The sequence below is a fragment of the Megalobrama amblycephala genome, linkage group LG15, assembly GCF_018812025.1.
Source record: "Megalobrama amblycephala isolate DHTTF-2021 linkage group LG15, ASM1881202v1, whole genome shotgun sequence".
Classification (NCBI taxonomy): domain Eukaryota; kingdom Metazoa; phylum Chordata; class Actinopteri; order Cypriniformes; family Xenocyprididae; genus Megalobrama; species Megalobrama amblycephala.
Genome location: NC_063058.1, coordinates 32,758,637 through 32,816,459, shown reverse-complemented (window position 1 = coordinate 32,816,459; position 57,823 = coordinate 32,758,637). Strand labels below are relative to the sequence as shown.

The following is a 57,823-nucleotide window of genomic DNA, read 5'->3' as shown; positions in this document are numbered from 1 at the left end:
AGTGGTGTCATTATAATAAAACATAATAAAATATAATATTATTAATAGTAATTTTTACTAGGTTTTAATTGGTCAGTGGTGTCATTATAATAAAACATAAAATATGATATTTTATTAATAGTAATTTTTACTAGGTTTTAATTGGTCAGTGGTGTCATTATAATAAAACATAAAATATAATATTTTATTAATAGTAATTTTTACTAGGTTTTAATTGGTCAGTGGTGTCATTATAATAAAACAAAATATAATATTTTATTAATAGTAATTTTTACTAGGTTTTAATTGGTCAGTGGTGTCATTATAATAAAACATAATAAAATATGATATTTTATTAATAGTAATTTTACTAGGTTTTAATTGGTCAGTGGTGTCATTATAATAAAACATAAAATATAATATTTTATTAATAGTAATTTTTACTAGGTTTTAATTGGTCAGTGGTGTCATTATAATAAAACATAAAGTATAATATTTTATTAATAGTAATTTTTACTAGGTTTTAATTGGTCAGTGGTGTCATTATAATAAAACATAAAATATAATATTTTATTAATAGTAATTTTTACTAGGTTTTAATTGGTCAGTGGTGTCATTATAATAAAACATAAAATATAATATTTTATTAATAGTAATTTTTACTAGGTTTTAATTGGTCAGTGGTGTCATTATAATAAAACAAAATATAATATTTTATTAATAGTAATTTTTACTAGGTTTTAATTGGTCAGTGGTGTCATTATAATAAAACATAATAAAATATGATATTTTATTAATAGTAATTTTACTAGGTTTTAATTGGTCAGTGGTGTCATTATAATAAACACATAAAATATAATATTTTATTAATAGTAATTTTTACTAGGTTTTAATTGGTCAGTGGTGTCATTATAATAAAACATAAAATATAATATTTTATTAATAGTAATTTTTACTAGGTTTTAATTGGTCAGTGGTGTCATTATAATAAAACATAAAATATAATATTTTATTAATAGTAATTTTTACTAGGTTTTAATTGGTCAGTGGTGTCATTATAATAAAACAAAATATAATATTTTATTAATAGTAATTTTTACTAGGTTTTAATTGGTCAGTGGTGTCATTATAATAAAACATAATAAAATATAATATTATTAATAGTAATTTTTACTAGGTTTTAATTGGTCAGTGGTGTCATTATAATAAAACATAAAATATGATATTTTATTAATAGTAATTTTTGCTAGGTTTTAATTGGTCAGTGGTGTCATTATAATAAAACATAAAATATAATATTTTATTAATAGTAATTTTTACTAGGTTTTAATTGGTCAGTGGTGTCATTATAATAAAACATAAAATATAATATTTTATTAATAGAAATTTTACTAGGTTTTAATTGGTCAGTGGTGTCATTATAATAAAACATAATAAAATATATTATTAATAGTAATTTTTACTAGGTTTTAATTGGTCAGTGGTGTCATTATAATAAAACATAAAATATAATATTTTATTAATAGTAATTTTTACTAGGTTTTAATTGGTCAGTGGTGTCATTATAATAAAACATAAAATATAATATTTTATTAATAGTAATTTTTACTAGGTTTTAATTGGTCAGTGGTGTCATTATAATAAAACATAAAATATAATATTTTATTAATAGTAATTTTTACTAGGTTTTAATTGGTCAGTGGTGTCATTATAATAAAACATAAAATAATATTTTATTAATAGTAATTTTTACTAGGTTTTAATTGGTCAGTGGTGTCATTATAATAAAACAATAAAATATAATATTTTATTAATATAATAATTTTTATTGCTACTTAATTGTAATTAATCAGTGGCGCCGTTAATAAAATAATAAAATATATTTTATTAATTTGTAATTTTTATCACTGCTTGATTGTAATTGGTCAGTGGTGTCAATAATATAATAAAACATTAAGTTAAAAGTAAAATATATTTTATTATATATGTTATATTATATAATACAATTTAATGATTGTAATTAGTCAATGGTGTCATTTTGGAGTCAAATATTTGTAAATGAAATGAAAAAATAAAAGTAATAAAATAATACATATAATAAAATATTTTCAATCATATTTTATTTTATTATATAATATAAATGTAATATTTATATAGTCATTTTTTATTACTACTTGATTGTAATCTGGCACTGATGTCATAAAAAAAGTAATATAATAACACACATCATGTGATTTTTCTTCTCCAGTAAATGAATCTTGATTGAAGAAGGTTTACTGGAAACACTGAGGAAGAGCATCATTTCTGCAGTGTGATGAAGCTCTTTAGGACATTTACTCATCATGATATTCATGCTGATGTTTTGTTACACTGCCAGTAAAGCCTGAGTAACATCTGATGGTTTTCCTCTGATGATCTGCAGTGATGGAGCTTCAGCAGCAGATGTCTCTGTGACTCCAGATCTCGTTTCTCGAAGCTCTTTATATCAGTCTGAGTTCATCACAGACACTGACCGAGAGACAGTCACTGATTCAGATACATTCACATTTACAGATACATTTCAACACGTATATAAAATATACTAATATTTTCATTTATATTACATTGCCATGCATTTTAAATGAGAGCCCTAGCAGGATTTGACACTGCATATTGCAAAATTTTCTGTGCATCTGAAACTATATTATTTAAAATATAGTTGTTAAACATTTTAAAGAAAAGTTAAATATTGGAAAAATATTTCAGATGATTTAAAAGCAGAATGCAAAATAAGAGCATGTTTAATAGTGATATTTGAAAAGATAAACAATATATTTCTATGATTTACAAGCTTTAAAACAGTACAGTTATCCTCATTCCAGAGAAATGAATCGTCTCTAAAAGCTTGAACTTTTTTTTTTTTTTTTTTTAGAAAAGTAGCTGATGCTGTTTATTAAAGCTTGGGTTTGCCAGTAATATGATTTAGGAGACATTAAGTTATGAAAAAGGAAGACTTGAACTGGATCTGGAGGCTCTGATGAGATTATAGGAGAGCTGAACCTTTTGACACAGACTGATGTTCTCCATGAGCCTCAAATAAACTCCTGAAACAGCAGAGCTCCAATGAACTGCCTCTAATGCTCTGTAATCATGTTTATTGATTTTTTTATTCTATTTTATTCTAGTAACAATCTTTATTCTGCTATACATTATACTCAGCTAACAAAAATATGTCCTAAGAACGTTCCAGTACCTTATTTCCGAGTGTTCAAAACATCTAGTTTCTTGGTTATGCGAATGTTAAGTGATCATTCTTCAGTTCAAACATTAAAGGAATGTTACTTTTGAATGTTCTCTGAACGTTCTGAAAGTAGTTACATTTAACGTTTCAGAAAAACAAACATTCCATTAATGACGTAGCCTATAAATGTTTTTGTGCTGACGTTTTGAACGAACTTGGAACGAGCGTTCCGTTAACGTCACTGAAAGAACGTCGGCCAAAGTTCTGAGCGTCAGTCAGAACAGTGTTTGATCCTCCGGTGTAGTTCGCTGTGAACGCGGTATTTTTGTCTCGCTAATTTCACAGTTAACCAGTTTCATTGAGTTCTCCAGATTGGCTCATGTACACGTGCTCTTCATGACTCTTCGTGTGCTGTGAAGCGTCGCGTCAGCCGCAGTCAGAGGCGCGTCGCGGGAGGCGGAGATCACACGCTGCTTTCAGCCTCATCACGGTCGGACCCGCGGCTTTATCTCTCCGCTTCATGCGCGCGGGGTTTTTAACGCGCTCGTCTCTCCATGCGGTCCGCGTCACTGAGGTAATAGCGCGTTGTAGCTGCGCGTCGCGCTGAGTTTCGCTGTTCCTTCAGTCCTTTCAGGTTCGGGATCGCTCGACTCTCCTGCACCGGTGTGACAGTCATGGGCTCCCGCGAGCGGACTCTGTCTCTGCTGACCGCTGCTCTGCTCGTCCACGGTGAGATTCATTCATGAGCTCAAGAACTGTTGTGTGTTTGTTGTGTTGTGTTCATTACATTGTTAGTTTTTATCATTTTATTTTGTTTGTTATAATGTGTGCTGGGGCAGTACTGTGGTACATTAGTAGTATCATTCATCATTACCGTGGTAAAATGACCATTCATTCATGGTATGTAGGCTACTGTACACACTGCTATAGGAGTATAAATCATTACCATGTTACTTGTTCCAGAAAGATGTGGAATTACCATGGTACTCTCTGTTATCCAATTAACCCAAATGTTTTGCAAAATCTATCTATCTATCTATCTATCTATCTATCTATCTATCTATCGTTCTATCGTTCTATCTATCGTTCTATCTATCGTTCTATCGTTCTATCTATCGTTCTATCATTCTATGTATCGTTCTATCGTTCAATTGTTCTATCTGTCTATCTATCTATCTATCTATCGTTCTATTGTTCTTTTGTTCTATCTATCGTTCTATCTATCTATCATTCTATGTATCGTTCTATCGTTCTGTCTATCTATCTATCTATCGTTGTACACAGAAACTAAAGTAAGCAGATGTTTCATCACTCTGCAAAATTTGTGCATCTTTACACTAGTATATATATATATAGTGTGTGTGTGTGTTTGTGAGTGTGCGCTTGTTTGCGAGTGTGTGCATGAGTGTATCTGTGTGTGTGCGAGTGTGTTTGTGAGTGTGTGCACTTGTTTGCACGTGTGTGTGTGTGTGTGTGTGTGTGTGCACTTGTTTGCACGTGTGTGTGTGTGTGTGTGTGTGTGTGTGTGTGTGCATGGGCGAGCTTGAGTGTGTGTGTGTTCGTTAGTGTGTGTGCATGAGCGTGTAAGTGAATGTGTGTGTAAGCATGCATGTGTGAGTGTATGACTGAGTGTGTGTGTGAGAGTGTGTATGCGTGTATGCACGTGTGTGTGTGTGTGTGTGTGTTTGCGCGTGTGAGTGTGGTTGTATGTAAGTGAGTGTGAGTGTGTGTGTGTGTGTGTGTGTGTGTAAGTGAATGTGTGTGCAAGCGTGCATGTGTGAGTGTGTGACTGTGTGTGTGTGAGAAAGTGGGTGTATGTAAGTGAGTGAGTGTGTGAGAGTGAGTACGTGAGTGTGTGCGCGTTTGCTACTGAGTGTGTGTGCGTGTGTGTGCATGTGTGTGACTGAGTGTAAGTGTGTGAGTGTGTGACTGTGAGTGTGTGTGAGAGCATGGCCATATGTAAGTGAGTGTGTGTATGTGAGTGTGTGCATGCGTTTGCGCATGTATGTTTGAGTGTGTGTGTGTGTGTGTGTGTGTGTGTGTGTGTGTGTGAGAAAGTGGGTGTATGTAAGTGAGTGAGTGTGTGAGAGTGAGTACGTGAGTGTGTGCGCGTGTTTGCTACTGAGTGTGTGTGTGTGTGTGTGTGTGCGTGTGTGTGTGTGCATGTGTGTGACTGAGTGTGCATGTGAGTGTAAGTGTGTGAGTGTGTGACTGAGTGTGTGTGAGAGCATGGCCATATGTAAGTGAGTGTGTGTATGTGCATGCTTTTGTGTAAGTGGGTGTGTGTGTGTGTGTATGTGAGTGTGTGCATGCGTTTGCGCATGTATGTTTGAGTGTGTGTGTGTGTGTGCGTGTGCATGCACGTGAAAGTGTGTGTGTGTGTGTGTGTGTGTTTGTGAGTGTGCATGAAGGTCCGTGTGTGTGTTTTGAAGAGTGTGTATCTGAAGTAAGCAGGTTTGTTTCCACCCACAGATTCACTACAAAATGACTGCGATCATCATGTTTTTAATAACCTGATTCTAGAAGATCTCAATTGATTTCCATTCTTTGTGACAGAAATCCTGCAGTAAGTCCAGAGGAACAGGTTGAGTTAGATGTGATTCTACTGAAGCTCTTCAGAAAGACGCAGGAAACAATGTCTGTTACTTTCTTTTGCTCTCAAACCATCTGTTCTGACTGTGTTTAACCGCCTGTGATCACAGTCATTGTTATTTTCTCTTGTTTGATGTCTCTGGAATCTTCTAGTGTTTCTCATTGTGGTGACCTCAACTCCTAGACTGAACACTGCTGCATGTTCACCCTGAGATTGATTGATTTTGCAGTATGAATGCTGATGCGTGTCGTATGTCATGTGCGGGTCAGACGGTCTCTCGGGGAACGGTCAGTGTAATTGAACCTTCTCGGTCAATTAAAGCTTCTTCATCTAAAAGCAGCCCAATCTAGAGAGAGCTTCACCAATCAGTCCTGAGTACGCTTAAAAAAAGAGTCCAAAGCTGAACAGATGTTGAGATATTGAGCGGTGGAGTTTGATTATTTTTAGGTAATCATTTTCAAACATATGCTTACGACTCAAATACAACTGAAAGGACAATCAGACTCATCCAGTCTGAGGATCTGGATTTGGTGGTTTAAAACTGAAAAGAGTTCAAGAATAGTTTTTTGGCATAATGGCATTGAGTTTTAGTCTAGTAAATAATAGTATTTATTAAATTGTCAAGTTGTTATGTGGTTGCTAGGGTGTTGTGGGTGGTTGTTAGGTGGTTTACGACCTCAAGTTAAGAGTCGCCTCCAAGTCTCTACTAAGAGTCTATGGGATTGTTTTCAGCTGTTTTTTAATTTGTCAGGTGAATATCATAATTCTAGTTGACTTAGAATGACTTTGTGGTACAGATTTATTTAAAAAATAAAAAGCAACCACTAGTTCTACTGAATCTAAACTTTCAACCATCAGCACTGACAATTAACCGCAGTTGTGAAATGTAGTCAGATTTTTGGTTTTGTGCAGTTTGACTGTATGAGTATTAGAGTGAGTGAGTGTGTGTGTGTGTGTGTGTGTGTGTGTGTGTGTGTGTGTGTGTGTGTGTGTGTGTGTGTGTCTGAGTGAGTATGAGTATGAGAGTGTGTGTGAGAGAGTATCTGATTGTGTCTATGAGAGAGTATGAGCATTAGTATGAGAGTGTGTGAGTGTGTCAGTATGAGTATGAGAGTGAGTGTGTGATTGTGAGTATGAGTACAAGAGTGTGTGAGTGTGATTGAGTCTGAGAGAGTGTGAGTATGAGAGTGTGAGTATGAGAGTGTGAGTATGAGAGTGTGAGTGCGAGAGTGTGAGTGCGAGAGTGTGAGTGCGAGAGTGTGAGTGCGAGAGTGTGAGTGCGAGAGTGTGAGTATGAGAGTGTGAGAGTGTGAGTATGATAGTGAGTGTGTGAGTGTGAGTATGAGTTTGAGAGTGTGTGAGTGTGAGTTTGAGAGTGTGAGTGTGAGTATGAGTTTGAGAGTGTGTGAGTGTGAGTTTGAGAGTGTGAGTATGGAAGTGTGAGAGTGTGAGTATGATAGTGAGTGTGAGTATGAGTTTGAGAGTGTGTGAGTGTGAGTATGAGTTTGAGAGTGTGTGAGTGTGAGTATGAGTTTGAGAGTGTGTGAGTGTGAGTATGAGTTTGAGAGAGTGTGAGTTTGAGAGTGTGAGTATGAGAGTGTGTGAGTGTGAGTATGAGTTTGAGAGAGTGTGAGTTTGAGAGTGTGAGTATGAGAGTGTGTGAGTGTGAGTTTGAGAGTGTGAGTATGAGAGTATGAGAGTGTGAGTATGATAGTGAGTGTGTGAGTGTGAGTATGAGTTTGAGAGTGTGTGAGTGTGAGTATGAGTTTGAGAGAGTGTGAGTTTGAGAGTGTGAGTATGAGAGTGTGTGAGTGTGAGTGTGAGTTTGAGAGAGTGTGAGTTTGAGAGTGTGAGTATGATAGTGAGAGTGTGAGTGTGAGTATGAGTTTGAGAGTGTGTGAGTGTGAGTTTGAGAGTGTGAGTATGAGAGTGTGTGAGTGTGAGTATGAGTTTGAGAGTGTGAGTATGAGAGTGTGTGAGTGTGAGTATGAGTTTGAGAGTGTGAGTATGATAGTGTGTGAGTATTAGTGTGTGAGTATGTGTTTGAGAGTGTGAGTATGAGTATGAGTTTGAGAGTGTGAGTATGAGAGTGTGTGAGTGTGAGTATGAGAGTGTGAGTGTGAGAGTGTGAGTATGATAGTGAGTGTGAGTATGAGTTTGAGAGTGTGAGTATGAGAGTGTGTGAGTGTGAGTATGAGAGTGTGAGTGTGAGAGTGTGAGTATGATAGTGAGTGTGAGTATGAGTTTGAGAGTGTGTGAGTGTGAGTTTGAGAGTGTGAGTATGGAAGTGTGAGAGTGTGAGTATGATAGTGAGTGTGTGAGTGTGAGTATGAGTATGAGAGTGTGTGAGTGTGAGTATGAGTTTGAGAGTGTGTGAGTGTGAGTTTGAGAGTGTGAGTATGAGAGTGTGTGAGTGTGTGAGTGTGAGTATGAGTTTGAGAGTGTGAGTATGAGTTTGAGAGTGTGTGAGTATGAGTTTGAGAGTGAGTGTGTGAGTGTGAGTATGAGTGAGAGTGTGTGAGTATGAGTGAGAGTGTGTGAGTATGAGTTTGAGAGTGTGAGTATGAGTTTGAGAGTGTGAGTGTGAGAGTGTGAGTATGAGAGTGTGAGTATGAGAGTGTGAGTATGAGAGTGTGAGTATGAGAGTGTGAGTATGAGAGTGTGAGTATGAGAGTGTGAGTATGAGAGTGTGAGTATGAGAGTGTGAGTATGAGAGTGTGAGTATGAGTGTGTGAGTATGATAGTGAGTGTGAGTATGAGTTTGAGAGTGTGTGAGTGTGAGTTTGAGAGTGTGAGTGTGAGAGTGTGAGTATGATAGTGAGTGTGAGTATGAGTTTGAGAGTGTGAGTGTGAGTTTGAGAGTGTGTGAGTGTGAGTATGAGTTTGAGAGTGTGTGAGTGTGAGTTTGAGAGTGTGAGTATGAGAGTGTGTGAGTGTGTGTGAGTATGAGTTTGAGAGTGTGTGAGTGTGAGTTTGAGAGTGTGAGTATGAGAGTGTGTGAGTGTGAGTATGAGTTTGAGAGTGTGAGTATGAGTTTGAGAGTGTGTGAGTATGAGTGTGTGAGTATGAGTTTGAGAGTGAGTGTGTGAGTATGAGTGAGAGTGTGTGAGTATGAGTTTGAGAGTGAGTGTGTGAGTATGAGTGAGAGTGTGTGAGTATGAGTTTGAGAGTGTGAGTATGAGTATGAGAGTGTGAGTATGAGAGTGTGAGTATGAGAGTGTGAGTATGAGAGTGTGAGTATGAGAGTGTGAGTATGAGAGTGTGAGTGTGAGAGTGTGAGTGTGAGAGTGAGTGTGTGAGTGTGAGTGTGAGTATGAGAGTGAGTGTGTGAGTGTGAGTGTGAGTGTGAGTATGAGTTTGAGAGTGTGTGAGTGTGAGTTTGAGAGTGTGAGTATGAGAGTGTGTGAGTATGAGTTTGAGAGTGTGAGTGTGAGTATGAGTGAGAGTGTGTGAGTATGAGTGAGAGTGTGTGAGTATGAGTTTGAGAGTGTGTGAGTATGAGTTTGAGAGTGTGCATGTGAGAGTGTGAGTATGAGAGTGTGAGAATGAGAGTGTGAGTATGAGCGTGTGAGTATGAGCGTGTGAGTATGAGCGTGTGAGTATGAGCGTGTGAGTATGAGCGTGTGAGTATGAGCGTGTGAGTATGAGCGTGTGAGTATGAGCGTGTGAGTATGAGCGTGTGAGTATGAGAGTGTGAGTATGAGAGTGTGAGTATGAGAGTGTGAGTATGAGAGTGTGAGTATGAGAGTGAGTGTGTGAGTGTGAGTATGAGTGAGAGTGTGTGAGTATGAGTGAGAGTGTGTGAGTATGAGTTTGAGAGTGTGTGAGTATGAGTTTGAGAGTGTGCGTGTGAGAGTGTGAGTGTGAGAGTGTGAGTGTGAGAGTGTGAGTGTGAGAGTGTGAGTGTGAGAGTGTGAGTATGAGAGTGTGAGTATGAGAGTGTGAGTATGAGAGTGTGAGTATGAGAGTGAGTGTGTGAGTGTGAGTGTGAGTATGAGAGTGAGTGTGTGAGTGTGAGTGTGAGTATGAGTTTGAGAGTGTGTGAGTGTGAGTTTGAGAGTGAGAGTATGAGAGTGTGAGTGTGAGTATGAGTGAGAGTGTGTGAGTATGAGTTTGAGAGTGTGTGAGTATGAGTTTGAGAGTGTGCATGTGAGAGTGTGAGTGTGAGAGTGTGAGTATGAGAGTGTGAGAATGAGAGTGTGAGAATGAGAGTGTGAGTATGAGCGTGTGAGTATGAGCGTGTGAGTATGAGCGTGTGAGTATGAGCGTGTGAGTATGAGCGTGTGAGTATGAGCGTGTGAGTATGAGCGTGTGAGTATGAGCGTGTGAGTATGAGCGTGTGAGTATGAGAGTGTGAGTATGAGAGTGAGTGTGTGAGTGTGAGTGTGAGTATGAGAGTGAGTGTGAGTATGAGTGAGAGTGTGTGAGTATGAGTTTGAGAGTGTGTGAGTATGAGTTTGAGAGTGTGTGAGTATGAGTTTGAGAGTGTGTGAGTATGAGTTTGAGAGTGTGCGTGTGAGAGTGTGAGTGTGAGAGTGTGAGTGTGAGAGTGAGTATGAGAGTGTGAGTATGAGAGTGAGTGTGTGAGTGTGAGTGTGAGTATGAGAGTGAGTGTGTGAGTGTGAGTGTGAGTGTGAGTATGAGAGTGAGTGAGTGTGTGAGTGTGAGTGTGAGTATGAGAGTGAGTGTGTGAGTGTGAGTGTGAGTATGAGTTTGAGAGTGTGTGAGTGTGAGTTTGAGAGTGAGAGTATGAGAGTGTGAGTATGAGTGAGAGTGTGTGAGTATGAGTTTGAGAGTGTGTGAGTATGAGTTTGAGAGTGTGCATGTGAGAGTGTGAGTATGAGAGTGTGAGTATGAGAGCGAGTGTGTGAGTATGAGTTTGAGAGTGTGTGAGTGTGAGTTTGAGAGTGTGAGTATGAGAGTGTGTGAGTGTGAGTATGAGTTTGAGAGTGTGAGTATGAGAGTGTGAGTGTGAGTGTGAGTATGATAGTGAGTGTGTGAGTGTGAGTATGAGTTTGAGAGTGTGAGTATGAGAGTGAGTGAGTATGAATATAAGAGTGTGTGAGTGTGAGTTTGAGTGTGTGAGTGTGAGTGTGAGTGAGTGAGTATGAATATAAGAGTGTGTGAGTGTGAGTTTGAGTGTATGAGTTTGAGAGTGTGAGTTTGAGAGTGTGAGTATGAGAGTGAGTGAGTATGAATATAAGAGTGTGTGAGTGTGAGTTTGAGAGTGTGAGTGTGAGTGAGAGTGAGTGAGTATGAATATAAGAGTGTGTGAGTGTGAGTTTGAGAGTGTGAGTGTGAGTATGAGTTTGAGAGTGTGTGAGTGAGTTTGAGAGTGTGAGTATGAGTGAGAGTGAGTGAGTATGAATATAAGAGTGTGAGTTTGAGAGTGTGAGTGTGAGTTTGAGAGTGTGAGTGAGAGTGAGAGTGAGTGAGTATGAATATGAGTGTGTGAGTATGAGTTTGAGAGTGTGAGTTTGAGAGTGTGAGTGTGAGTATGAGTTTGAGAGTGTGTGAGTGAGTTTGAGAGTGTGAGTGTGAGTGAGAGTGAGTGAGTATGAATATAAGAGTGTGTGAGTGTGAGTTTGAGAGTGTGAGTGTGAGTGAGAGTGAGTGAGTATGAATATAAGAGTGTGTGAGTGTGAGTTTGAGAGTGTGAGTGTGAGTGAGAGTGAGTGAGTATGAATATAAGAGTGTGTGAGTGTGAGTTTGAGAGTGTGAGTTTGAGAGTGTGAGTGTGAGTATGAGTTTGAGAGTGTGTGAGTGAGTTTGAGAGTGTGAGTATGAGTGAGAGTGAGTGAGTATGAATATAAGAGTGTGAGTTTGAGAGTGTGAGTGTGAGTTTGAGAGTGTGAGTGAGAGTGAGAGTGAGTGAGTATGAATATAAGAGTGTGTGAGTATGAGTTTGAGAGTGTGAGTTTGAGAGTGTGAGTGTGAGTATGAGTTTGAGAGTGTGTGAGTGAGTTTGAGAGTGTGAGTATGAGTGAGAGTGAGTGAGTATGAATATAAGAGTGTGAGTTTGAGAGTGTGAGTGTGAGTATGAGTTTGAGAGTGTGTGAGTGAGTTTGAGAGTGTGAGTATGAGTGAGAGTGAGTGAGTATGAATATAAGAGTGTGAGTTTGAGTGTATGAGTGTGAGTGGGTGTCCTGGTGAACCCTACGTTATGAGGACAACATTTTTTGGTCCCCATGAGGAAAACAGCTGAAAAAGCAGAAAGTTGTGTGAGATGTTTAGGGGTAGTGTAGGGGATACAATATACAGTTTGTACAGTATAAAAATATTATGTCTATGGAAAGTCCCCATAAAACATGAAAACCCAACGTGTGTGTGTGTGTGTGTGTGTGTGTGTGTGTGTGTGTGTGTGTGTGTGTGTATCAGTCTCTCTGCAGGGCGAGCATCAGCGCCGGCTGTACAAAGACTTAATGAAAAACTACAACCCTCTGGAACGACCCGTCTATAACGACTCACACTCGCTCACCGTGCACTTCAGCTTCAGTCTGATGCAGATTATGGACGTGGTGAGTAAACACACACACACACACACACACACACACACACGCTTCAATCGCAACATGTTTAACTTAGGACAGGACTTGATTTTACACATCAGGGTTTGATTGGATGGTGAAAATTGTGCTATGATGTTATTGGTTGATATTATTTTGCCACGCCCACTTGGCCTCGATTATGTCAGCGGAAAAGCAGGAAATAGAAAGGATTTAATCCTAATGCGTCTATTTCAGACAGAAAGTCCAAACAACCTCACAAAAATATCCGATATGAATAGATCATTGGAGTCGAGCAGTTTTGATTGTGGTGTCAGACCAATATCACTACAAAAATGTTTATATTTTATAGATCATTTCAACTAAGACTTGTGTTATTTACATTTAGTCATTTAGCAGACTTAAAATTGAGGAATCCAACAAGAAAATCCACTAGATGTCATTTTAGTGGTCTTTTGGTGGCAATATAATATATTTGCTGTGTGAGGAAAGCCTGTGTGTTTGAGAGTGAATTTGAATATTAATGAGATAAATGAACTGGATCTGGTGGAGGAGAAGGTCTCGCGTCTCTCTCTCTATCGCTCACTGTTGTCTCACTCCAGCGCTCGTCTGCATAATGAGTTTGCTCCCCACACTATGATGTGAACTCATTAATATTGGCTGCTAGCCTGTGTTTAAAGAGCTCACGCTAATATGATAATGATAACTCACATTTGCTCAGGTTTGAACTGCTGGCAAACACTGGGATTCACTCGGTTGAGTCTGGAGGACGGTGTGTGTGTGTGTGTGTGTGTGTGTGTGTGTGCTGTAGTGTTTGCAGACTATAACCGTGACGCGTGTGTGTTCGGATGAGCGTGTGTGTGATGGCTGGAGATCTCAGCTGCGTTATGGCAGATGTTTTCATCTGATTCAACAGCTGTGTGTTTAACCACCTCACAAACAAACTACAATCACTTCAATCTCTCTGCCTTTCTATTTTTAGTTACATATTTAATGTTTAACTTAATTTTACATTTTTGTATTTTATTTTATTATTTATATTTATTCAATTCAGCCAGAATTATTATTTCTTTGTTTATTCAAAATTAATTTTATATTTATAATTTATTTATGTGTTTGTTTGTTTGAAATCATTTTATATTTAGCCTTTTTTTTTAGCCAAAATTATCTAATATTTCTTTATTTATTCAAAATTATTTGGAATTATTTTATACTGTATGCATTGAGCTATTTACTTTAAATTATTTTATATTTATTTACCTATATTTTTATTTATTCAACAGTTTTAAATGTATATAAAATAATTGTATTTATTTATTTATTCAAAATTATTATTTTTTATTTACTTGTAATTATTTTATATTAATGTTTATTTGAAATTATTATTATTTTTTATTCATTTATTTGTTTAGTTTGAAATTATTTAATATTTTATTTAATATAACTTAATTTTAGGATTGCATTTTTTGTTTATTTATTATTTATTTATTTATTTATTTATTTATTTACATTAAATTATTTACCCAAAATTATTTAATATTTATTTTATTCAAAATTATATTTATATGTATATGACCTGAATTTATTTATTTATTTATTTATTTATTTAACATTATATATATATATTTATTTATTTTATTTTCAACATTCTTGTATATATTCTTATATGTATTTATTTATTTATTTTAAAAATTAAATTTTTCCAACATTTTTATATTTATTTAAATTTATTTTATATTTATTTATTTATTAAAAATATTAGTATTTTTATTTATTTTTTTACCAGAAATTAATGTATATTAATGTGTTTATTCAAAATTATTTATTTTTTTATTTTTTGTCAATATTTTTTTGTGAGGTGTAAATAACTGCGATGAACAGTGTCAGTGCTAATGTTCTGCTGATGTGTTGTCAGACACTGATGTTAGCATCTATTTGGCACCAGGTGGAAATACACACTTTGATTAAGGCTGTTTCCACTCTCTGATGGAGCGTTTGATGGATAAGAAAATCCTTTCTGAGGGGAGAGAAAGAGCCACAACTGAACCCATCCATCTGACATTCAGATGCCATGCAGTATTTCTAATTCCTGATGTACCATTAAGTCTTCCAACCTTTTAGTTTGATTTTATTATGAGCAATTTGCAACCCAGCTTCATGCAGATTTCACAGCCACTGATCCCGTTGTGTTGGTGATTTGCAGTGATTGTTTTTTGCTATTTCTGAAAGCCTGTCCCAAAAATACACCTGATGCCATGACACCTGCTCATATCACACTGCTTTTCTCATCAAACGTCCCACTGAGATCCAGAAAATAATCAAACACACACTTTACAGTAAAGAAGTACAAGCAATAAAATAATGATATCAGACGATCTACATTCTCATTCTCTTCCTGTGCTCAAGTAAGTCATGAATTTCATCCGGTCCGTAAATAACCTGCGAAGTACGAAGCAATCTCGCTGACATTTAGAGTCGATCTCAAGCGCTTTATGGCATTTGTAGATGACATCTGTTCTCTCGTGTGTTTTATTTTCAGGATGAGAAGAACCAGGTTCTGACAACCAACATCTGGCTTCAACTGGTAAAACTCCTGCACAGCATGTGATCACCATTAACTCTTGTGATTTACATCCGACACCCATTTCAGATGTATTCACAGAATAACAACTTGGAGGTTGTGTTGCATATCAGATGATACACAATGTTCAATTGTTTGGGGTCAAAGGTTAAGATTGTTTAACCCTCTGGCCCTCTTCGTTTAGGAGTCACACTTGGCTTCTTCACGCTCAAAAATGAACGGAGCCTTAAAATGTAACTTTTTTCCCCCCCGAGGAAAACCAATGAAATATATTTTTGTTCAATAATATTTAGTGGTTATTATTTTGAATTGTGAGGATATTTTATGATAGTTTGCAATATTTATACAATTTTTAATAGCTATTTTTCACCATTGAAAATAAAAATAAAAATGTTTTTAAAATTATTTTTCAATTAAAGCAGTATTTCATGGTAAGATAGAGACCATTTAGAAATCCATTTTTTTTTGAAGGTAGATTAGTGCCATCTGGTGGGAGTAAAAAAAGAAAAACTTGGTGTAACCACTAGATTCGTATATAATTCTATATAAAGTGCCTTATAATATATCTAGTGTTTTTAGACATAAATACTTATTTTTATTGAAGATTTGGATTGATACTAAGACATTCTCAAAAACGACTTTTTGTCAAGGTTTAGAATGTTTTTTGTTTGAAATGTTGATTTGAAGTGTCAGTTTTTACATTTATTTTACTACAGGACATTTTGTTACACATAACATCAAAATTCAATGAAAATGTAACAAAAATGAACAGATATGCATTTTTGACCGAAGAGGACCAGAGGGTTAATGTTTTGAAAGAAAATCAAAAATACAGTAAAAATTGTGAAATATTTTTACAATTTAAATCAGCTGTTTTCTATGTGAATATATAGTAAATTGTAATTTATATCCAGTGATCAAAGCTGAATTTTCAGCATCATTACTCCAGTCTTCAGTGTCACATGATCCTTCAGAAATCATTCTAATATGATAATTTGCTGCTCAAGAAACATTTATGATTATTATCATTGTTGAAAACAGTTCATATTTGTGTGGAAACTGTGATACATTTTATTTCTCAGGATGAAAACAGCAGCATTTATTTCAAATAGAAGATTATAAATGACTTTACTGTCACTTTTGATCAATAAAATGCATCCTTGATGAATAAAAGTATTAAATAAATAAAAAATTTTACTGGACGCTAAATCGGAGATTAAAATAATAGCACTTTTGTCTTGTTTTAAATAAACACTAGATGAAAACTTAACTTCAGTAAGAAATTGAAGTAAATGTTCAGTGATATCTTCCAAAGATTTTTTAATTTTAACACAATTTTTTTCTCTATATAGTATTGATATGGCTACTAGTAAAAACACTAGGGTCGTGAAGAAATAAAATTTTTAATTTAATTAATTACATAATGTGGCAATCAAATTTGGTTGAGAAATTACCCCTAAAAGATCATTTAAAGTCATTATTGTGTAAAGCATCAAATAAACATTACAAAAAGTTGCTTTAGAAAGAAATATTTTATGTGATTCAACATAACATTTTTTTACACAAAAACTTTTATGCAAGTAAATTTTCATTTTTGGGTGAACTACATTTTAAATGGGTTTTTTACGTGTTATTTTTTCCCATAACTAATTAATTAAATTAATCGACAGCCCTAAAATACACTAAAGTTTTGTCCTACTATCATGTGTGGAAACTTTTAAACCATGTGTGTGACAACTAGCCCCGCTCTGCCCTATATTAAATATCATATCAGCCGGTGTGTGTGGATATTGAAGCACTGGACTCGTGCCACTTTATTCATTCTTCATCGCGGCTCGACCCATATTGGATTACAGTACAGCTCCGTCTGCGTTTGCCTACATTAGGAAAATTAAAGTCACTATCAGAGATCATTACTGATCAGATGAAGGATGGACGGACACAATCAAAACCGAAATCAAACACTGAAGAAGATGTTCAGACGGTCTTGATGTCTGGCTCCTGTCGAGTCCAGAGGATTTGGCTGCAAATATCATTACGGTTTATTAGCTTCTGTGCGCAGAGGATCTGTTCAGGATTCATGGATTCGATACATATATATCTGAACTGAGGCATATTTAAAGAGCACAGAAGAGCAAACGTTGATTAAAGAGTATTTTATGCTGAGGGCGTGTTGCGTGTGAGGAATCGCTCAGGGTATGAAATAACCTGCGACGCATGAATGGAAAGCGACAGAGAGAGATTACAGAGAGTTTGCTGTGTTAGCGGCTTCAGTCTTCATGCAGACTGAGGGCATCCTGCTGTTCTCCTGCAGAGAGCGCAGATAACAGCTGATTAAATATGAGCGCATGTTTAGAGGGAAAACGGCTGACAGAAGAAAGCACCAGGCCTCAGGGACCCAACAGACGTCTTTCTGAATGTCCTCCGCTGAATGTCATCCAGACAGTGTCTAAGAAGATCTGCACCATCTGAAATAAAGCTGAAATGTCAGATGTTAAATATACTGTACTTCTGACAAAATTGTGAGTGGAGTTTGCATGAAAAGAAAACAAAAATATGAACAAAAGTGATAGTGATACTTGAATTGCCAAACTCTTAATTAGGCCACAATGAATAAATCCTATCAATTAACTTTTGTTGAATGAGATAAAATAAATGTTAACTGAAATATAAAATATTTAAACTTGTTTGAACACCTTTCATTTTCATTTAGTTAAACTTGATGAACGATGTAGACATATTTTAGACATATTTTAAAAAAAAAAAAAATTATATTAAACTATAAAAATTGACAAAAACACAACTAAATTTAAAATAAAAAAGGAAATTATAAAAAATAATTTAAAATATTTATAAAAACTATAATAGTATCTCAGTGATAGAATAACACTGGGAAGGACCAATACTGCAAAAGCAAAAAAAAAAAAAAAAAAAAAAGAAATCAGATGTATATAAATATATTTCAAAAATGTAATAGTTAAATTACATGTTAAAATATATTTATATAAAAATGTTTACTTACATTTCCTATATATATATATATATATATATATATATATATATATATATAGTATTTTTTATATCTTTTCATCTTTTCATATATATATATATATATTATTGTAATTTTTTATATATCTTTTCATATATTATTGTATTTTTATATATCTTTTCATATATATATATATATATATATATATATATATATATATATATATATATATATATATATATATATTAGTCATTTTTTATATATCTTTTCATATATATATATATATATGTCATTTTTTATATATCTTTTCATATATATATTGCACATGCATACATTTGAAAATATATATAAAATTGGCCAAATATATGTGGAAATAACTTATCGAAAACATATTTTTATAGATATTTTTTAACATCTATGTTAGCAGTTATATATATATATATTTATATGTTCTGAAATGTATTTAAAAATGTATCTGGAGAAAAAAAATATATATATATGTATTAAAAATACCAATATTGGTCCTGAACACAATTCAGTTTTGCTTATTTGTTTAATTTTGATACGTTTTGCCAAAGTTAATAGACAGTGAGCTAATTAACAGTGCACTGTAAACCCAAATAAGTTGGGCTAACTCAAAAAAATTAGGTAATCAGTTGCATCAGATTTTTGAGTCATGATGTTCCCAATTTTAAGTAAGCAGAACTATCAAGTTTTGAGTTTGTAGTACTGATGCATGTCAGTTGCTCTAACTTGAAATACTTAGTTAGCTAACTCGTACATTATGATAGCAATTAACATAAAAGATTTGGTTAATTACCTTTTTTTATTTTGAGTTCTTGCAAATTATTGTTTTGCTCAGTCAAGTACCATTATCACTTCTGCTCACGTTTGTTTTCATGTAAACTCCACTCATAATTTAGCCAGATGATGTAAACTCCAGTGTTTTTCTCCCAGTTAAGCGGATCTGTGGCGTGTGGGAGGTTGAATTCACGTCTGGATGAGCAGAAACACAAACACTGAAGCCGTTCGCTGGAGGTTACGCTGAGGAAACGGGATTAAACGCCCCTACGGTCTCCAAGAAAGACAGATTCATTCGCTTTCTTCCACATCTACTCAAAATAACTGCACGTTTCTTTCCCAGCATGCTTTCAAAGACAAAAGCCGCTGCACATGTGAGACTCTTTAATAAGACACAAGGCAGACGTGGATTATTTCATTAGATTTAATATTAAAGCCTGCGCTGCTCTGCACAAATCACATTCATTAGTCATGTCAGACGTCACGTGACCCACCGGTCAGGGCTCTAATGCAATAGACGTTTACCCAGAACATTATTGACTTTTATATAGACAGAGAGAGAGGGAGGGGGTAAGATGTGCCATCCCTGTAATGAAGGAAACTGCAATTTATGTACTTTTTGTAAATGTTTCAAGAATTTTAAAATGTTTAATATAAGTTAATAATCTAAATAAGTCTATAACATAATATTATAATATAACTGTGTGCAATTTTTGTCATAACACTATTTTTATGTTTATTATATATTAAATATTATATATTTATTATTTTCATAATTTGATTTTAAAATGTAAACAGTGTGTTTAACCATATACCAACTCAAAATATAATATTATATAATATAATATAACTCTGAAATTTTTGTCATATCACTATATTTACAGAAAAGATCCACAAAAGATCATTTTATAAACTTATCAAGAATTCTTATAAAATTAAAAACCAAAAACTTTTTCTATATTAAGTTTAAAGTATTTTTTTTTATTTTGAAGTAGTTTAAAGTAACATTTAATGTATAATAATTTATTACTAATAAAATTTTTATTTATAATATAAATATATATACATTTTATATATTTAAATATAATAATTTTAATTTATAATCTGCAGCAAAACATTTGTTTTATTTAAAGTTTTTTTTTTTTCTAAAAAAATTTGTTCACATTTTGATTTTAAAATGTAAACAGAGTGTGTTTAACCATAAAGCAACAATATAATATAATATAATACAACATAATATAATATAATTAATATAAATCTGAATTTTTTGTCATATCACTATATTTACAGAAAAGACCCACAAAAGATCATTTTATAAACTTATCAAGAATATGAAATTCTTATAAAATTAAAAACCAAAAACTTTTTCTATATTAAGTTTAAAGTATTTTTTAATTTTAAAGTAGTTTAAAGCAACATTTAATGCATAATAATAATTTATTACTAATAGATAATTAATTAAATAAAAAGTAATATAATTAATAACAATTAAATTTAAATTAAATATAATTAAATTAAATTAAATTTTATGTATAATTAATATATATATATATATATATATATATATATATATATATATATATATATATATATATTTAATACATTTAAATATAATAATTTTAATTTTATAATCTTCAGCAAAACTATTTTATAAAACATTTTTGTTTTATTAAAAATTTTTTCTAAAAAATAATAATTTGTGTATATTTTTATTTATTTTTATTTTAAAATGTAAATAATATAATATAATATAATATAATAAACTGCTCAATTTTTGTCATGTCACTGTATTTACACAAAAGCCTACATTAACACACAATAATTTGTGTTCTTAATAAGTTCTTATGAAAAATTACAAACTTTTTCTTCATTAATTTTAATGTAATAACTTGAATGTATTATGATAATTAGCACAATCTGCAGCAAAAAAATTATATCCATATTTTGATTTAAAATGTATTGGGAGTGTGTTATATACAATATAGCGACTCAAAAAAGCCAAAAATGATCAGAACAGGGTTTTGTTATTGAACCTTTCCTTCTTAAAGCAACAGTTCACCCTAACATGTGTCTCGCCCTCATTCTGACAGTAACTGACTGTAATTCAGCTTCATGTGTGTGTCCTGCAGTACTGGAGCGACTACTATCTGCAGTGGAACACCAGCGATTATCCCGGCGTGAACACGGTCCGATTCCCAGACTCCCTCATCTGGAGGCCGGATATCCTGCTGTATAACAGGTACAGGAGCCAAACCCGGATCCCAGACGGAAGTAATCCAAGGATATATTCATCTTTCTTTAGTGTGTAATGTTGCTGTTTGAGTCCCTCCAACTAGAGTGTCAGTGTTTCTGAACTCCTGAAACGCCTCCATCCTAGTCTTGAGTTTTCTTCACAATATTCCTCATTTAAATAATTAATATGCAGAATAAAGGGGCGGGGCCTGGTTGAGTTAGTTAGTAGTGTGTTGAAACTGTCGGTTATGGTAAGGGGCGGGACATTTCCCAAACACCAATCACAACACACTGCTCCAGCCGACCAATCAGAGCACATTGTGCTTTTAAGAAGGAGGGGCTTCATAGAGACAGGAACTAAACAGAGCGTTACTGACAGACTGGGAAGAGAGGAGCTGCAACAATGGAGAATATGGGGAGAAATAATCAACAAAAACAACATGGCCATCATCATTTTGTCTAGCTGTGCAAATGTTTCTCATCAAATAGCTTAAAAATTGGAAAGTGTGTAAATCTTTATCAGATTTCTGTCAATTCCTGTCCCATCCAGGAGGAATAGCTAATCCGACTGTATCCGAATGCATTGATTACAAGTGATTTACAGGAAGTCGGTGAAGACTGAGATGACTGTGTGTTTCTCACTCAACCTTTGCCGAGCAAATTAGCTGCCCAGTGTTTTCACAGCGGCTCTTTAACTCTTCTCATTTATTTTGACCTTCACATATTTAGCCCTCACTTTAAGATTGATGCATTTGAATTGCATAAATAAAGTTGGATTACACAGTTTTAACACAAACTAACAAACTTAATATAAGATATTTTGAAGAAAGTTGGTCACCAAACAGTTCAAATGCAAATACACAGAGTGTTGGGTTTACCTCCTGATCCGACCGCACTGATTATAACGGCCCCCTTCTGCTTTATGTCAGTATAGAAGATGTGATTACCCAGCATGCATCTCAGCGTTCTGCTTTTCTCCGCTCGTCTCTGTGTGTCAGAAAGAGCCGGGGAAGTTGAGCGAACGAGGGGTTCGGCCTCTAATTGCTGTCATGGCTGAATGTCTCTCTCTCTCTCTCTGATCGCTGCGCTTCAGCGTCAGTGACTTTGTCATCTTTGGCAGTTTTGTGGCTTCTTAAATAACTCTGATTTACGCCGCTGACTGCAGACTCACGCCGCTCGTGGTTTATAGTCCTGTTTGTCCCAGTAAAGTTGCAAGGTGATGCACTTCCAAACCCGTCTAAAGTTTGGACACATGTTCTGCTTCTTTATTATGATGATGAATATGAATATCTGGGAATGATTCAGTGTTATTTTAGTTTTATTAATATTTATTTTATTTTTATTTCAGCTTTGTTTCAGTTAACAGAAAACGATAATAACCCTGGAATGATGATGTAATAAAAAATGTGACACAAAAGAAAGCTCTCATATATTCAAGCCTCTTCTTTGTGTTTGCGTCTCTTGTTTCTTTCAGTGCTGATGAGAGATTTGACGCCACGTTTCACACCAACGTGCTGGTCAACTCTTCTGGATACTGTCAGTACCTGCCGCCAGGTAAAATACTGACAAAACTCACCATTTTTGCTTGTTATGATGGGATAAAGACTTCATGTTGGTGTGGTAAGTTATGGTGTGTTCAAGTCCTCCTGGGAAGTTCGTACTTACGCCAGGATGGCGTCAGGCGCGTTAAATTCAAAATGTAAATTTTCAAAAAAATATATATATTTAAAAGTTTTCATAAGTTTTAATTTTAATTTTAGTTTAAGTTTTTAGTCATTTTGTTGTGTGTGTGTCATTTTTATTAGTTTTTTTGGTCACGCTTTACAGTAAGGTTTCATTTGTTAACAGTAGTTGACTGCAATATTAACTAACAATGAACAATACTTCTACAGCATTTACTAATATAAGTTAGTGTTCATTTCAACAATTACTAAAATCAAAAGTTGTATCTGTTAATATTATTTAATAGACCTGAGCTAACATGAACTAATAATGAACAGTAGTAGTTTTAACTAACATTAAAACAATTAATAAATAATGTAACAAATGTATTGATCATTGTTAAAGTTAATGTACTAACAATTAATGGAAACTTATTGTAAAGTCTTAAGTGTAAAGTTCTCTCAATTTTTTATTTTCAGCTTTAGTTTTTGTCATTTTAGTTCTTCAACTTAATTTCAGTTCAGTTGCCAATGCAACATATGTAGCTTTTTAAGTTTAAGTTTTTCATCTTATATTTATATTTTATTTTATTTCAGCTTTATTTCAAAAAATTTTAGTGGTAATTTTAGTAGAAAAATTTTAGTAGTTTTAGTTAACAATAACAACACGGTTTCTATCATACAATTGTAAGATTGATTTTGTTTTATGAATTTTTGACTTTTTAGTTTTTATTTTAATTTTATTATAGTTTTATTAATTGTTGCTTTCCAAAATACAGAAAGTCCCAAAATATCTAAAGTTCCAAAATATATAAAGTCTCAAAATATATAAAGTTCCAAAATATCTAGTTTAAAAATATCTAAAGTTTCAAAATATCTAAAGTTCCAAAATATCTAAAGTCCCAAATATGTAAAGTTCCAAAATATATAGTTTCAAAATATCTAAAGTTCCAAAATATATAAAGTCCCAAATATATAAAGTTCCAAAATATATAGTTTAAAAATATCTAAAGTCCCAAAATATATGACATCCCAAAATATATGACGTCCCAAAATATCTAAAGTTCCAAAATATATAGTTCCAAAATATATAGTTCCAAAATATATAAAGTTCCAAAATATATAAAGTACCAAATATATAAAGTTCCAAAATATCTATAGTTCCAAAATATATAGTTTCAAAATATATAAAGTTCCAAAATATATAAAGTACCAAATATATAAAGTTCCAAAATATCTAAAGTTCCAAAATATCTAAAGTTCCAAAATATATAGTTCCAAAATATATAGTTTCAAAATATCTAAAGTCCCAAAATATCTAAAGTCCCAAAATATCTAAAGTCCCAAAATATCTAAAGTTCCAAAATATATAGTTCCAAAATATATAGTTCCAAAATATATAAAGTTCCAAAATATATAAAGTACCAAATATATAAAGTTCCAAAATATCTATAGTTCCAAAATATATAGTTTCAAAATATATAAAGTTCCAAAATATATAAAGTACCAAATATATAAAGTTCCAAAATATCTAAAGTTCCAAAATATCTAAAGTTCCAAAATATATAGTTCCAAAATATATAGTTCCAAAATATATAGTTTCAAAATATATAAAGTTCCAAAATATATAAAGTCCCAAAATATCTAAAGTTCCAAAATATATAAAATCCCAAATATATATAGTTTCAAAATATCTAAAGTTCCAAAATATATGAAGTCCCAAATATGTAAAGTCCCAAAATATCTAAAGTTCCAAAATATATAGTTTAAAAATTTCTTAAGTTCCAAAATATATAAAGTCCCAAATATGTAAAGTTCCAAAATATATAAAGTCCCAAATATGTAAAGTCCCAAAATATCTAAAGTTCCAAAATATATAGTTTAAAAATATCTAAAGTTCCAAAATATCTAAAGTCCCAAAATATCTAAAGTTCCAAATTATATAGTTTAAAAATATCTAAAGTTCCAAAATATCTAAAGTCCCAAATATGTAAAGTCCCAAAATATCTAAAGTTCCAAAATATATAGTTTAAAAATATCTAAAGTTCCAAAATATATAAAGTCCCAAATATGTAAAGTCCCAAAATATCTAAAGTTCCAAAATATATAGTTCCAAAATATATAGTTCCAAAATATATAAAGTTCCAAAATATATAAAGTACCAAATATATAAAGTTCCAAAATATCTAAAGTTCCAAAATATATAGTTCCAAAATATATAGTTCCAAAATATATAAAGTTCCAAAATATCTAAAGTTCCAAAATATCTAAAGTTCCAAAATATCTAAAGTTCCAAAATATCTAAAGTTCCAAAATGTATAGTTTCAAAATATATAAAGTTCCAAAATATATAAAGTCCCAAAATATCTAAAGTTCCAAAATATATAAAATCCCAAATATATATAGTTTCAAAATATCTAAAGTTCCAAAATATATGAAGTCCCAAATATGTAAAGTCCCAAAATATCTAAAGTTCCAAAATATATAGTTTAAAAATTTCTTAAGTTCCAAAATATATAAAGTCCCAAATATGTAAAGTTCCAAAATATGTAAAGTCCCAAAATATCTAAAGTTCCAAAATATATAGTTTAAAAATATCTAAAGTCCCAAAATATCTAAAGTTCCAAATTATATAGTTTAAAAATATCTAAAGTTCCAAAATATCTAAAGTCCCAAATATGTAAAGTCCCAAAATATCTAAAGTTCCAAAATATATAGTTTAAAAATATCTAAAGTTCCAAAATATATAAAGTCCCAAATATGTAAAGTCCCAAAATATCTAAAGTTCCAAAATATATAGTTTAAAAATATCTAAAGTTCCAAAATATATAGTTTAAAAATATCTAAAGTTCCAAAATATCTAAAGTCCCAAAATATATAAAGTCCCAAATATATTAAGTTCCAAAATATACAAGGTCCCAAAATATATAAAGTTCCAAAATACATTTCTTTGGATAAATTTCTGTATCTCAAAATGTAATATAGTCTTAAAAGTTCCAAATAAAGAATGTTCCAAAATATATAAATATATAAAGTATAAACAGAAAGTTCCAAAATATTTAAAGTTCCAAAATACCAAAAGTTCCAAAATACAGAAAGTTCCATCCGACAAAAAAAGTAATTTAAACTGTCTAATAGGTTATAAAAATGTACCTACTCACTTCTGGCAATCTGTTAAACTGTTTCCATCCTCAGCACCATGTCTCCAGCCTGTCCTGATTTATTTTTATCATCCTAGCCAAGGCTCAAAGTAAATCCTGAGTTTCCACAGGTCATTGCAACATTGTTGCGCTGTTCACGTGCGCTCGTTTCATAAATGCAATCATTGCGACATGACCTGAAGACAGCGGCAGTGGCATTTATCCTTAGTGGAGTTAACAGGGTTCAGGGTGACCTTAACTCACCTGTCACCTGGAAAACACACAAACACACACTTTCACCTCTTAGCTTGTTGTTTCAATTACTGTGAGGAAGCAGCCGCTCGTCTACTGACAGAAATCAATACACACACACACACACACACACAAGTCTCAGTCTGAAAGTACAGAATAGAACCTTTCCGTTCCACAAAAGATTCTTTAGATTTTTAAAATATTCTTCAATCTAAGAAAAAATGGTTCTTTCTTCATTTGGGAACCAAAATGTTTTTTGTGTGGCATCGCTGTGTATTGAACTCAAGCGGACTTGACTTGACTCTAATGCGTCTGCTGTTAAGGTATCTTTAAGAGCACGTGCTACATCGACGTGCGCTGGTTCCCGTTCGACGTTCAGCGCTGCGATCTGAAGTTCGGCTCGTGGACGTATGGAGGATGGTCTCTGGACCTGCAGATGTTGGAGGCGGATATCACCGGATACATCGCTAATGGCGAATGGGACCTGGTTGGTGAGTTTCACACAGTGATACTGAATGATAAACATAATCATATACCATGTTATTTATGTTGTAATGTAACATACTGCAAAAAATACCATGCTAGTACTATGGTAAATGCCCAAAAACACATGATATTACTGTTGTACTGTTGTCCAGAACAGTGTTGTTATTTATTAATTAATAGATAATTATAGTATTTATTAATATTTTAAATAGTTGTAGTCTTAATAATTTTGTCATTTCTTAATTTTTAAGTTTAATTAGTTTTTATTCATTTTTATTTCAATTTTAGTTTTAGTAATTTTATTATTTCAGCTTAAAGTTAAAAAAAATTTTAACTTTAGTTTTACAGTTTTAATAATTCTGTTGTGTTTTTGTCATTTATATTAGTTTTTATAAATGTATAATTCATTTTTATTTCTGTTTTAGTTTTAGTAATTTTAGTACTTCAACATTTCTAATTTTCATTTAGTTTAAGTTATTTTTATTATTTTATTCCAATTAATATAAATATTATTTTATTTATTGGGTTTGTCCATATTTGACCCAAACATCGACTGAAACAACCCAGCATTTTTTAGAGTGTAGTTTTGTTTTTTTAGTTTTAGGTGAGACGTGTGATTTGAGGCAGATGTTCAGTAACACTGGATGAAAACAAACAAGTTTTACATAATAGTGTCTGTTATGCATAATTTCATACACACACACAAAGATGAAGCAGAGATTTTCAACACTCTCCGTCCCTCAGAACTACATGTGAAATCATCCGTTTGTAAATAATCAGCATTTCACATGATGATGCCCTGATAAGGATCTGACATTTCTGTCTTCCAGAAAATTATTTGTGCAGATTATGAGCGCCAGAAGCTGTGGAGAGTTTCTGTCATTTGAGTGTTACATAAAAAAAATGAACAGAACAATAATTAGCTGACCTCATAAAGCACATGCGTGAAGATGGGACTCGGGGACATATTATAATCCTCTGGCTTGGATCAAGAACATGTATTTATATATTTATATATATATATATATATATTATATATATATATAACTATGAAATATCTTCAAGTGGTTGCTATTCCGCTTCATAATGACTTTAGCAGATCATCTTATCTATTGGAGATCATGTCAGTGTTTTTCCACCAGGAGATCAGTGATGGTCTGATCGAGGCTGCTGATTGGATGGAACTTTGACTAATGGGCCGTGGCCTCAGTGTAATTGAAAGTGATGTGTACAGTAGCCGTCCACCTCAGGAGAATAAATCCCCTCACATGTGTGCAGAAGAGTGGAGAGATCACTCAGACGTCCTGATTCTGTATCGCACAGCACTAAAGATCCTGATGGGCATGAATTCTGTTCTCATAACAACAATATTTCTGCAAAGTGCACACTTACCGAGAAGAACCAAACCTGACAAAAAATAAATGGTTTCCTGTAGTAAGTGAAGGTGTTTATTGATAATAATCAATGAAAGTCAATGCTTTAGTGATAAATAAAGAATCTGTTGTTTTTGATTCAGTATTCTGTTTGTTTAATGGGTGGTTGCCAGGGTGTTGCTATGCGTTTGCTAGTGTGTTATGGATAGTTGCAGAGTCTTGCTATGCAGTTTCTAGGGTGTTATGGGGGGGTTGACAGGGTGTTGCTATATGGCTGCTAGGGTGTTATGGAGGCTTGCCAGGGTGTTAATAAGTGGTTGCTAGGATTATATAAGTGGTTGCCAGGGTGTTGCTATGCACCTGCTGGGGTGTTATGACAGGGTGTTGCTATGGAGTTGCTAGGGTGTTATAGGGTTGACAGGGTGTTGCTATGCATTTGTTAAGGTGTTATGGGGGTTGACAGGGTGTTGCTATGTGGCTGCTAGGGTGTTATGGGGGGTCACCAGGGTGTTGCTATCCATTTGCTAGGGTTTTATGGGTGGTTTCCAGGGTATTGCTATCCATTTGCTAGGGTGTTCTGCGGGTTGACAGGGTGTTGCTCTGTAGTTGCTAAGGTGTTATGGGGTTCACAGGTTGTTGCTATGTGGCTGCTAGGGTGTTATGAGGTTGACAGGGTGTTGCTATTCGTTTGCTAGGGTTTTATGTGTGGTTGCCAGGGTGTTGCTATCCAGTTGCTAGGGTGTTATGCGGGTTGACAGGGTGTTGCTGTACAGTTGCTAAGGTGTTATGGATGGGTTGACAGGGTGTTGCTATGTAGTTGCTAGGGTGTTATGGAAGGGTTGCCAGGGTGTTGCTATGCAGTTTCTAGGGTGTTATGGGGGGTTGACAGGGTGTTGCTATACGGCTGCTAGGGTATGGTTGCCAGTGTGTTGCTATACAGTTGCTAGGATGTTATGGGGGGGTTATGGGGGGTTGATGTTCTAGGATGTTCTGAACTGTGTGTGTGTGTGTGTGTTGTAGAGGTTCCAGGCAGGAGGAATGAGAAGTTCTACGACTGCTGTAAGGAGCCGTACCCTGACGTCACCTTCACCGTGGTCATGAGGAGGAGGACGCTGTACTACGGGCTCAATCTCCTCATTCCATGCGTCCTCATCTCCACTCTTGCACTGCTGGTGTTTCTGCTGCCCGCTGACTCTGGAGAGAAGATATCGCTGGGTGAGACGCATACAAAACACACATCTCTTTAATATGATTAGTGAGATTAAATGGAGACTTTTTCTGAGGTTTTTACTTCTCAGATGTTTCTCCTGAGAAAAAGTCTGCTCTTGCTGATAAATGGGTTTGAATTCAGCAAACAAGAGCAGCTGATTTTGCAATACAAGAGCGTCTAATGCTCAGTGTGTGTCCTTAATTTCATGGTGTCTTAGTTCTCTGTGTGTGTGTGGCATCCCTCATTGGCTCCATCTATAATACCAGTGTAGTGCATACTGCGCAGTCTGTACTGTATAATGCATACTATTTTTGAAGAATAGTATGTGAGACTGTATGCATTGTGCTATGACATTTTAAAATAATTTGATCAAATTTTGCATCGAAACTTTTGTCAGTCCACTCAAATAGTGTTTTTAGTAGAAGTTAAAAAAGCACATTCAATATTGCTTCCGGTTTATTTGAAATGGGAATCCAGCGCATTGCAATGTGGGTTACTGAATTTCCCTCAGATTTGTACAAAGGGGTTGAAACATAGTGACGAACAGCAATATTTAACTAAATGTTTCTCTAAACAAGATGCAAGAGAATCATTATGGGGGTTGACAGGGTGTTGCTATGCATTTGCTAGGGTTTTATGGGGGTTTGCTAGGGTGTTGCTCTGCAGTTACTAGGGTGTTATGAGGCATTGACAGGGTGTTGCTATGTGTTTACTAGGGTGTTATGGGGGTTGACAGGGTGTTGCTATGCAGTTGCTAGGGTGTTATGAGGCATTGACAGGGTGTTACTTTGTGTTTACTAGGGTGTTATGGGGGTTGACAGGGTGTTGCTATGCAGTTGCTAGGGTGTTATGAGGCATTGACAGTGTGTTGCTATGTGTTTACTAGGGTGTTATGGGGGTTGACAGGGTGTTGCTATGCAGTTACTAGGGTGTTATGAGGCATTGACAGGGTGTTGCTATGTGTTTACTAGGGTGTTATGGGGGTTGACAGGGTGTTGCTATGCATTTGCTAGGGTTTTATGGGGGTTTGCTAGGGTGTTGCTCTGCAGTTACTAGGGTGTTATGGGGGTTGACAGGGTGTTGCTATGCATTTGCTAGGGTTTTATGGGGGTTGACAGGGTGTTACTATGCAGTTACTAGGGTGTTATGAGGCATTGACAGGGTGTTACTTTGTGTTTACTAGGGTGTTATGGGGGTTGACAGGGTGTTGCTATGCAGTTGCTAGGGTGTTATGAGGCATTGACAGGGTGTTACTTTGTGTTTACTAGGGTGTTATGGATGGTTGTCAGGGTGCTGCTATGCAGTTGCAAGGGTGTTTTGACCCAACGTGTGAGTGTTTGTGTGTTTTAGAGGTTCCAGGCAGGAGGAATGAGAAGGGAATGTATAATGTAGAATTTTTGTATTATGTGACTGTAATGTGTAATGTGAGGATTGAGTGAATGAATTTGTTTGATAGTTTGTTGATTGTTTGTTGAGTAATTGTGAACATAAATACTGTTATGCAAAAAAGATTTCAGACTCAGTCTGGCAATAAAAAATATTATAATATTATATTGTATGCTCCAGAAGTGTTTTGAGGTCTGGTCTGTGTTTATGAGTACGAACCCTGTTGAGATACAGTGAACTGAGATGAAGTGTGTGTGTGTGTGTGTGTGTGTGTTTGTTTGTTTGTTTGTGTGTGTGTGTGTGTGTGTGTGTGTGTGTGTGTGTGTGTGTGTGTGTGTATGTGTGTGTTTGTTTGTTTGTGTGTGTGTGTGTGTGTGTGTGTGTGTGTGTGTGTGTGTGTGTGTGTGTGTTTGGATGTTGTCCAGTAGTTTGAGTCACTGGCACACTTTAAGAAATGCTCTGGAATCGACAAACACAGTTGAAGGGAGACACAGATATTTCATCCAGTCTAAAACAACACCACAAACATCCAGAAGCGTGTGTTTGACGTTGCTGGTCGAGTTAATGAGCTCAAATCACTGTATCAGTCTGGAAGGCTTGATACGACTGCTGTATTGATCTGTGGACTTCATTAAGATGTGTTTGACGTTGCAGAAGTGAGACAGTTCATCTCTGCCCTCATTCAGAGAATCCAGGCGTAACTCAAGTGATCTTGTTTCCTCAGCGTACAGAAGAGTGAAAACTTATGATAGATGCTGATGTTTGTCTATGGATTGTATTAATGCAATAAAGCACTCGAGGCTGAGCATTACACTAATTTTACCATGATAAATAATGCCTGTTGTTGCGGCACAATGTGACGCACAGCCTAAAGAGGTTCATTACTTTCAGAAATTGGCTGATTTAATAATTATCAGAATATTTGTGTTTTATGACAGGAATCACAGTGTTGCTGTCGCTCACCGTCTTCATGCTCCTGGTGGCCGAGATCATGCCTGCCACATCAGATTCAGTGCCTCTGATTGGTGAGTGAAGCTGTCCATCACGGCGAGGGGGGCGGGACTTGTCAGCGACATGTCGGTTTAAACAGATGGAAATGACTGGCACAGATGGAGAGAAATGACGGCTGCTTCTTTAGAGACCCTGAGAATCGAGAAGCCGCAAAGTGCATTTGTCACATTCATGGTTATGTATCGTCCGCAAACGGGCCTGTTAGAAACGAGTACAATCATTCACCCTGAAACGGCCCGTCGAGGCGAAGCGATCCCTGCTGCCTGCAGATGTTATTTGTCTGTTCCCTAATGTAGAGAGGGAAAACCTATTAAATAACGTCAAAGAAAAAGACCATTTTCATATCGACTGCTTATGTTTTTGTAACCAAGTTTGTGAAGATACTGTCTGGAATCTAAACTGGTGTCACGTGACTTTATTTTAATCATTTATTCGCTGAATGATTCACCCTCCACCTATTATGATAAATCAGTTCAAATAATTTGTGGTTTTACTTACACTCGTTTATTGAAATGTGCCGGAGTGAGGGATTCTCGAGGGTTCGGGATCTGATTAGATTGGGTTCACTGAAGCTTGACGTTTTGTAATGGCACAGTTGGTTTTCTCACGGCTCAGACACACATCGCTGAAGATCTCATGAATGCTTCATCTACACGCAGGGATTTCTGTGGATTCAATTTGCGTAAAGAAACCCTTTCTTGAGAGATGCTGACCGTCAGCTGTGTGTGTGTGTGTGTGTGTGTGTGTGTGTGTGTGTGTGTGTGTGTTTCAGCTCAATATTTTGCGACCACCATGGTGATTGTGGGTCTGTCAGTCATCGCTACAGTCCTGGTGTTGCAGTATCACTATCACGATCCCGACGGAGCGAAGATGCCACGATGGGTAAGAGAAAAGATCTCCATCACTATCAGTTTGTTTAATTTTTCTGTTTTATAAGTGTTTTGTTTAAATTTCAATATTAATTGCATGTATTTTTTATTTTTGCTACTTAAGCTTTACATTACCAAAGCATTTATTTATTTGTTTGCTTATTAATTCATGACATTTTTTATTTATTTATTATTTATTTGTTTCACTTTTTATTTAGTATTTTGTTTTATACATTTTTGATATATTTTTAATGATTTTTTTAATTTTTGCTATAAAGCTTTACATTACTGAAACATTAATTGATTAATTAATTAAATATCCTTTTTTATTTATTTGTTTAGCTTTTTATTTCATTTTAATTAATACATTAATATATTTTTAATTTTTGTGTGTATTTTTAATTTTTTCTATTTAAAAGCATTTATTTATTTGTTAATATATAAATTTTTATTGTTTGTTTATTAGTTAGTTTTTTATTTCTTTATTTTGTTTTTCACTTTTTATTTAGTATTGTTTCATATATTATTAATATATTTTTAATTTTTGCTACAAAATCTTTACATTACTAAAGCATTTATTTATTTGTTTGTTTGTTTGTTTATCCCATTTGTTTGTTTGTTTCATTTTTGTTTAATACATTATTGATATATTTTGAATTGTGTGTATTTTTATGTGTATTTTTTGCTACAAATATTTAAATGTACTTATATATTTATTTATATATTTGATTATTTTTATTATAATATATTTATTAGAATATTTATATTATTATTATATTATTTTATTTATTTTTATTTTATAAATATATTTATAAACATTTTTATTTTTTATTTTATTTAGTATTTTGTTTTTATTCCATACATTATATTTTAATTTGTGAAATAAATGTCCAAATAATTTTGGGAGGCACTGTATATGTGTTTAATGCTTTATTATTATAAAAAAATGAATTATTAATAATAAAACGTAAAGTTACAACAGCCTCCCTCACTCTCTGTATTCACAGTAAAAGTGTTGAAGGTTAAAGTGTCTTTCCGAGCGCCGGTTGCCTCACTCTACAGAGGACGGTGTGATGTGAATCAGAATCGATTTATACCAAATGCATGAGACTGGCCACAAGGAAACAAACTTCATGCAACTTTGTCTTCTAGGCACACACTTAACCAAGCCAACATGAAATATTAATTTCCATTTTTGCTTGAAAAATATATGTCAGGCCTTCGTTGTCTAGAATTACAATGAATATTCAAGCACCAATTAGGAGGAAGCAGCGTACGCCTCCAGAAATCCCTATAGCATTATGATGACTCACCTGCATTGATTCAGTCATATTGACTCAGCGAATCTTTGAGTTATGCAAATAGTGCTCAAACAAACTAATCACCAAACACGGTAGTATTTGCATTCATGCTTGTGTTTTGTTGTCTAGACCCGAGTTCTCCTCCTGAACTGGTGTGCCTGGTTCCTCCGCATGCGGCGGCCTGGCGAGGAACGGATCCGTCTGGCCTGCCACAACAAACATCCTCGACATGGCAGTGTGTCCAGCGTGGAGCTGTCGGTCAGCCAGGGGGCGCTGCAGCCCGCCAGCGGAAACATGCTGTACATCGGCTTCAGAGGTATGGAGGGCGTCCACTACGCTTCCTCTCACGACTCTCACAGTGTGCTCTGCGGGCGTCTCATGGCGTCCACTGAGGAGGACGTGCTGTTGCCGGGGGCGGCGGTGCCGACGCTAGGGGGCGGGGCTGGAATCAGGGGAGGGGTCGGTGGAGGCATCGTAGGTGGGGCTTTGGAACTGGAACTGTCCAAAATTCTGGAGGAAGTGAGGTATATCGCCAAGCGATTCCGCGACCAGGACGAGGACGAGAACGTGTGTAACGAATGGAAGTTTGCGGCGGCGGTGATCGATCGTTTGTGCCTCATGGCGTTCTCCATTTTTACAATCCTCTGCACGATTGGGATCCTGATGTCGGCGCCCAACTTTGTGGAAGCCATCTCGAAAGATTTCTTCACCTGATGCTCGATAGTCTTGCCGCCAGAACTTTATTTTATGTTTTTTGTACGTTGCTCAGCAACGGCTGAGATTCTTGTGTAATGGAAGTGCAAATGTGACATGCTAACTAGGGCTGAGCGAAAATGATTATCGCAGTGATTTTATGCACTTTTAGTTGACTTCATCATATTTACTAAAGAAGTTTTACTAGCATCTCTGATTTAAACAAGCAGCGTTAAGGCCTGTTCACACCAAGGACGATAACTATAATGATAAAGATATCGCCCGCAGCATAATTGCAACAATAACAATATCGTCCACAGCATAACTATAACGATAAAGTATCGTCCGCAGCATAACTATAACGATAAAGATATCGTCCGCAGTAAAACTATAACAATAAAGATATCGCCCGCAGCATAACTACAACAATAACGATATCGTCCACAGCATAACTATAACAATAAAGATATCGTCCGCAGCATAACTATAACAATAAAGATATCGCCCGCAGCATAACTATAACGGTAAAGATATCGTCCGCAGCATAACTATAACGGTAAAGATAGCGTCCGCAGCATAACTATAACGGTAAAGATATCGTCCGCAGCATAACTATAACAATAAAGATATCGCCCGCAGCATAACTATAACGGTAAAGATATCGCCCGCAGCATAACTATAACGGTAAAGATATCGCCCGCAGCATAACTATAACGGTAAAGATATCGTCCGCAGCATAACTATAACGGTAAAGATAGCGTCCGCAGCATAACTATAACGGTAAAGATAGCGTCCGCAGCATAACTATAACGGTAAAGATATCGTCCGCAGCATAACTATAACGGTAAAGATAGCGTCCGCAGCATAACTATAACGATAAAGATATCGCCCACAGCATAACTGCAACAATAAAGTATCGCCCGCAGCATAAATATAACAATAAAGATATCGTCCGCAGCATAACTATAATGATAAAGATATCGTCCACAGCATAACTATAATGATAAAGATATCGTCCACAGCATAACTATAATGATAAAGATATCGTCCGCAGCATAACTATAACAATAACGATATCGCCCGCAGCATAACTGCAACAATAAAGTATCGCCCGCAGCATAACTATAACAATAAAGATATCGTCCGCAGCATAACTATAACAATAACGATATCGTCCGCAGCATAACTATAATGATAAAGATATCGTCCACAGCATAACTATAATGATAAAGATATCGTCCACAGCATAACTATAATGATAAAGATATCGTCCACAGCATAACTATAATGATAAAGATATCGTCCACAGCATAACTATAATGATAAAGATATCGTCCACAGCATAACTATAACGATAAAGATATCGTCCACAGCATAACTATAACGATAAACTATCGCCCGCAGCATAAATATAACAATAAAGATATCGTCCGCAGCATAACTATAATGATAAAGATATCGTCCACAGCATAACTATAATGATAAAGATATCGTCCACAGCATAACTATAACGATAAAGATATCGTCCACAGCATAACTATAACGATAAAGATATCGTCCACAGCATAACTATAATGATAAAGATATCGTCCACAGCATAACTATAATGATAAAGATATCGTCCACAGCATAACTATAATGATAAAGATATCGTCCGCAGCATAACTACAATGATAAAGATATCGTCCACAGCATAACTATAATGATAAAGATAAAGTATCGTCCACAGCATAACTATAATAACGATATCGCCCGCAGCATAACTGCAACAATAAAGATATCGTCCACAGCATAACTATAACGATAAAGATATCGTCCACAGCATAACTATAACGATAAAGATATCGCCCACAGCATAACTGCAACAATAAAGTATCGCCCGCAGTAAAACTATAACGATAAAGATATCGCCCACATAAATATAACAATAAAGATATCGCCCGCAGCATAACTATAACGATAAAGATATCGTCCACAGCATAACTATAATGATAAAGATATCGTCCACAGCATAACTATAATGATAAAGATATCGTCCACAGCATAACTATAATGATAAAGATATCGTCCACAGCATAACTATAACGATAAAGATATCGTCCACAGCATAACTATAACGATAAAGATATCGCCCACAGCATAACTGCAACAATAAAGTATCGCCCGCAGCATAAATATAACAATAAAGATATCGTCCGCAGCATAACTATAATGATAAAGATATCGTCCACAGCATAACTATAATGATAAAGATATCGTCCACAGCATAACTATAATGATAAAGATATCGTCCACAGCATAACTATAATGATAAAGATATCGTCCACAGCATAACTATAATGATAAAGATATCGTCCGCAACTATAATGGTAAAGATATCGCCCACAGCATAACTACGATATCGTTGGAATCATTTTCAGAACAATTTTTTCCAGGTGATGGAAGATAAAAACATTGACAGCCAATCAGAATCCATCCTGCTTTACAAGCTTGAGCATTTAAAGTGACAGATGACAAAACTGCAGCGCTTATAACAAACTGAAAGATATCATCTGCTTGTGTGGACGATAATATAGTTATCGTTATAGTTATTGTTTTTGTTGTGAACTGTTCGTAAGTTTTATTTATTTCCATGTATATATTTTATTTATTTCCAAATATATTTATTTCCATGAATGAGTTCTTGACAAAGAATCAGTTTGAACGCTGGTTCATCGTTTTATTTGCATCACTTCAAAATGTTTACCGAAGTCCCGTGTGCCATTTTACATTTATTAAAACGTTTTAGTAAAATCTGTGTAGGTAAATATTACTGTTGATGTATTACGTTTGTGCATATATATATATATATATGAAAGTCATGAAATGTCATTGTTCTTCTGATTCTAGATTATTATTATTGGATTTTAGTTAAATTTACATGAAACATTCTGAACCCCACATGACTCCATGACTTCAGTAAAAGATACACATGTTGGTTTGAGCTCAAGGTCACTTATAAACAGCAATACAGGTTTTAATTGTGATATTTGTTGTATGTTGGTTCTCTGTGTAACTCTAGGTGAGATTTCATGTGAGTGTTGAAATGAAGTTTGTTGTGTTTTTAATGTACAGTGTCTGAGATCGCTAGTGAAAATGCTGCTATTTTGAATACTTTCTAAATTAATGCAAAATTTTTAATTGCTAAATTATATTATCGTCCATAACAATTGAGAAATGTGTTCAAATCAAACCTGATAGACTCACAAAATGTGCTGTTTTACATGGAAACACTTCATCATTTGACTCTTTGGTACTAAGCAGCGCATAAACACACTCTTATATGAACTGCACACACAACTATTTAAGAGTCAGACTTCTGTCTGGAAAATCAGTTTTCCAGTTTAAACCTTTTCCCAGCAGCATCACATTTTCTTTCAGGTCTCCTGTGCCAGCACGCTCTGGTTTGTGAACCCTGTATAAATAAATGTATTTTTCTATTAAAATATTCTGTTTTATGTGTCTCCATGCCAGAAGGCTTTTGGTGGAAAGCGTTTCAGAAGCTTTTCGAGCTTTTGCATTTCATACCAAGGTTTGTCAAATGCACAACAATACTGCATGCAACAATGTTTTGTTTTTTAATCATAAGATGTGCCTTGTGTCTATTTATCAAAACATATATGTGCACTTTAATTTTCATGTCCTCTGAAGCCTTTCGATAGTTTTGTTCGTGGAATGGATGGAAACTGAATGCATTGTTCATGCAAAATCTTCCTATTCGCAAGTACAAATGAGAATGAGACTTAAATTTGAGGCTGTTCCTGAAAAAAATCGACGTAGAAACAATTTTCACTCAAAAATTGCAAGTAAATTTCACAATTTAGCAATGACCAATGGCATTCAAGCTCATGAATTAGGTGTGGGAAGGCCTCCTATATAATGCTGAACAACATTCGGTCCAGGACCGAAGCAGCACTCCTGCTAAACTCCTGCTGAATGTAAAGTGGGAAAGCAGAGAAAATCTGTAGATTTTGAGGAAATCTTCCAGATGGAGCTGCTACAGATGTCTGTTCTCCCAAATAATCCATCACAGCAGTTAAACAGGCAGGAAAGCTCACATTCACTCTGTTTGGCATCATTAGCACCTTCAGTTATTGTTCTGCACGATTCTGACTTTATGGAGCTGCAGAAGAACGACAGAAACTTTCAGGAGAGATTGGCAGGATTGAGATGGAGGAAACCCAAGGTTAGGGAACAGACGGGAAATCCTGGACGTCTGCCTGGAGCACGGAAACCACAGCTCTTCCTAAGATTTTAGAAAAGCATTTTTTTCTGCCGTATAAGCAAGTATCATGTTCAGCTGGCAAAATGTTAGTGTTCATAAGAATAATTGTTGCTTAACTAGTGAAATTTGTGGATTCCTAAACATGGGCTCCAGAAAGTGCCAACCTGCTGTTTTGTTTGGCATGAAGGATGGAAATACAGTGTGTTTTTAGACCCACCATTATAATACATTGGTGGTATTTGAGGTACTGTGTAAATATAGTTGATGAACATGGTAATCTTTCAACTTTCTTAAATCAGTTTTGACAGACATCAAATTGCTTATTAATAAATGTTCACCTTTTGATTATTATTTAATTTCCAACCTATTTTGGGTTCATTTTAGTCATTTTTAAACAATAGTTTGGTTAGATAAAACTGCCCAGCACATTGGGCAAACATTTAACCCATCCCAACTTTTGATAAATGCTTTAAATGATCCAGAACAGGAGGCCAAATTTTTCAGAAAACACACGGCACAGAAATCTCACTGCTGCTTGTTTTGTTTGGAATATTCTATAATTAATAAAGATGCAAATTCTATGCAACTGCATCCATCATCTCCGAAACAAACCGTACAAACAGCAACATTTATCACTTGACATGATTTCTGCTTTTCTTGTTGTGTTTCCAGCAAGCTAAGGGAGATTCGATTTGTCCAACAAACATGTTTGTGTTGCCATCTAGAGGATGATGGATGTTCTGCACTAGTGAGGGAGTGTAAGATGTTTTTCAGAGGTTGATAAAGTTCTCAGTTATGTGTTTTTGAAGTATTAAGTAATATAAATCCTTTATGAGAAATAAAAACAAACACAAATGAGTCACAAGTAACAGCTATTACTTGTGACTCTCTCTCTATATATATATATATATATATATATATATACACACACTCAGACAGTAGGTAAGTCTGGTTCATTTCACATTCATGTTCTCTATAATTTATTGTTCTTATTAACTGGTTTTGAGATCTTTAATACATTGCATTTACATTCTTCAGCCTCTGAATTGAACGAATCCCAGTGTTCCAGTTAATTTAACCTATAGGTGAGTTTATTTGATTGATGTTAACCAGTGCTTGTTCGGTGTTTAACACTGTTGAGTTCATGTTGCTGGTTGCAGTTCTTCTTCTGTGGTTTCCCCGCTGTCATCTTCAACACCGCTAGATGACCGCTGACTCCGTCCAAATGTCCCTCCAGAGAACTTCACAACCTTTGTAGGTTTCTGTGACGGAAAAAAAAGCTTATTACGAACTTTAAATTCGCGATGAATCGGAAGTAGCGACAGATTTTTTCTTCTGTATTGTGATGTACATCTGAGTGATATGGAAGCTTGTTTCCGCCACTGAATTAAAAATAGTAAAAGAATTCCTTGACAAACTCGCAATTACGAGTTATAAAGTCAGAATTGTGTTATAAAGTCAGAATTGCGAGATATAAAGTCAGAATTGTGTTATAAAGTCAGAATTGCGAGATATAAAGTCAGAATTGCGAGTTTTAAAGTCAGAATTGCGAAGATATAAAGTCAGAATTGTGTTATAAAGTCAGAATTGCGAGATATAAAGTCAGAATTGCGTTATATAAAGTCAGAATTGCGAGATATAAAGTCAGAATTGCGAGTTTTAAAGTCAGAATTGTGAGTTATAAAGTCAGAATTGCGAGATATAAAGTCAGAATTGCGTTATAAAGTCAGAATTGCGAGTTATAAAGTCAGAATTGCGAGATATAAAGTCAGAATTGCGAGATATAAAGTCAGAATTGTGTTATAAAGTCAGAATTGCGAGATATAAAGTCAGAATTGCGAGATATAAACTCAGAATTGCGAGTTTTAAAGTCAGAATTGTGAGTTATAAAGTCAGAATTGCGAGATATAAAGTCAGAATTGTGTTATAAAGTCAGAATTGCAAGATTATAAAGTTATAAAGTCAGAATTGCGAGATATAAAGTCAGAATTGCGAGATATAAACTCAGAATTGCGAGTTAAAGTCAGAATTGTGAGTTATAAAGTCAGAATTGCGAGATATAAAGTCAGAATTGCGTTATAAAGTCAGAATTGCGAGTTATAAAGTCAGAATTGCGAGATATAAAGTCAGAATTGCGAGATATAAAGTCAGAATTGTGTTATAAAGTCAGAATTGCGAGATATAAAGTCAGAATTGCGAGATATAAACTCAGAATTGTGTTATAAAGTCGAGTTTTAAAGTCAGAATTGCGAGATATAAAGTCAGAATTGTGAGTTATAAAGTCAGAATTGCGAGATATAAAGTCAGAATTGTGTTATAAAGTCAGAATTGTGTTATAAAGTCAGAATTGCATTATATAAAGTCAGAATTGCGAGATATAAAGTCAGAATTGCGAGTTATAAAGTCAGAATTGCGAGTTATAAAGTCAGAATTGCGAGATATAAAGTCAGAATTGTGTTATAAAGTCAGAATTGCGAGATATAAACTCAGTTGTGATTTTAAAGTCAGAATTGCGAGATATAAAGTCAGAATTGCGAGTTATAAAGTCAGAATTGCGAGTTATAAAGTCAGAATTGCGAGATATAAAGTCAGAATTGTGTTATAAAGTCAGAATTGCGAGATATAAAGTCAGAATTGCGAGTTTTAAAGTCAGAATTGCGAGTTATAAAGTCAGAATTGCGAGATATAAAGTCAGAATTGCGAGTTATATTGTCAGAATAGCGAGATATAAAGTCAGAATTGCGAGTTATTGTCAGAATTGCGAGATATAAAGTCAGAATTGCGAGATATAAACTCAGAATTGCGAGTTTTAAAGTCAGAATTGTGTTATAAAGTCAGAATTGCGAGATATAAAGTCAGAATTGTGTTATAAAGTCAGAATTGCGAGATATAAACTCAGAATTGTGAGTTTTAAAGTCAGAATTGCGAGATATAAAGTCAGAATTGTGAGTTATAAAGTCAGAATTGTGTTATAAAGTCAGAATTGCGAGATATAAAGTCAGAATTGCGAGATATAAAGTCAGAATTGCGAGTTATAAAGTCAGAATTGTGAGTTATAAAGTCAGAATTGCGAGATATAAAGTCAGAATTGCGAGATTAAAGTAAAGTTATAAAGTCAGAATTGTGTTATAAAGTCGAATTGCGAGATATAAACTCAGAATTGTGTTATAAAGTCAGAATTGCGAGTTTTAAAGTCAGAATTGCGAGATATAAAGTCAGAATTGCGAGTTTAAAGTCAGAATTGTGATTATAAAGTCAGAATTGCGAGATATAAAGTCAGAATTGTGTTATAAAAGTCAGAATTGCGAGATATAAAGTCAGAATTGCGAGTTTTAAAGTCAGAATTGCGAGTTATAAAGTCAGAATTGCGAGATATAAAGTCAGAATTGCGAGTTATATTGTCAGAATAGCGAGATATAAAGTCAGAATTGCGAGTTATATTGTCAAATTGCGAGATATAAAGTCAGAATTGCGAGATATAAACTCAGAATTGCGAGATATAAAGTCAGAATTGCGAGTTATAAAGTCAGAATTGCGAGTTATAAAGTCAGAATTGCGAGATATAAAGTCAGAATTGCGAGATATAAAGTCAGAATTGTTATAAAGTCAGAATTGTGTTATAAAGTCAGAATTGCGAGATATAAAGTCAGAATTGCGAGATATAAACTCAGAATTGTGTTATAAAGTCAGAATTGCGAGTTATAAAGTCAGAATTGCGAGATATAAAGTCAGAATTGCGAGTTATAAAGTCAGAATTGCGAGATATAAAGTCAGAATTGCGAGTTTTAAAGTCAGAATTGTGAGTTATAAAGTCAGAATTGCGAGATATAAAGTCAGAATTGCGTTATAAAGTCAGAATTGCGAGATATAAACTCAGAATTGTGAGTTTTAAAGTCAGAATTGTGAGTTATAAAGTCAGAATTGCGAGATATAAAGTCAGAATTGCGAGTTTTAAAGTCAGAATTGTGAGTTATAAAGTCAGAATTGCGAGATATAAAGTCAGAATTGCGAGTTATAAAGTCAGAATTGTGAGTTATAAAGTCAGAATTGCGAGATATAAAGTCAGAATTGCGAGTTATATTGTCAGAATAGCGAGATATAAAGTCAGAATTGCGAGTTATATTGTCAGAATTGCGAGATATAAAGTCAGAATTGCGAGATATAAACTCAGAATTGCGAGATATAAAGTCAGAATTGCGAGTTTTAAAGTCAGAATTGCGAGTTATAAAGTCAGAATTGCGAGTTATAAAGTCAGAATTGCGAGATATAAAGTCAGAATTGTGTTATAAAGTCAGAATTGCGAGATATAAAGTCAGAATTGCGAGATATAAAGTCAGAATTGTGTTATAAAGTCAGAATTGCGAGTTATAAAGTCAGAATTGCGAGATATAAAGTCAGAATTGCGAGTTATAAAGTCAGAATTGTGTTATAAAGTCAGAATTGCGAGTTATAAAGTCAGAATTGCGAGATATAAAGTCAGAATTGCGAGTTATAAAGTCAGAATTGCGAGTTATAAATTCAGAATTGCGAGTTTTAAAGTCAGAATTACGAGATATAAAGTCAGAATTGCGAGATATAAAGTCAGAATTGCGAGTTATAAAGTCAGAATTGTGTTATAAAGTCAGAATTGCGAGATATAAAGTCAGAATTGCGAGTTATGAAGTCAGAATTGCGAGATATAAAGTCAGAATTGCGAGTTATAAAGTCAGAATTGCGAGTTATAAATTCAGAATTGCGAGTTTTAAAGTCAGAATTACGAGATATAATGTCAGAATTGCGAGATATAAAGTCAGAATTGCGAGTTATAAAGTCAGAATTGCGAGATATAAAGTCAGAATTGCGTTATAAAGTCAGAATTGTGTTATAAAGTCAGAATTGCGATTATATAAAGTCAGAATTGCGAGATATAAACTCCGAATTGTGTTATAAAGTCAGAATTGCGAGTTATAAAGTCAGAATTGCGAGATATAAAGTCAGAATTGTGTTATAAAGTCAGAATTGCGAGATATAAAGTCAGAATTGCGAGTTATGAAGTCAGAATTGCGAGATATAAAGTCAGAATTGCGAGTTATAAAGTCAGAATTGCGAGTTATAAATTCAGAATTGCGAGTTTTAAAGTCAGAATTACGAGATATAATGTCAGAATTGCGAGATATAAAGTCAGAATTGCGAGTTATAAAGTCAGAATTGCGAGATATAAAGTCAGAATTGCGTTATAAAGTCAGAATTGCGTTATAAAGTCAGAATTGCGAGATATAAAGTCAGAATTGCGAGATATAAACTCCGAATTGTGTTATAAAGTCAGAATTGCGAGTTATAAAGTCAGAATTGCGAGATATAAAGTCAGAATTGTGTTATAAAGTCAGAATTGCGAGATATAAAGTCAGAATTGCGAGATATAAAGTCAGAATTGCGAGATATAAAGTCAGAATTGCGAGTTATAAAGTCAGAATTGCGAGTTATAAAGTCAGAATTGCGAGATATAAAGTCAGAATTGCGAGATATAAAGTCAGAATTGCGAGTTATTAAAGTCAGAATTGCGAGATATAAAGTCAGAATTGTGTTATAAAGTCAGAATTGCGAGTTTTAAAGTCAGAATTGCGAGATATAAAGTCAGAATTGCGAGATATAAAGTCAGAATTGTGAGATATAAAGTCAGAATTGAAAGTTTATATCCTGCATTTCTGACTATATAACTTGCAAGTCTGACTTTATTACTTTTTTATTCTGACTTTATATTATGCAATTTTGAGAGAAAGTCGCAATTATCTTTCTTTTTTTTTCTCATGGCGGAAACAAGCTTCCATGGAGTGGAGCAGATTATCTGGAAAAGAGAACGATGGGGACTTGATGGGGTTGGATGAGAGGTGAGCGTGGCTCAGATAAGGAGGCGGACCTAAATGTGGGTTTTCAGTAGATGGGGCAAAGTTTAAATAAAAAGGGGCAGAGTTTAAATGTCAAAATGTCAACTTAAAATGTCTCTTATTGTGTTTTACAGAAGAAAGAAAGTCACACGACTTGATGAAAGTAAGTAAATGATGACACAATTTAGTTAATTTACACTTTTAACCCTCTTAGATCCACCTTTTGAAATGTGAATTAGGATCAAACCTGTTTATTGGTCACTCCTCGAGGATAGCGTGCAATGTCGTCTCTCCTTCGCTTGACTTTTTCCCAGTCGTCTTCCCAGAGTTCCCTCCTGTAGTCAGATTTCTGCGTCATGATTCGCTGGTAGATCTCCTGGTTTTCGTGAGTCACCTGCAGAAGCTTCTCCTTCCTTTTCTGTGCATTCAGACTGTAAAAACATACATATATATATATATATAATAAAAAATTTAAAAGTTAAATAAATAAAAAACACATTTTCATTAATTGAAACAAAGTTTTAAAAAAAATAGTTTATTTTGGCTCCTTCTAAATTTCTAAATATTGTTTAATTTAAATATGCATATATAAATGATAAATTAAATAAAATAAAAACTAAAATTAATAAAATTAATAAACTAACAATTAATAAAAAAATTATATAGATTAAAAAATTTATAAAAATGGCAAAAACAGGAAAAATAAAAACAAAAAATATAAAAAAAATAAAAAATAAATTAAAAATATATATATTAATTAAAAACTATTATAGTAAAGTTACAGATCAGGCTTTTAAATTTTCTGAAGAAATTGTGCATGAACTCGAGCACGAGTCAAACCTTTTTTAAACAAGCACGAACCACCAATCCTACTATCATGATACTGTAGAAAAGCGCAAACCGTGCAACCACAACAACCCCTCAGCCAAACTACAGGATCCCTCAGGTATGATAGAGAATAGGTTATGTGTCTCTCAATAATTCATAAAGGCTTTGTCAACAGCCGAGCATTAATGATTCAGCCTGTCAGTTTGAGATACGGAGATGACATGAGACGCCGCGGGAGATCAGACAACTGAAACCCAGCTCGAATAAACACCTCCTAACCAGGTCACCGTGTTACTATGTTAACCAGCTAAACACTGATGTTTGAGCACCTGTACTGTGGGTAATGGTTCCTGTGGTCCACCAGTCCTTTCGAGCGAGTGATCGCAGCCAGTCTGCTGGCCAGGAGGTGGTTGTCTCTCTCTATGATGGACATCCTCTCTTCCTGCAGCTGGAAACAGCAGAAACTCATTGTTTACATGCATTTGATGTACTCCAAAGAACATCAATGGTAACGCAATAGTACTCACAAGATCTTTTCTGTCAACTAACAGTTATTATACACTGTATAAAAGTTGTAAATAAAACAATGATTATTGGAGTTTTTCTACTTTATCAATTCATGTTTGATTCCATGTGATACTTGCCATTTCTTTGTAATTATTTTCTTTCTTTCTTTCTTCAGTGGAAAAGAAATGAAGGTTTTTGATGAAAACAATCCAGGATTTTCTCCATATAGTGGACTTCACTGGGGTTCAACGGGTTGAAGGTCCAAACGTCAGTTTCAGTGCAGCTTCAAAGAGCTCTACATGATCCCAGACGAGGAATAAGAGTCTTATCTAGAGAAACCATCGGACATTTTCTAAATAAAAAAAAAAAATATACTTTTTAACCACAAATGCTCGTCTTGCACTGCTCTGTGATGCGCCACGCATGACGTAATCATGTTGGAAAGATCACAAAAAAAGGTAAAACAATAATGTCAGACTATTTTGAAGTTGGAGTAGAAAATGAGATTTTCGCGGTACTTCCACCTACGTCACGCGTGACCTTTCCAACATGATTACGTCATGCGTGGCGCATCACAGAGCAGTGCAAGATGAGCATTTGTGGTTAAAAAGTAAATATTTTCATTTTTTTTTAGAAAATGAGTGATGGTTTCTCTAGATAAGACTCTTATTCCTCGTCTTATTCCTCAAAAACCTTAATTTCTTTTCCTCTGAAGAAAGAAAGACATGAACATCTTGAAATTTTAATTCTGAACTGAACTAATCCTACAACCAAATGTTTTTCAGTGTTGTTATTAATTATGAATTTGTCTATTAACTAACATATGAATCTAATGTAATAGTTGCAGTAAAATAGATTTGCAAATACATTCTTGTTTACATATTAATTAATCAGACACCTGGACTTTCTTCAGTTTGTGTTGAATATGCACAGGTGTTTGGATGCCCTTGGTGTCGACCACAGGTTTGGCCTCTCTCACCTTAGAAAGAAATAGAGAGAGAAAATCCCCATATATATCCTATAATAACACATTAGCTGATGCATCATTATCCTGCACATGCTAAACAAAAACACACAACAGAATTAATAAAACTTTAATTAAAATGAAATTTAAAAACAACTAAAACAACTATTTTTCATAAAAAATAGTATCTCAATGATACTAAAATAACTCTGCACCGAAGTACTAAAGTATAAAAGTTGGTCTTAGCAGCCCAAATTATTTCCCGCCCTACATTAAATCCTGCTAATGAATCAAATAAGCGCATGAGTCGTCTATGGTTCAGACCTTGCAGCGGTGGTCCTCATATCGCGTCTGGTCCCATCTCTGCTGCAGGAATCTGTTGGTCGCGGGTTTCAGAGGCTGGTAGGACTTGTGCATCACTTGGCTTCTGTGTAACAGGTGAAGGGTGTTCGTCGTGTTTCTATTTATAAAACGGGCAGTTCTGGCCCTTGTTGCTGATTGGTCAACAGCAGTGTCATATTAAAAGATCGGTGTATTATCCTTAGCAACCAGCCTTAGCAACATAAACATGTGTTTTTGTTGGTAAAACTAACAGACTGGAATATTTAAAAGTAAATTTTGATCTATAGAGCAGAGTGACAGTCGATGAGTGAACAATTTGGAGATCCTTCTGAGGAAAAAATGTGTTGTAGCTTTCATTTTGTGGTAGCCGTTTTATGAATAAACGATTTATAACCGTTAATTGTGTTATTTTTTGTTTTATATTTAACATACACCATTAAAACGGTTCTATTTATGAATATTTCAGCATAGTTTACAGGGCCGGGTCTAGGGGGGGCTAGGGGGGCATTGCCCCCCCAGAATTTCCTTGTGCCCCCCAAAAATGTGCAGCCAACAATAAAAATGAATAAGCCTACATAAACATTAAAACGTCTTATCTATTGAATAAGGATCGGCCACTTTAATCACAGAAAAAAAAGTGAATATTATGCTTATAATGATATTTAATCAAACAAAAATGGACTTAAAATCCAAAAACATGTGAACTGGGAAGTAACGAACATTAATCAGAAAACATGTCGAAAACAAGTGTACACCTAATCTTCAAGCAAGTAGCCTAAAAAAAATATCACAATGAGGATCACATCTGCATCAGCCGAACATATTTTCTGCATGCTGAGATAGCTGTCAGCGAACATTTCCTCAGTAATTTCGTTAACAATGAATAATTTGAACATTATATCCAGGGGCGGTGCTAGGGGTGGGCTAAGGGGCTGGAACCCCAAATGTTTTTCCAAAAGCCCTGAATCTTTCAGGTTTGAGGTTTCTGTGCTGCGTGTTTTAAAGAGAAGTGTGCATCCGAAAATACAATGTAGACTGAGACTCTATATCACAAATAAAAAGATGTTTGAGCCCTCTTTCATGACCAGGTACAAGTCAATGCTGTTTCTTTGTTCCATTTGCACTCTGTACATGGGTTGAAGCTCTCAGTTTTGAGCTTCCAAAGTGCACCAGACTGATGCATTTAACCTTAAAATACACAAAAATTTCTTATTTTCTACATTTTATGAACTTTAACCAAGAATACTACAAAAAACGCTCCTTTCATGTCAGTAAATTAAAATGTCATTGGACAAATATAGATTTCGGTTAAGCCCCGAATGTTTACAATGTCTGGCTCCGCCCCTTATTATGTCCATAAATAATTCACATGGCCTACATAGCCAGTACAAATTAGGCTATAGCCTATAATTTGTTAGCCACAAGACGATTCTTGATGAATCAAAAAAACAAAAAGTTAGCTATGAATATTAGCCTAGAAAATGCTGCCCTACCAAAATTTGTGATTGTCCCCCCAGTCCAGCAAGCCTAGTACCGGGCCTGATAGTTTATTAATTAGAGAGTAGGATATGTGACCCCCTGCTGGCGTAATATGTCAATCATTCTTTTAATTGTGAGGCCACGCCCCTTCCTCGTGTCTGTGGTCGCTGCGCCGCGATGAAGCTCCATCAGATGAGTCGCGTTGCGGTTTATGGTCAAGTACTATTTCTTTTAGCGGAAGGATGACATTTAATGATTTTATGTAACAACTAGTAACACTTTGATATGTATTTTAGCCTTGAAGTCGCCATGAGAACAAAATTGACAATTCTTGAATATTGCCGTTGTTGTTTTTTAATCAAAATGTCTCTTTTCTTCTCTGATGACGTGATTACTGGTTTGAGGCGCCGGGCGGAACAACCAACCTGTCACTCACATGAGATCGACCAATAGCAAACAACAACCATCCAATCAATTCCCCGTGCACAAAATTAAGCCCCGCCCTACGTTCTTTCTTGTTCGAGAAGCCATTGGTGACAAATCAGGTCCTCCCTCGAAATCAGGTCTCTGTTTGGACCCCAAGCGATTCCATTGGCTCTTTTAATACTCTCTTTAGCACCTGATATTACGGAGCCCCGCACATGACATGCAAGAAAAGCAATTAAATCGTGCGCATGATTTACTATTTCGTTCCCTCGATTTACTAAGTTGTGCGCACGATTTACGAAAACATGTGCACGATTTACTAATTTGTTCCCTCAATTTACTAATTTGTTCCCTCGATTTACTAATTCGTTCCCTCGATTTACTAATTTGTTCCCTCGATTTACTAATTTGTTCCCTCGATTTACTAATTCGTTCCCTCAATTTACTAAATCGTGCGCACGATTTACTAATTCGTTCCCTCGATTTACTAATTCGTTCCCTCGCTTTACTAATTTGTTCCCTCGATTTACTAATTTGTTCCCTCGATTTACTAATTCGTTCCCTCAATTTACTAAATCGTGCGCACGATTTACTAATTTGTTCCCTCGATTTACTAATTCGTTCCCTCGCTTTACTAATTTGTTCCCTCGATTTACTAATTTGTTCCCTCGATTTACTAATTCGTTCCCTCAATTTACTAAATCGTGCGCACGAGTTACTATTTCGTTCCTTCGATTTACTAAATCGTGCGCACGATTTACTAATTTGTTCCCTCGATTTACTAAAACGTGCACACGATTTACTAATTCGTTCCCTCGATTTACTAAAACGTGCACACGATTTACTAATTCGTTCCCTCGATTTACTAAAACGTGCACACGATTTACTAATTCGTTCCCTCGATTTACTAAAACGTGCACACGATTTACTAATTCGTTCCCTCAATTTACTAAATTGTGCGCACGAGTTACTATTTCGTTCCTTCGATTTACTAAATCGTGCGCACGATTTACTAATTTGTTCCCTCGATTTACTAAAACGTGCACACGATTTACTAATTCGTTCCCTCGATTTACTAAAACGTGCACACGATTTACTAATTCGTTCCCTCGATTTACTAAAACGTGCACACGATTTACTAATTTGTTCCCTCGATTTACTAAAACGTGCACACGATTTACTAATTCGTTCCCTCGATTTACTAAAACGTGCACACGATTTACTAATTCGTTCCCTCGATTTACTAAAACGTGCACACGATTTACTATTTCATTCCTTTGATTTACTAAAACGTGCGCACGATTTACTAATTTGTTCCCTCGATTTACTAAAACGTGCGCACGATTTACTATTTCATTCCTTCGATTTACTAAAACGTGCGCACGATTTACTAATTTGTTCCCTCGATTTACTAATTCGTTCCTTCGATTTACTAAAACGATGATTTCAATTCCTACAAAATCATATTATGATAAATGCTGTTTGAACTACGTTATAATGACCTTTAATGTCTGTATTAGTTAGCTTATGTACTAGCATAGCATACAGATATGCCCGATTTGTCATGACACCGTTTCAATAAGGAAGAAAAATCTACTTCCGTTTCATGTTGACTTAAAAGAATTATAGAATTTAGAGTTCTGTTTCCTCTCTTAGAATCTGTAAAATGTTAGAAATCAGAATGTTCAGAACTCAGAATGTTCAGAATGTGTTCTGTTGAATTGAGATGTCACTGGGAATGCTGGTCTGATATTCCCCACAGGCCTGGATCTGTTACCATGGCATCACGGCTCACCCTCCTGCACCAGTATCCCAGCAGAAGAGATCAGGTGTCCATGAAGTGAAGCATTCACAGCCCACTGACTTCACTGAGCTCAATGAACACTGTGAGGTGGAGCGGAGAGAGTCGAAAGAAGGTCATAAGAGGGAATTCACTGCAATAAACAGGGAAGACCGGGGCAAGTTGTCACACTTTTTACCCCCAGTTTCTATATACACAAAAACTTAAAGTACAAAAAACCTCATTGAGCACTGCCTAGAAAGAAAAAAAAGGTTAATTTAACATACATTGAGCCCTATAGCGGGGCATGTTGTCACATACACAACCGTTTCAGTGGAATAAACAATTATGAAAAATAAAAGAATTCACAAAACAGCAAAAATGAAAAATATAACATGCTCAAAATATTGTTTTGCCTATCAGCATTAAATTACAAAACATAAAGATTAGTAAAATTTGTGTATCTGGATATTTGATTTAAAAGTTCATAAATAGAGATACAGGCTTTGTGACAACTAGCCCCGGTCTGCTCTACCACTGTATGATTGATTTGCTCATGTTAAATACACATTTATTGTGAAAAATAGCTTTTTTAAGATAGTAATTCATATTTCAAAACAAATTAATCCTTCTAAAGAGGGAATGGTCACAAAGGGTCAGAAATTAAAGATGTGACAACTTGCCCCAGTCTACCGTGCAGCTTTATTGAGTAATCTGACTTGAAACTGCTGAATAAAACAAGCCAGAGAAAGTCTCTCCTCCTGAATAGGACAAATTGAAATTTTATTGATCTGAAGACCCAGGAAGTACTGACACCCGCTGATGTTGATCCTCTTTTGACCACCAGGTGGCGCGATTCCCTCATTATTTGATCCTACTGGAAGCATCCTTGTTTTGCAGTCCTGTAAAGTTTGCAGAGACCCAAGGAAAAACACCAGCCTTTCCTGATTACAGTGCTGAATTTCACGGCTTTTCCATGAAAACGTGCGTTTAGCAGCATAATAAACATCTGCTCGACAGACAGCATGAAAACAGCGTCTAAAGGAAAGAATCTGAGCTATTTCTGCCACGTTGTTTGTTAAAACGGTTGCAGACATTTGTCAAGTCATATTTATTTATATGGTTTTTAATACAATACAGATGGTTTCAAAGCATCTTCACATTAGGAAAACAAATGTGTTGATGTTGTAAAATTAATTAATTATAAAATGATTAAATGCTAATTCAGCTCTACAGAAGACAATATAGTCATTGTAATATAGCACATTTCTGTAATGTTGTCGATTTTGCAAAGTTAATTTCAGTGTTGGTGTTTGTTCAAACAACTCGAAAAAAACAATTATATTGTTTCATTACTCAAGATATGTAGAAGTGAGGAAAGGTCTCAGACTACTGTGGGTGGTTGCTAGGGTATTGCTAGGGTTTCATAGTGCTTGATAGGCTATTGTGGGTGGTTGGTAGGGAGTTCATAGAGGTTGCTAGGATGTTTAATATGGTCGCTAGGGCATTGCTATGGTGTTCATTGTGCTTGATAGGGTGTTGTGGGTGGTTGCTAGGGTGTTCATCATGGTTGCTAGGGCATTGCTAGGTGTTCATGCAAGTTGCTAGGGGACTCTAAGGGCATTCATGGTGGTTGTGTTCAGGTGTTGTGAGTGGTTGCTAGGGCATTGATAGGGTGTTCATATTGGTTTCTATGGTGTTATGGGTGGTTGCTAGGGTGTTTATAGTGGTTGCTAGGGCATTGCTATGGTGTTCATTGTGCTTCATAGGGTGTTGTGGGTGGTTGCTAGGGTGTTCATGCAAATTGCTAGGGGACTTCATTGTGGTTATGTTCAGGGTGATGTAAGTGGTTGCTAGTGCATTGATAGGGTGTTCATAGTGGTTGCTATGTTGTTGTGGGTGGTTGCTAGGGTGTTAATAGTGGTTACAAGGGCGTTCATGCAGGTTGCTAGGGGATTCCTAGGGTGTTTATGGTGGTTGTGTTCAGCATGTTGTGGGTGGTTGCTAGGGCATCGCTAGGGTGTTCATTGTGCTTGATTAGGTGTTGTGGGTGGTTGCTAGGGTGTTCATCATGGTTGCTAGGGCATTGCTAGTTGCTAGGGGACTCTTAGGGTGTTCATGGTGGTTGTGTTCAGGGTGTTGTGGGTGGTTGCTAGGGCGTTGATAGGGTGTTCATAGTTGTTGCTATGTTGTTGTGGGTGGTTGCTAGGGTGCTCATAGTGGTTGCTATGGTGTTCATGCATGTTGTTAGGGAATTCCTAGGGTGTTCTTGGTGAATGCTAGAGTGTTGTGGGTGGTTTCTAGGGTGTTTGTAGTGGTTGCAAGGGTGTTGTGGGTAGTTGCTAGGGTATTGCTAAGGTGTTTCTGTATTCCAAAGCATTCATGAATTACAACCATTTAATTTTGCGCAGTACATTTTCTCATCTATGCTGAAAAAGGGGGATTAGAGTCTCAATTAATTTTACTAGATTAAAAGGATTCTCCCTCTTCTCAGATGTTTCTCTTGAGAAAAACGCCCCAGTAATCTCACAAATGTCTCCTCTAGAATGTGTCTTAATCATGTGAGTTCAGTGATGCTTTATAAAACAATGATGCCAAAAAAATACTTCATAAATTAAGTTTAATGTCTGTGCTCTGATTTGCCAAGAAACTAAAGTCTGCAAGATTTTGATCGCAGATTATCTCAGGATAAAATGATCTGAGTGCAACATTTCCTTTTCTTTAAAGCGAACCTCTTCTTTGATTTCTGTCTTGCAGTTGCTCTCACGTGGAAATGTGGTCAGAGTATATACAGACGTCTGTGTGCTGCATCATAAAGGTGCTTCTGCAAACACACCTTGCTCGCCTCGTGTTTGGAGAGCAACCCTCGAGCACCATCATACGAGAAACACGCTCGTCCTGAAGCACATCTGATTAAAGTGACAGGGAAATCATGCTGTGATTGATTAGAAACACCTATTGAACACACTCAGAACTAGTGCACTAAGCAGGCAGCATTGAAGGCATCATAGGTGCTCCAAAACGTAGGTAGCATAATATTACTCATAATAATAGTTTTAACTAAGAAAAAACTAGTCTTAATATCTTATACAGTTTTCCTTTTCAAGTAAATCTATCTTGTTTGAAGGATGGAAAACAAGACAGAAATAATAGAAAAATGATTTTTGCAGTGTATTTACTTTTTGCTAATTATAGCATCATGGCTTTTATTATCTTAGTAATGTGCTTACATCAGATTTTATTAGAATCAATTATGAGTCGAGTCTCTCATGCAGAGCCCTGTATTGAGTTTCTGTCCATGCACAGCATTTTTCACTCACTTATGAGGCTTCATTTCTGCTTTTGTAGATTTTGGAACAGAGCCTTTCTTTTTCTCTCTGAGTCTTTGTTTTTTCCTTTGCCAGAAAATCGATTGGTAGGTCCCTCCGACTGCTGCTGCTTTTGTGTGTGTGTGTGTGCGTGTGTGTGTGCTGGTGAATAAGCTGATAATTCCTCCTGAGAACTGTCCACCAGCTGATACTCTGGGCTCTAAACACGTAGCAACCACCCAGAGTGCCTTAGCAACCACCTGGAACACCCTAGCCATGAACACCCTACAAAAAGACCTAGCAACTACCATGAACACCTTAGCAACGCCCTAGCAACCACTAGAAAAACTCTAGCAAAAGCACCCTAAGAGCCCCCTATCAATTTGCATGAACACCCTTTAAACCACTATTAACACCATAGCAACCACCCATAACACCATAGCAACCACTATGAACACCCTAGCAATCACCCACAACACCCTGAACACAACCACCATCTACACCCTAGGAATCCCTTAGTAACCTGCATAAACATCCCTGAAACCACTATTAACACCCTAGCAACCACTCACAACCCCATAGCAACCACTATGAACACCCTATCAATGCCTTAGCAACCACCCACAACACCCTGAACACAACCACCACAAACACCCTAGGAATCCCTTAGTAACCTGCATGAATCCCCTTGAAACCACTATTAACACCCTAGCAACCACTATGAACACCCTAGCAACGTCCTAGCAACCACCAACAACACCCTGAACGTTGTGTTCCACCATGAACACCCTAAGAGCCCCCTAGCAATTTGCATGAACACCCTTTAAACCACTATTAACACCATAGCAACCACTATGAACACCCTAGCAACCACCCACAACACCCTGAACACAAGCACCATCTACACCCTATGAATCCCTTAGTAACCTGCATAAACATCCTTGAAACCACTATTAACACCCTAGCAACCACTCACAATGCCATAGCAACCACTATGAACACTCTATCAATGCCTTGGCAACCACCCACAACGCCCTGAACACAACCACCATGAACACCCTAAGAGCCCCCTAGCAATTTGCATGAACACCCTTTAAACCACTATTAACATCATAGCAACCACTATGAACACCCTAGCAACCACCCACAACACCCTGAACACAACCACCATCTACACCCTATGAATCCCTTAGTAACCTGCATAAACATCCTTGAAACCACTATTAACACCCTAGCAACCACTCACAATGCCATAGCAACCACTATGAACACTCTATCAATGCCTTGGCAACCACCCACAGCACCCTGAACACAACCATCACAAACACCCAAGGAATCCCTTAGTAACCTGCATGAATCCCCTTGAAACCACTATTAACACCCTAGCAACCACTATGAACACCCTAGCAACGTCTTAGCAACCACCCACAACACCATAGCAACCACTATGAACACCCTAGCAACATCCTAGCAACCACCCACAACACCCTGAACACAACCACCATGAACACCCTAAGAGCCCCCTAGCAATTTGCATGAACACCCTTTAAACCACTATTAACACCATAGCAACCACTATGAACACCCTAGCAATCACCATCTACACCCTAGGAATCCCTTAGTAACCTGCATAGACATCCTTGAAACCACTATTAACCCCCTAGCAACCACCCACAACACTCTGAACACAACCACCACGAACACCCTAGGAATCCCTTAGTAACCTGCATAAATGCCCTTGAAACCACTTTTAACACCCTAGCAACCACTATGAACACCCTATCAATGCCTTAGCAACCACCCACAACACCCTGAACACAACCACCATGAACAACCTTGGAATCTCCTAGCAACATGCATGAACACCCTTGCAACGACTATTAACACCCTAGCAACCACCACAAACACCCCAGTAACTGCAGTGAACACCCTAGGAATGCCCTATCAGCCTACATTAACAGCAACCCTCTAGCAACCGCCATAAAGAGCTTTATTGTTTATATATCTCTTGAGGAGTCAGTCACATCCTGTGGTTTGATCACAGCGTGTTTGCAGTTACAGATCGTTGTCATTCACTTTCTGCTGAGCGGCACGTGATTGTTGTGAGTCCAAACACACACACACACAGAGGCGGAGTGTTTTATATCCGCTGGTATTATAGCATTGATCGTGTCAAACAGAGCAGCCGCAGCACACCGGGTCAGACAAAAGCGACCTGCTCTCTATTGATTGGATAAAAGTAATAACTGACAGGCAATTCCCTGCATTTAATCGATGTCCTCGTGCTGACCCCCCCACCGCAGAGCCATGGGTCAAAGGTCAGAACAGATATTGAAAAACAATCGCAGCCGCCCTCGTGCCAATTTGTTTGGGTCAGAGGGCTGTGGAGAAACCGCTGATTCTCCATCTGTTTGCAGGAGATCCCAGGGGAGTCGATCCAGACACTGCCCATCTGATCTGAGGTCAGGCGTTACTGTTAACCAGTGGGACTGTTTATATTCATTACATACATTTATAATGTCACAAAAGATTCTGTTTCAAATAAATACTGTTCTTTTGAACGTTCTATTCATCAAAGAATCCTGAAAAATGAAATGACGGTTTCCACAAAAATATGAAGGAGCACAACTGTTTTCAAAATTGATAACAATCAGAAAATCAGCATATTAGAATGATTTCTTGTACATCTGCATTAGGGTTGTAACGGTATGATATTTTCACGGTATGATAACCGTATTAAATATCACGGTATTAAACAATCAATTATTATTTTTATCATCAGTTAAAATGACTATTAAATTAATGAAAACTGTTTTTTTATGAACAAATTCTTTATTACAACAAACGTTTGTTTATTTAAATTTCCAAAATCAGAAACATGTCTAATCAATTAAATTTAATAATTAATTATGGATTAGATTAACTTTATTTTTTATCATTAATAATTTATTAAAGTCCTATGAAATGTATTTTATTTAGAAAATAAATTTTTCTTTTTATGATTTAATACAAGTATATTATCAAAAACTGTGGTAATCAAATGAATGCATAAAACTAACAGTTTATTGTTTTTAAGATGCAATCAAGTGAAAATTTAACAACTTTTATCCACTTAAGTGATGCACAATAAATAAAAACATGAAAAAAATATATATTCCTTAAATAATGCTTAAATAAATTGTATTATTATTTTTATTATTATGAGATGGACATTCTATTGTACAATAGTAATATTTTTCTTCAAGTTAAACCAAACTTTTATTTTGACGGGTTGTAGTGAAGACCTTTGAGTTTCAGAGTGTATTTGACAGTGTTTTTTCTCAAATAAAATGATGAAAGGCTCATTAATCGTTTCTTTCAGAGCAGCTCTGGATATGTTTTCACGACCTCATATTGTGAGACAGCAGACACTGAAAACACAGCGAGTGTCACGTGTACTTGAGTGTGTAGTACACTAGTGTTGTCAAAAGTACTGACTTCGATACCAAGTCGATACTGAAATTTTAAAAATGTGATGCTTTGAGCGGATTCGTAAACACCTCTGATTGGCCATTGTGTTCACGCGCTCAACAGATACGTCTGTGATGTTTAACGCTTCAAAAACATGTTGTAAAGAGAAACCTTTGACGGTCTTACACAGATACACACGGGAGCGTGTGTATGGCCAATGGCCAATCAGAGGTGTTTATGAATCCGCTCAAAGCATCACATTTTTAAAATTTCAGTATCGACTTGGTATCGAAGTCAGTACTTTTGACAACACTAGTGTACTACACAC

The 57,823-nt window shown here is 35.4% G+C and overlaps 2 protein-coding genes and 1 long non-coding RNA gene across 3 annotated transcripts; 2 read left to right on the top strand and 1 right to left on the bottom strand.

Moving 5' to 3' along the window:
* The first annotated feature begins 2,909 nt into the window (after positions 1–2,909).
* LOC125247708 (neuronal acetylcholine receptor subunit alpha-7) lies at positions 2,910–35,515 on the top strand. Its single transcript, XM_048159158.1, has 10 exons — positions 2,910–3,928; positions 12,171–12,310; positions 14,838–14,882; positions 20,799–20,908; positions 22,376–22,455; positions 26,278–26,445; positions 28,834–29,028; positions 31,348–31,434; positions 32,193–32,302; positions 33,720–35,515. Exons 1-10 carry the CDS (start codon positions 3,874–3,876, stop codon positions 34,302–34,304), a joined length of 1,575 nt encoding a protein of 524 aa, XP_048015115.1. The 5' UTR covers positions 2,910–3,873; the 3' UTR covers positions 34,305–35,515.
* Positions 35,516–39,494: 3,979 nt separating this feature from the next.
* si:ch211-284k5.2 lies at positions 39,495–47,285 on the bottom strand. The gene is made up of 5 exons (XM_048159159.1): positions 47,035–47,285; positions 46,645–46,725; positions 45,569–45,687; positions 44,659–44,842; positions 39,495–39,809 (listed from the first exon to the last, which is right to left on the bottom strand). Exons 1-5 carry the CDS (start codon positions 47,125–47,127, stop codon positions 39,690–39,692), a joined length of 597 nt encoding a protein of 198 aa, XP_048015116.1. The 5' UTR covers positions 47,128–47,285; the 3' UTR covers positions 39,495–39,689.
* A 3,264-nt stretch (positions 47,286–50,549) lies between these two features.
* On the top strand, positions 50,550–51,769 carry LOC125246953. The gene is made up of 2 exons (XR_007179999.1): positions 50,550–50,873; positions 51,585–51,769. It is a non-coding gene; the product is annotated as an uncharacterized LOC125246953 (long non-coding RNA).
* Positions 51,770–57,823: the final 6,054 nt, after the last annotated feature.

Bases quoted from the DNA above. Each gene is read 5' to 3' on its own strand.
- si:ch211-284k5.2 (XM_048159159.1), bottom strand. From the start codon at position 47,127: ATGCACAAGTCCTACCAGCCTCTGAAACCCGCGACCAACAGATTCCTG. The intron at 46,726-47,034 runs GTCTGAACCATA...TTTCTTTCTAAG, and splicing joins ATGAGGACCACCGCTGCAAG to GTGAGAGAGGCCAAACCTGT. The intron at 39,810-44,658 runs GTTTGATCCTAA...TTTCCGTCACAG, and splicing joins GAGGAGTGACCAATAAACAG to AAACCTACAAAGGTTGTGAA.
- LOC125247708 (XM_048159158.1), top strand. From the start codon at position 3,874: ATGGGCTCCCGCGAGCGGACTCTGTCTCTGCTGACCGCTGCTCTGCTC. The intron at 3,929-12,170 runs GTGAGATTCATT...TGTGTGTATCAG, and splicing joins CGCTGCTCTGCTCGTCCACG to TCTCTCTGCAGGGCGAGCAT. The intron at 12,311-14,837 runs GTGAGTAAACAC...TTTTATTTTCAG, and splicing joins TGATGCAGATTATGGACGTG to GATGAGAAGAACCAGGTTCT.